Genomic DNA, 68,442 nt, shown 5'->3' on the forward strand with positions numbered 1-68,442 from the left:
CTCCTTCCCAGCTCCCTCGATGCCTCTGTCCCCAAGGCCTGTCTGGCGTACCGTCGCGTCCCACGCACCCAGTCTCAGGCAGACAGACAGCTGTTGAAGGCGGTGGAGGTTTGAGCGAGATGCCAGCCTACTGTTGCCTATAACACGCATACAGTCGTTCCGAGCCCGGGCTAGTAGTTAACCACGCCCCCTCCGAAGCGGGACCGCAATGATTTAGAAGTTCAGGAATCCCACGTGACGTCACCCTAGGGGTGATGTAATGCTTCTGTAAATAGAATGTATTGTAATCCTGCTTCAGTCCAACGTGGTTCCTCTCAACTCAGTGCCGCTTGTCCGCTCCACTTGTTAGGTAAGTTTATCACAACGAACTTTCTATCGCCGACAATTGTTCGGCTGGATTAAAATAATTTTTAGACTTGAACGAGTTCAGTGTTTGGTAGATTTTGCGATACATTTTTTATTTTGCTTTCTTAAAGTTTGGTGTGCGCAGTGCTGGTCCCGCTTTGGTTCATCAAGGAGAGCTGCATGTCTATTGTGGGGGGTGACCGCAATCCCCAACGGTGTCGGCTTGTTTATGAGGGGCTCAGGTTGATCCATTTAACGCGGGTCATGTTCTTCACATTAGACTGAAGGCTATCATATTTTTTTGTACGTGAAGTAGCAATTTCTCCGTCGGTGATTTGAGTTAATTTAGGACTTGGTACAGACTACAGAAAAAGGGGAAGTTGGAAGTTGATTGTTTCGAAAACAACTGCTGAATTTTTTGCGCACGACAAGCATTTTGGGCAATCAAACTGGCAGGTGAATTCAGAGTGTGTGTGTGTGTTTCCATATGATGCCGAGTGATTTGTTAAACGTTATTGTCTTTTGCATTAGTGCAATCATTGTTTAGCCCTAAAACATGACACATCATACTATAGCCCATATTTGAGTTTGTAATACAATTTCAGTAGCCTAGTAACCTAGTCAAAACTAGTATTCAGAATCATATTTCATGGTTTTAGTGATGAAGATTGTGGGGGTGATAATGATGATGATGATGAATGGGGTGGTTGATTTCTTTTTAACAGTGTCACACACATGTGCACACACACACACACCTATGAAGTCACCGCACATGTGGAGCAGGGCGGAATATGGTGACTGCTTCAGAGCAGGTTTCAGCCTGCCCTGCGCTGTTCCTCAGCACACTCCTTCCCTCCGTCTCTATGCGTCCCAGAAGGCAGCTATTCCCTACATAGTGTACTACTTTTGATCAAAACCCTGGTCAAAAGCAGTGCATTTAGGGAATAGGGTGTGTGTCCCCGCAACACTCCCTCCCTCGATCTCCCTCCGTCCTCCCTTTCTCTACCACAACCTATTTCTCTCTCTTTCTGTCTCTGTCTCTGTCTGTGCTCTAATCCTGCTGTGCCTGTCTTCGCTTTTTTATGTTCCCTCCTATGTCAGTCACTCACCTTTAATATCTCTACACCTCCTCCTATCTCTGTCAGTCACTCACCTTTTATATCTCTACCCCTCCTCTCTCTCTGTCAGTCACTCACCTTTTATATCTCTACACATCCTCCTCGCTCTCTGTCAGTCACTCACCTTTTATATCTCTACACCTCCTCCTATCTCTGTCAGTCACTCACCTTTTATATCTCTACCCCTCCTCTCTCTCTGTCAGTCACTCACCTTTTATATCTCTACCCCTCCTCCTCTCTCTCTGTCAGTCACTCACCTTTTATATCTCTACCCCTCCTCTCTCTCTGTCAGTCACTCACCTTTTATATCTCTACCCCTCCTCCTCTCTCTCTGTCAGTCACTCACCTTTTATATCTCTACCCCTCCTCTCTCTCTGTCAGTCACTCACCTTTTATATCTCTACCCCTCCTCTCTCTCTGTCAGTCACTCACCTTTTATATCTCTACCCCTCCTCCTCTCTCTCTGTCAGTCACCTTTTATATCTCTACCCCTCCTCTCTCTCTGTCAGTCACCTTTTATATCTCTACCACTCCTCTCTCTCTGTCAGTCACTCACCTTTTATATCTCTACCCCTCCTCTCTCTCTGTCAGTCACTCACCTTTTATATCTCTACCCCTCCTCCTCTCTCTCTGTCAGTCACTCACCTTTTATATCTCTACACCTCCTCTCTCTCTGTCAGTCACTCACCTTTAATATCTCTACACCTCCTCCTATCTCTGTCAGTCACTCACCTTTTATATCTCTACCCCTCCTCTCTCTCTGTCAGTCACTCACCTTTTATATCTCTACCCCTCCTCCTCTCTCTCTGTCAGTCACTCACCTTTTATATCTCTACCCCTCCTCTCTCTCTGTCAGTCACTCACCTTTTATATCTCTACCCCTCCTCTCTCTCTGCCAGTCACTCACCTTTTATATCTCTACCCCTCCTCCTCTCTCTCTGTCAGTCACCTTTTATATCTCTACCCCTCCTCTCTCTCTGTCAGTCACCTTTTATATCTCTACCCCTCCTCTCTCTCTGTCAGTCACTCACCTTTTATATCTCTACCCCTCCTCTCTCTCTGTCAGTCACTCACCTTTTATATCTCTACCCCTCCTCCTCTCTCTCTGTCAGTCACTCACCTTTTATATCTCTACACCTCCTCTCTCTCTGTCAGTCACTCACCTTTAATATCTCTACACCTCCTCCTATCTCTGTCAGTCACTCACCTTTAATATCTCTACACCTCCTCCTATCTCTGTCAGTCACTCACCTTTTATATCTCTACCCCTCCTCTCTCTCTGTCAGTCACTCACCTTTTATATCTCTACACATCCTCCTCGCTCTCTGTCAGTCACTCACCTTTAATATCTCTACACCTCCTCCTATCTCTGTCAGTCACTCACCTTTTATATCTCTACCCCTCCTCTCTCTCTGTCAGTCACTCACCTTTTATATCTCTACCCCTCCTCTCTGTCAGTCACTCACCTTTTATATCTCTACCCCTCCTCTCTCTCTGTCAGTCACTCACCTTTTATATCTCTACCCCTCCTCTCTGTCAGTCACTCAGCTTTTATATCTCTACCCCTCCTCCTCTCTCTCTGTCAGTCACCTTTTATATCTCTACCCCTCCTCTCTCTCTGTCAGTCACTCACCTTTTATATATCTACCCCTCCTCCTCTCTCTCTGTCAGTCACTCACCTTTTATATATCTACCCCTCCTCCTCTCTCTCTGTCAGTCACTCACCTTTTATATCTCTACCCCTCCTCCTCTCTCTCTGTCAGTCACTCACCTTTTATATCTCTACCCCTCCTCCTCCTCCTCTCTCTCTGTCAGTCACTCACCTTTTATATCTCTACCCCTCCTCCTCCTCTCTCTCTGTCAGTCACTCACCTTTTATATCTCTACCCCTCCTCCTCTCTCTCTGTCAGTCACTCACCTTTTTTATATCTCTACCCCTCCTCCTCTCTCTCTGTCAGTCACTCACCTTTTATATCTCTACCCCTCCTCTCTCTCTGTCAGTCACTCACCTTTTATATCTCTACCCCTCCTCCTCTCTCTCTGTCAGTCACTCACCTTTTATATCTCTACCCCTCCTCCTCTCTCTCTGTCAGTCACTCACCTTTTATATCTCTACCCCTCCTCCTCTCTCTCTGTCAGTCACTCACCTTTTATATCTCTACCCCTCCTCCTCTCTCTCTGTCAGTCACTCACCTTTTATATCTCTACACCTCCTCCTCTATCTCTGTCAGTCACTCACCTTTTATATCTCTACCCCTCCTCCTCTATCTCTGTCAGTCACTCACCTTTTATATCTCTACCCCTCCTCCTCTATCTCTGTCAGTCACTCACCTTTTATATCTCTACACCTCCTCCTCTCTCTCTGTCAGTCACCTTTTATATCTCTACACCTCCTCCTCTCTCTCTGTCAGTCACCTTTTATATCTCTACACCTCCTCCTCTCTCTCTGTCAGTCAGTGACCTTTTATATCTCTACCCCTCCTCCTCTCTCTCTGTCAGTCACTCACCTTTAATATCTCTACACCTCCTCTTCTCTCTCTGTCAGTCAGTCACCTTTAATATCTCTACACCTCCTCCTCTCTCTCTGTCAGTCACTCACCTTTAATATCTCTACACCTCCTCCTCTCTCTCTATCAGTCACTCACCTTTAATATCTCTACCCCTCCTCCTCTCTCTCTGTCAGTCACTCACCTTTAATATCTCTACACCTCCTCTTCTCTCTCTGTCAGTCACTCACCTTTAATATCTCTACACCTCCTCCTCTCTCTCTGTCAGTCACTCACCTTTTATATCTCTACCCCTCCTCTCTCTCTGTCAGTCACTCACCTTTTATATCTCTACCCCTCCTCCTCTCTCTCTGTCAGTCACTCACCTTTAATATCTCTACACCTCCTCCTCTCTCTCTGTCAGTCACTCACCTTTTATATCTCTACCCCTCCTCCTCTATCTCTGTCAGTCACTCACCTTTTATATCTCTACACCTCCTCCTCTCTCTGTCAGTCACCTTTTATATCTCTACACCTCCTCCTCTCTCTCTGTCAGTCACCTTTTATATCTCTACACCTCCTCCTCTCTCTCTGTCAGTCAGTGACCTTTTATATCTCTACCCCTCCTCCTCTCTCTCTGTCAGTCACCTTTTATATCTCTACACCTCCTCCTCTCTCTCTGTCAGTCACCTTTTATATCTCTACACCTCCTCCTCTCTCTCTGTCAGTCAGTGACCTTTTATATCTCTACCCCTCCTCCTCTCTCTCTGTCAGTCACTCACCTTTAATATCTCTACACCTCCTCTTCTCTCTCTGTCAGTCACTCACCTTTAATATCTCTACACCTCCTCTTCTCTCTCTGTCAGTCAGTCACCTTTAATATCTCTACACCTCCTCCTCTCTCTCTGTCAGTCACTCACCTTTAATATCTCTACACCTCCTCCTCTCTCTCTATCAGTCACTCACCTTTAATATCTCTACCCCTCCTCCTCTCTCTCTGTCAGTCACTCACCTTTAATATCTCTACACCTCCTCTTCTCTCTCTGTCAGTCACTCACCTTTAATATCTCTACACCTCCTCCTCTCTCTCTGTCAGTCACTCACCTTTTATATCTCTACCCCTCCTCTCTCTCTGTCAGTCACTCACCTTTTATATCTCTACCCCTCCTCCTCTCTCTCTGTCAGTCACTCACCTTTAATATCTCTACACCTCCTCCTCTCTCTCTGTCAGTCACTCACCTTTTATATCTCTACCCCTCCTCCTCTATCTCTGTCAGTCACTCACCTTTTATATCTCTACACCTCCTCCTCTCTCTCTGTCAGTCACCTTTTATATCTCTACACCTCCTCCTCTCTCTCTGTCAGTCACCTCTTCTATCTCTACACCTCCTCCTCTCTCTCTGTCAGTCAGTGACCTTTTATATCTCTACCCCTCCTCCTCTCTCTCTGTCAGTCACTCACCTTTAATATCTCTACACCTCCTCTTCTCTCTCTGTCAGTCAGTCACCTTTAATATCTCTACACCTCCTCCTCTCTCTCTGTCAGTCACTCACCTTTAACATCTCTACACCTCCTCCTCTCTCTCTGTCAGTCACTCACCTTTAATATCTCTACCCCTCCTCCTCTCTCTCTGTCAGTCACTCACCTTTAATATCTCTACACCTCCTCTTCTCTCTCTGTCAGTCACTCACCTTTAATATCTCTACACCTCCTCCTCTCTCTCTGTCAGTCACTCACCTTTTATATCTCTACCCCTCCTCTCTCTCTGTCAGTCACTCACCTTTTATATCTCTACCCCTCCTCCTCTCTCTCTGTCAGTCACTCACCTTTAATATCTCTACACCTCCTCCTCTCTCTCTGTCAGTCACTCACCTTTTATATCTCTACCCCTCCTCCTCTCTCTCTGTCAGTCACCTTTTATATCTCTACCCCTCCTCTCTCTCTGTCAGTCACTCACCTTTTATATATCTACCCCTCCTCCTCTCTCTCTGTCAGTCACTCACCTTTTATATATCTACCCCTCCTCCTCTCTCTCTGTCAGTCACTCACCTTTTATATCTCTACCCCTCCTCCTCTCTCTCTGTCAGTCACTCACCTTTTTTATATCTCTACCCCTCCTCCTCTCTCTCTGTCAGTCACTCACCTTTTATATCTCTACCCCTCCTCTCTCTCTGTCAGTCACTCACCTTTTATATCTCTACCCCTCCTCCTCTCTCTCTGTCAGTCACTCACCTTTTATATCTCTACCCCTCCTCCTCTCTCTCTGTCAGTCACTCACCTTTTATATCTCTACCCCTCCTCCTCTCTCTCTGTCAGTCACTCACCTTTTATATCTCTACCCCTCCTCCTCTCTCTCTGTCAGTCACTCACCTTTTATATCTCTACACCTCCTCCTCTATCTCTGTCAGTCACTCACCTTTTATATCTCTACCCCTCCTCCTCTATCTCTGTCAGTCACTCACCTTTTATATCTCTACCCCTCCTCCTCTATCTCTGTCAGTCACTCACCTTTTATATCTCTACACCTCCTCCTCTCTCTCTGTCAGTCACCTTTTATATCTCTACACCTCCTCCTCTCTCTCTGTCAGTCACCTTTTATATCTCTACACCTCCTCCTCTCTCTCTGTCAGTCAGTGACCTTTTATATCTCTACCCCTCCTCCTCTCTCTCTGTCAGTCACTCACCTTTAATATCTCTACACCTCCTCTTCTCTCTCTGTCAGTCAGTCACCTTTAATATCTCTACACCTCCTCCTCTCTCTCTGTCAGTCACTCACCTTTAATATCTCTACACCTCCTCCTCTCTCTCTATCAGTCACTCACCTTTAATATCTCTACCCCTCCTCCTCTCTCTGTGTCAGTCACTCACCTTTAATATCTCTACACCTCCTCTTCTCTCTCTGTCAGTCACTCACCTTTAATATCTCTACACCTCCTCCTCTCTCTCTGTCAGTCACTCACCTTTTATATCTCTACCCCTCCTCTCTCTCTGTCAGTCACTCACCTTTTATATCTCTACCCCTCCTCCTCTCTCTCTGTCAGTCACTCACCTTTAATATCTCTACACCTCCTCCTCTCTCTCTGTCAGTCACTCACCTTTTATATCTCTACCCCTCCTCCTCTATCTCTGTCAGTCACTCACCTTTTATATCTCTACACCTCCTCCTCTCTCTCTGTCAGTCACCTTTTATATCTCTACACCTCCTCCTCTCTCTCTGTCAGTCACCTTTTATATCTCTACACCTCCTCCTCTCTCTCTGTCAGTCAGTGACCTTTTATATCTCTACCCCTCCTCCTCTCTCTCTGTCAGTCACTCACCTTTAATATCTCTACACCTCCTCTTCTCTCTCTGTCAGTCAGTCACCTTTAATATCTCTACACCTCCTCCTCTCTCTCTGTCAGTCACTCACCTTTAATATCTCTACACCTCCTCCTCTCTCTCTGTCAGTCACTCACCTTTAATATCTCTACCCCTCCTCCTCTCTCTCTGTCAGTCACTCACCTTTAATATCTCTACACCTCCTCTTCTCTCTCTGTCAGTCACTCACCTTTAATATCTCTACACCTCCTCCTCTCTCTCTGTCAGTCACTCACCTTTTATATCTCTACCCCTCCTCTCTCTCTGTCAGTCACTCACCTTTTATATCTCTACCCCTCCTCCTCTCTCTCTGTCAGTCACTCACCTTTAATATCTCTACACCTCCTCCTCTCTCTCTGTCAGTCACTCACCTTTTATATCTCTACACCTCCTCCTCTCTCTCTGTCAGTCACTCACCTTTAATATCTCTACCCCTCCTCCTCTCTCTCTGTCAGTCACTCACCTTTTATATCTCTACACCTCCTCCTCTCTCTCTGTCAGTCAGTCACCTTTAATATCTCTACACCTCCTCCTCTCTGTCAGTCACTCACCTTTTATATCTCTACCCCTCCTCTCTCTCTGTCAGTCACTCACCTTTAATATCTCTACACCTCCTCCTCTCTCTCTGTCAGTCACTCACCTTTAATATCTCTACACCTCCTCCTCTCTCTCTGTCAGTCACTCACATTTTATATCTCTACACCTCCTCCTCTCTCTCTGTCAGTCAGTCACCTTTTATATCTCTACACCTCCTCCTCTCTCTCTGTCAGTCACTCACCTTTTATATCTCTACACCTCCTCCTCTCTGTCAGTCACCTTTATATCTCTACCCCTTCTCCTCTCTCTCTGTCAGTCACTCACCTTTAATATCTCTACACCTCCTCTCTCTCTGTCAGTCACTCACCTTTTATATCTCTACACCTCCTATCTCTGTCAGTCACTCACCTTTTATATCTCTACCCCTCCTCCTCTCTCTCTGTCAGTCACTCACCTTTTATATCTCTACACCTCCTCCTCTCTGTCAGTCACTCACCTTTTACACTGAGTGTACAAAACATTAAGAACACCTTCCTTATATTGAATTGAGCCTCAATTCGTCGGGGCATGGACTCACAAGGTGTCAAGTGTTCCACAGGGATGCTGGCCCATGTTGACTCCAATTTGTCCCACAGTTGTGTCAAGGTGGCTGGATGTCCTTTGGGTGGTGGACCATTCTTGATACACACGGAAACTGTTGAGCAGGAAAAACCCAGGAGTGTTGCAGTTCTTGACACAAACCGGTGCGCCTGGCATCTACTACCATACCCTGTTCAGATGCACTTAAATCTTTTTTCTTGCCCATTCACGCTCTGAATGGCACACAACACAATCCATGTCCAATTGTTTCAAGGCTTAAAAATCCTTCTTTAACCTGTCTCCTCCCCTTCATCTACACTGATTGAAGTGAATTTAACAAGTGACATCAAAAAGTATCATAGCTTTCACCTGGTCAGTCTATATCATGGTCATAATGTTTTGTACACTCAGTGTAAATCTCTCTATACCCCTCATCCTCTCTCTGTCACTCACCTTTTATATCTCTCAACCCCTCCTCCTCATTTTCTCTCCTCTCCCTCATAACTAGAACATTAATGTGAGTGTGTCCGTATATCCCCCCTCAACCAAAACGCCACTTGGGCTCCCAGCGGTCTAAGGCACTGCATCTCAGTGCTAGAGGCGTCACTACAGACCCTGGTCGATTCCAGGCTATATCACAACCGGCCGTGATTGGGAGTCCCATAGCGCGACGCACAATCGGCCCAGCGTCGTCCGGGTTAAGGTTTGACCGGGGTAGAACATCATTGTAAATAAGAATTTGTTCTTAACTAACTTGCCTAGTTAAAGGTTAAATAAAAAATACAAAAAATATCCCCACTCTCTCTCAGGGTAAACCTACCTAAGTGAAGTGTGTCCATGCCCCGACGAATTGAGGCTCAATTCAATTTATATACAAAAGTATGTGGACACCCCTTCAAATTAGTGGATTCGGCTATTTCAGCCAAACAATTGTTGCTGACAGGTGTATAAATTCGAGCACAGTGACTTTTTAATAAAAATTTAAAAAATGTCCCCCCTTTTTCTCCCCAATTTCATGGTATCCAATTGTTAGTAGTTACTGTCTTGTCTCATCGCTACAACTCGCGTACGGGCTCGGGAGAGACGAAGGTCGAGAGCCATGCGTCCTCCGAAACACAACCCAACCAAGCCGCACTGCTTCTTAACACAGCGCACATCCAACCCGGAAGCCAGCCGCACCAATGTGTTGGAGGAAACACCGTGCACCTAGCGACCTGGTCAGTGTGCACTGCGCCCGGCCCGCCACAGGAGTCGCTAGTGCGCAAGGATAACCCTCCCTAACCCGGACGACGTTAGGCCAATTGTGCGTCGCCCCATAGACCTCCCGGTCGCGGCCGGCTGCGACAGAGCCTGGGCTCGAACCCAGAGTCTCTGGTGGCACAGCTAGCACTGCGATGCAGTGCCTTAGACCACTGCGCCACCCGGGAGCTTAGTGACTTTTCACGTGGCACCGTCATAGGATGCCACCTTTCCAACAAGTCAGTTCGTCAAATTTCTGCCCTGCTAGAGCTGTCAAGGTCAACTGTACGTGCTGTTATTGTGAAGTGGAAACTTCTAGTAGCAACAACGGCTCAGACGCGAAGTGGTAGGCCACACAAGCTCACAGAACGGGACCACCGAGTGCTGAAGCACCTAAATCTCATCTGTCCTTCGTTGCAACACTGCCTAACGAGTACCAAACTGCCTCTGGAACCAACGTCAGCACAAGAACTGTTCGTTGGGAGCTTAATGAAATGGGTTTCCATGGCCGAGCAGCCGCACACAAGCCTAAGATCACCATGCGCAATGCCAAGCGTCGGCCGGAGTGGTGTAAAGCTCGCCGACATTGGACTCTGGAGTAGTGGAAACACGTTCTCTGGAGTGATAAATCACATTTCACCATGGAAATAGTTGCCTTAGTGACCGCTGTAATGTGGCTGAATGACAAGTATGGTGGCTAACCTCTATGGCCAACCAACGACCGGTGTATTCTGCATCCATGCTCAGGGCTGGTCATCATGTCACTGATGTTTAAAGGTGGAATCCACAGTAGGGGAAACAGCGCCACTGTCCGCCCCACAGCCAATGTTATTGTTTTGTTGATGAAGCAGAGCTGGGGAGCATCAAGGTTATAAATTGCAGTACATATGCTGCTGTTCTATCACACATGAAATGATGTCAGAGGAAAAAACCAGAGTTGGTTGTTAGCAGTCTTTGTTGTTGTAATATCAGAAAGGGATGTAGCAGTTTGACCGTTAAGGACTCCATCTTCAAGGCTAGAGAGACTAAGGTCATTAAGAGCTCAAGCTGAAACAATAATTGCCTTGATATAAAGGGACCTTACGAAGATCGTTGTGGATCAAAACATTGTCAATAAAGATGGCAATTGGCAGCATAATGTGTGGGTGTTTTTCTGTTGTCTTTCTAAAGTTGACAGGAGCAGCCTTCACAGAGGACGCTGCCAGTTAAGAAATAAAACACCTTTGAAGAGTTTTCCAACCAACCAACCCAGCTCTCCTCATAGGACCCAGGCATCAGCTCTCCTGAAAATCTGTGTCCTGACTCAGACACACCTCTGTCTGCATCCCAAATGGCACCCTATTACCTATATAGTGCACAACGTTTGACCAGAGCCCTGGGCTGTGGGACACATTTGACACGGCCATGAGGAATGTCTGGCGTGTCAGAGTTCACTAGATCCTGGTCTCAGTGGAAAATGAAGGGCTAGCACTTCTAATAGTTCATAATTACCCCCATCAACTCCCCTCCTCCTCCCTCCTCCATCTTCATTTGACTGCTGTGGTAGGGGTCAGCTTGGGGTTGGCATGAACCCTCGGTCCCTCACTCTCAAATCTCTCACAAGTCTTTCTCAAGTCTCAATGCTTGTGTTGTTCAGAAATGGGACTTCTTGAGTGCTCTCTAACAAAGGGAATGACAGCATAGGCCTACAGTCTACTTAAGCTTAAATCACATCTCAAGTCAAGAGATGTGCTGTTCATATCATTACGATAAGTAGCCTATACTAGAGAAATGTGAAGTTTGAAATTAAATAAGTTTGCTAATATTGGTGATTGGCTACAACCATCAATCTAGTAGTAGTAGTTGAAAGTATCATTTAAAGGACAGTTGTGCACATTAATGTTATAAACTTATCCTTCAAGCATCAATTCAGGCAATTTATCGCAATATGAATTTTTGGTTAACACTTGACACCCAGCGTCGTAACACGCTATGACATGGTCGTAACCATGTCATAATGTCAGAACAGCAGACATAACTTGTCATAACCTGTCATAACACTGTCATGACACATATTTACACCTGTTGTGACATGTATTGTGTTATTTTATGGCTGGTTATGACACCTAAATAAGTTTCAAAACCCACAAAACCTACCATACAAGACAAAACCTACCATACAAGACAAAACCTACCATACAAGGCAAAACCTACCATACAAGACAAAACCTACCATACAAGACAAAACCTACCATACAAGACAAAACCTACCATACAAGACAAAACATTCCAAAACTTTACACCATAGCCTATTTGTCAACAGTATGTTTATGTTATATAACATTTTCTGAAATTGACCATATTAAATTACATTGTAATTGCACACACATTGATGTCAGACATGTACCTACCCCAATGCTCTGTAGCTGATGACTGGGATGAATGCAGGAGCAGATATCAGGAGCAGGACAAGACACACTCTTTTAGACTGATGACTGATATAATGGCATGTACGTAATAGGTTTAACTGGCTTGTATGATTATGATGTCATAATGCTTCTTGACAGTGTCATAAAGTGTATTTTCTACAAGTTATTTAAAATCTGAGGGAAAAAAATGTGACTGTAAAGAATTCATTACAAAAACAACAAAGGAATTAAGAAAAACACTTTCAAACGAAAGGAAACTTCTTGGCAGGGAAAAAACACATCTGAATATATATGGGTTTTGACACTCTTATGTATGTGTCATAATCAGCCATAAAATGACACAATACATGTCACAACAGGTGTAAATATATGGGTCATGACAGTGTTATGACCATGTTATGACAAGTTATGTCAGCTGTTATGACATTTTGACATGATTATGACCATGTCCTAGCGTGTTATGACGCTGGGTGTCAAGTAAAGTGTTACCAATTTTTGTCCATAACGCCCACCTCTACCTAAGAGTAGAGTGTCAGTCAGGTCTAGTAGACATATTAACAGCCATTTGTGTCTGTTTATAAGGCACATTGTTGAAGAAAAGTTTCTAATTAAATCAAGCTGGCAGATTATAATAAGGTTTATGGTCATTTTTGCAGTTTGTACAATTCTTTTGCACTATGAAAATGATGGCCTGAATCTTCTCCATCACATACTGATTGGGAACAACTCAGGGCCCTACGGTGTGTCACACTCACAGTGACCCTGACTGGATCGTTGTCTTTGAGATAAGGTTCCGTCCCAACAGTCATCCTTCATCAGTGGGTATGGGCCACTAGTGCTAGATTTGGATTGGTTTCAAGTTGTATTAGTCGTGTCAACTGTATATACTGTATAGTCAGTGTTATTGGGATTTGATTATGTCAGATCGCATCTGACTTGATCTTAAACCAAAAGGATGTCCAGATTGTTGCTGACTTTAAGTCACTCTTAAAATACTGACCATTTGTGTTTGTCTCTCCTCTTGTCTTTCTGACTGTGGGTTTGTCTCTCCTCTTGTCTTTCTGACTGTGGGTTTGTCTCTCCTCTTGACTTTCTGACTGTGGGTTTGTCTCTCCTCTTGACTTTCTGACTGTGGGTTTGTCTCCCCTCTTGACTTTCTGACTGTGGGTTTGTCTCTCCTCTTGTCTTTCTGACTGTGGGTTTGTCTCCCCTCTTGTCTGTCTGACTGTGGGTTTGTCTCTCCTCTTGTCTGTCTGACAGTGGGGTTGTCTCTCCTCTTGTCTTTCTGACTGTGGGTTTGTCTCTCCTCTTGTCTTTCTGACTGTGGGTTTGTCTCTCCTTTTGTCTTTCTGACTGTGGGTTTGTCTCTCCTCTTGTCTTTCTGACTGTGGGTTTGTCTCTCCTCTTGTCTTTCTGACTGTGGGTTAGTCTCTCTTCTTGTCTGTCTGACTGTGGGTTTGTCTCTCCTCTTGTCTTTCTGACTGTGGGTTTGTCTCTCCTGTTGTCTGTCTGACTGTGGGTTTGTCTCTCCTCTTGTCTTTCTGACTGTGGGGTTGTCTCTCCTCTTGTCTTTCTGACTGTGGGTTTGTCTCTCCTCTTGTCTTTCTGACTGTGGGTTAGTCTCTCTTCTTGTCTGTCTGACTGTGGGTTTGTCTCTCCTCTTGTCTTTCTGACTGTGGGTTTGTCTCTCCTCTTGTCTGTCTGACTGTGGGTTTGTCTCTCCTCTTGTCTTTCTGACTGTGGGTTTGTCTCTCCTCTTGTCTTTCTGACTGTGGGTTTGTCTCTCCTCTTGTCTGTCTGACTGTGGGTTTGTCTCTCCTCTTGTCTTTCTGACTGTGGGTTTGTCTCTCCTCTTGTCTCTCTGACTGTGGGTTTGTCTCTCCTCTTGTCTTTCTGACTATGGGTTTGTCTCTCCTCTTGTCTTTCTGACTATGGGTTTGTCTCTCCTCTTGTCTGTCTGACTGTGGGTTTGTCTCTCCTCTTGTCTTTCTGACTGTGGGTTTGTCTCTCCTCTTGTCTCTCTGACTGTGGGTTTGTCTCTCCTCTTGTCTTTCTGACTGTGGGTTTGTCTCTCCTCTTGTCTCTCTGACTGTGGGTTTGTCTCTCCTCTTGTCTTTCTGACTATGGGTTTGTCTCTCCTCTTGTCTTTCTGACTGTGGGTTTGTCTCTCCTCTTGTCTTTCTGACTGTGGGTTTGTCTCTCCTCTTGTCTCTCTGACTGTGGGTTTGTCTCTCCTCTTGTCTTTCTGACTGTGGGTTTGTCTCTCCTCTTGTCTTTCTGACTGTGGGTTTGTCTCTCCTCTTGTCTGTCTGACTGTGGGTTAGTCTCTCTTCTTGTCTGTCTGACTGTGGGTTTGTCTCTCCTCTTGTCTGTCTGACTGTGGGTTAGTCTCTCTTCTTGTCTGTCTGACTGTGGGTTTGTCTCTCCTCTTGTCTTTCTGACTGTGGGTTTTTCTCTCCTCTTGTCTGTCTGACTGTGGGTTTGTCTCTCCTCTTGTCTTTCTGACTGTGGGTTTGTCTCTCCTCTTGTCTTTCTGACTGTGGGTTTGTCTCTCCTCTTGTCTGTCTGACTGTGGGTTTGTCTCTCCTCTTGTCTTTCTGACTGTGGGTTTGTCTCTCCTCTTGTCTTTCTGACTGTGGGTTTGTCTCTCCTCTTGTCTGTCTGACTGTGGGTTTGTCTCTCCTCTTGTCTTTCTGACTGTGGGTTTGTCTCTCCTCTTGTCTTTCTGACTGTGGGTTTGTCTCTCCTCTTGTCTGTCTGACTGTGGGTTTGTCTCTCCTCTTGTCTTTCTGACTGTGGGTTTGTCTCTCCTCTTGTCTTTCTGACTGTGGGTTTGTCTCTCCTCTTGTCTTTCTGACTGTGGGTTTGTCTCTCCTCTTGTCTTTCTGACTGTGGGTTAGTCTCTCTTCTTGTCTGTCTGACTGTGGGTTTGTCTCTCCTCTTGTCTTTCTGACTGTGGGTTTGTCTCTCCTCTTGTCTGTCTGACTGTGGGTTTGTCTCTCCTCTTGTCTTTCTGACTGTGGGTTTGTCTCCTCTTGTCTGTCTGACAGTGGGGTTGTCTCTCCTCTTGTCTTTCTGACTGTGGGTTTGTCTCTCCTCTTGTCTTTCTGACTGTGGGTTTGTCTCTCCTCTTGTCTGTCTGACTGTGGGTTTGTCTCTCCTCTTGTCTTTCTGACTGTGGGTTTGTCTCTCCTCTTGTCTTTCTGACTGTGGGTTAGTCTCTCTTCTTGTCTGTCTGACTGTGGGTTTGTCTCTCCTCTTGTCTTTCTGACTGTGGGTTTGTCTCTCCTCTTGTCTTTCTGACTGTGGGTTTGTCTCCTCTTGTCTGTCTGAGTGTGGGTTTGTCTCTCCTCTTGTCTTTCTGACTGTGGGTTTGTCTCTCCTCTTGTCTTTCTGACTGTGGGTTAGTCTCTCTTCTTGTCTGTCTGACTGTGGGTTTGTCTCTCCTCTTGTCTTTCTGACTGTGGGTTTGTCTCTCCTCTTGTCTTTCTGACTGTGGGTTTGTCTCCTCTTGTCTGTCTGACTGTGGGTTTGTCTCTCCTCTTGTCTTTCTGACTGTGGGTTAGTCTCTCTTCTTGTCTGTCTGACTGTGGGTTTGTCTCTCCTCTTGTCTTTCTGACTGTGGGTTTGTCTCTCCTCTTGTCTTTCTGACTGTGGGTTAGTCTCTCTTCTTGTCTGTCTGACTGTGGGTTTGTCTCTCCTCTTGTCTTTCTGACTGTGGGTTTGTCTCTCCTCTTGTCTGTCTGACTGTGGGTTTGTCTCTCCTCTTGTCTCTCTGACTGTGGGTTTGTCTCTCCTCTTGTCTTTCTGACTGTGGGTTTGTCTCTCCTCTTGACTTTCTGACTGTGGGTTTGTCTCTCCTCTTGTCTTTCTGACTGTGGGTTTGTCTCCCCTCTTGTCTTTCTGACTATGGGTTTGTCTCTCCTCTTGTCTTTCTGACTGTGGGTTTGTCTCCCCTCTTGTCTTTCTGACTATGGGTTTGTCTCTCCTCTTGTCTTTCTGACTGTAAGTTTGTCTCTCCTCTTGTCACACTGACTGTAAGTTTGTCTTTCTGACTGTGGGTTTGTCTCTCCTCTTGTCACACTGACTGTGGGTTTGTCTCTTCTCTTGTCTTTCTGACTGTGGGTTTGTCTCTCCTCTTGTCTTTCTGACTGTGGGTTTGTCTCTCTTCTTGTCTTTCTGACTGTGGGTTTGTCTCTCCTCTTGTCTCTCTGACTGTGGGTTTGTCTCCCCTCTTGTCTCTCTGACTGTGGGTTTGTCTCCCCTCTTGTCTTTCTGACTGTGGGTTTGTCTCTCCTCTTGTCTCTCTGACTGTGGGTTTGTCTCCCCTCTTGTCTTTCTGACTGTGGGTTGGTCTCTCTTCTTGTCTTTCTGACTGTGGGTTTGTCTCTCCTCTTGTCTTTCTGACTGTGGGTTTGTCTCCCCTCTTGTCTGTCTGACTGTGGGTTTGTCTCTCCTCTTGTCTCTCTGACTGTGGGTTTGTCTCTCCTCTTGTCTTTCTGACTGTGGGTTTGTCTCTCCTTTTGTCTTTCTGACTGTGGGTTTGTCTCTCCTCTTGTCTTTCTGACTGTGGGTTTGTCTCTCCTCTTGTCTTTCTGACTGTGGGTTTGTCTCTCCTCTTGTCTTTCTGACTGTGGGTTTGTCTCCCCTCTTGTCTTTCTGACTGTGGGTTTGTCTCCCCTCTTGTCTTTCTGACTGTGGGTTTGTCTCTCCTCTTGTCTTTCTGACTGTGGGTTTGTCTCTCCTCTTGTCTTTCTGACTGTGGGTTTGTCTCTCCTCTTGTCTTTCTGACTGTGGGTCTGTCTCCCCTCTTGTCTTTCTGACTGTGGGTTTGTCTCCCCTCTTGTCTTTCTGACTGTGGGTTTGTCTCTCCTCTTGTCTTTCTGACTGTGGGTTTGTCTCCCCTCTTGTCTTTCTGACTGTGGGTTTGTCTCCCCTCTTGTCTTTCTGACTGTGGGTTTGTCTCCCCTCTTGTCTTTCTGACTGTGGGTTTGTCTCCCCTCTTGTCTTTCTGACTGTGGGTTTGTCTCTCCTCTTGTCTTTCTGACTGTGGGTTTGTCTCTCCTCTTGTCTTTCTGACTGTGGGTTTGTCTCTCCTCTTGTCTTTCTGACTGTGGGTTTGTCTCCCCTCTTGTCTTTCTGACTGTGGGTTTGTCTCTCCTCTTGTCTTTCTGACTGTGGGTTTGTCTCTCCTCTTGTCTTTCTGACTGTGGGTTTGTCTCTCCTCTTGTCTTTCTGACTGTGGGTTAGTCTCTCTTCTTGTCTGTCTGACTGTGGGTTTGTCTCTCCTCTTGTCTCTCTGACTGTGGGTTTGTCTCTCCTCTTGTCTTTCTGACTGTGGGTTTGTCTCTCCTCTTGTCTTTCTGACTGTGGGTTTGTCTCCCCTCTTGTCTTTCTGACTGTGGGTTTGTCTCTCCTCTTGTCTTTCTGACTGTGGGTTTGTCTCTCCTCTTGTCTTTCTGACTGTGGGTTTGTCTCTCCTCTTGTCTGTCTGACTGTGGGTTTGTCTCTCCTCTTGTCTTTCTGACTGTGGGTTTGTCTCTCCTCTTGTCTTTCTGACTGTGGGTTTGTCTCTCCTCTTGTCTTTCTGACTGTGGGTTTGTTTCTCCTCTTGTCTTTCTGACTGTGGGTTAGTCTCTCTTCTTGTCTGTCTGACTGTGGGGTTGTCTCTCCTCTTGTCTTTCTGACTGTGGGTTTGTCTCTCCTCTTGTCTGTCTGACTGTGGGTTTGTCTCTCCTCTTGTCTTTCTGACTGTGGGTTTGTCTCCTCTTGTCTGTCTGACAGTGGGGTTGTCTCTCCTCTTGTCTTTCTGACTGTGGGTTTGTCTCTCCTCTTGTCTTTCTGACTGTGGGTTTGTCTCTCCTCTTGTCTGTCTGACTGTGGGTTTGTCTCTCCTCTTGTCTTTCTGACTGTGGGTTTGTCTCTCCTCTTGTCTTTCTGACTGTGGGTTAGTCTCTCTTCTTGTCTGTCTGACTGTGGGTTTGTCTCTCCTCTTGTCTTTCTGACTGTGGGTTTGTCTCTCCTCTTGTCTTTCTGACTGTGGGTTTGTCTCCTCTTGTCTGTCTGAGTGTGGGTTTGTCTCTCCTCTTGTCTTTCTGACTGTGGGTTTGTCTCTCCTCTTGTCTTTCTGACTGTGGGTTAGTCTCTCTTCTTGTCTGTCTGACTGTGGGTTTGTCTCTCCTCTTGTCTTTCTGACTGTGGGTTTGTCTCTCCTCTTGTCTTTCTGACTGTGGGTTTGTCTCCTCTTGTCTGTCTGACTGTGGGTTTGTCTCTCCTCTTGTCTTTCTGACTGTGGGTTAGTCTCTCTTCTTGTCTGTCTGACTGTGGGTTTGTCTCTCCTCTTGTCTTTCTGACTGTGGGTTTGTCTCTCCTCTTGTCTTTCTGACTGTGGGTTAGTCTCTCTTCTTGTCTGTCTGACTGTGGGTTTGTCTCTCCTCTTGTCTTTCTGACTGTGGGTTTGTCTCTCCTCTTGTCTGTCTGACTGTGGGTTTGTCTCTCCTCTTGTCTCTCTGACTGTGGGTTTGTCTCTCCTCTTGTCTTTCTGACTGTGGGTTTGTCTCTCCTCTTGACTTTCTGACTGTGGGTTTGTCTCTCCTCTTGTCTTTCTGACTGTGGGTTTGTCTCCCCTCTTGTCTTTCTGACTATGGGTTTGTCTCTCCTCTTGTCTTTCTGACTGTGGGTTTGTCTCCCCTCTTGTCTTTCTGACTATGGGTTTGTCTCTCCTCTTGTCTTTCTGACTGTAAGTTTGTCTCTCCTCTTGTCACACTGACTGTAAGTTTGTCTTTCTGACTGTGGGTTTGTCTCTCCTCTTGTCACACTGACTGTGGGTTTGTCTCTTCTCTTGTCTTTCTGACTGTGGGTTTGTCTCTCCTCTTGTCTTTCTGACTGTGGGTTTGTCTCTCTTCTTGTCTTTCTGACTGTGGGTTTGTCTCTCCTCTTGTCTCTCTGACTGTGGGTTTGTCTCCCCTCTTGTCTCTCTGACTGTGGGTTTGTCTCCCCTCTTGTCTTTCTGACTGTGGGTTTGTCTCTCCTCTTGTCTCTCTGACTGTGGGTTTGTCTCCCCTCTTGTCTTTCTGACTGTGGGTTAGTCTCTCTTCTTGTCTTTCTGACTGTGGGTTTGTCTCTCCTCTTGTCTTTCTGACTGTGGGTTTGTCTCCCCTCTTGTCTGTCTGACTGTGGGTTTGTCTCTCCTCTTGTCTCTCTGACTGTGGGTTTGTCTCTCCTCTTGTCTTACTGACTGTGGGTTTGTCTCTCCTTTTGTCTTTCTGACTGTGGGTTTGTCTCTCCTCTTGTCTTTCTGACTGTGGGTTTAACTCTCCTCTTGTCTTTCTGACTGTGGGTTTGTCTCTCCTCTTGTCTTTCTGACTGTGGGTTTGTCTCCCCTCTTGTCTTTCTGACTGTGGGTTTGTCTCCCCTCTTGTCTTTCTGACTGTGGGTTTGTCTCTCCTCTTGTCTTTCTGACTGTGGGTTTGTCTCTCCTCTTGTCTTTCTGACTGTGGGTTTGTCTCTCCTCTTGTCTTTCTGACTGTGGGTTTGTCTCCCCTCTTGTCTTTCTGACTGTGGGTTTGTCTCCCCTCTTGTCTTTCTGACTGTGGATTTGTCTCTCCTCTTGTCTTTCTGACTGTGGGTTTGTCTCTCCTCTTGTCTTTATGACTGTGGGTTTGTCTCCCCTCTTGTCTTTCTGACTGTGGGTTTGTCTCCCCTCTTGTCTTTCTGACTGTGGGTTTGTCTCTCCTCTTGTCTTTCTGACTGTGGGTTTGTCTCTCCTCTTGTCTTTCTGACTGTGGGTTTGTCTCCTCTTGTCTGTCTGACTGTGGGTTTGTCTCTCCTCTTGTCTTTCTGACTGTGGGTTAGTCTCTCTTCTTGTCTGTCTGACTGTGGGTTTGTCTCTCCTCTTGTCTTTCTGACTGTGGGTTTGTCTCTCCTCTTGTCTTTCTGACTGTGGGTTAGTCTCTCTTCTTGTCTGTCTGACTGTGGGTTTGTCTCTCCTCTTGTCTTTCTGACTGTGGGTTTGTCTCTCCTCTTGTCTGTCTGACTGTGGGTTTGTCTCTCCTCTTGTCTCTCTGACTGTGGGTTTGTCTCTCCTCTTGTCTTTCTGACTGTGGGTTTGTCTCTCCTCTTGACTTTCTGACTGTGGGTTTGTCTCTCCTCTTGTCTTTCTGACTGTGGGTTTGTCTCCCCTCTTGTCTTTCTGACTATGGGTTTGTCTCTCCTCTTGTCTTTCTGACTGTGGGTTTGTCTCCCCTCTTGTCTTTCTGACTATGGGTTTGTCTCTCCTCTTGTCTTTCTGACTGTAAGTTTGTCTCTCCTCTTGTCACACTGACTGTAAGTTTGTCTTTCTGACTGTGGGTTTGTCTCTCCTCTTGTCACACTGACTGTGGGTTTGTCTCTTCTCTTGTCTTTCTGACTGTGGGTTTGTCTCTCCTCTTGTCTTTCTGACTGTGGGTTTGTCTCTCTTCTTGTCTTTCTGACTGTGGGTTTGTCTCTCCTCTTGTCTCTCTGACTGTGGGTTTGTCTCCCCTCTTGTCTCTCTGACTGTGGGTTTGTCTCCCCTCTTGTCTTTCTGACTGTGGGTTTGTCTCTCCTCTTGTCTCTCTGACTGTGGGTTTGTCTTCCCTCTTGTCTTTCTGACTGTGGGTTAGTCTCTCTTCTTGTCTTTCTGACTGTGGGTTTGTCTCTCCTCTTGTCTTTCTGACTGTGGGTTTGTCTCCCCTCTTGTCTGTCTGACTGTGGGTTTGTCTCTCCTCTTGTCTCTCTGACTGTGGGTTTGTCTCTCCTCTTGTCTTACTGACTGTGGGTTTGTCTCTCCTTTTGTCTTTCTGACTGTGGGTTTGTCTCTCCTCTTGTCTTTCTGACTGTGGGTTTAACTCTCCTCTTGTCTTTCTGACTGTGGGTTTGTCTCTCCTCTTGTCTTTCTGACTGTGGGTTTGTCTCCCCTCTTGTCTTTCTGACTGTGGGTTTGTCTCCCCTCTTGTCTTTCTGACTGTGGGTTTGTCTCTCCTCTTGTCTTTCTGACTGTGGGTTTGTCTCTCCTCTTGTCTTTCTGACTGTGGGTTTGTCTCTCCTCTTGTCTTTCTGACTGTGGGTTTGTCTCCCCTCTTGTCTTTCTGACTGTGGGTTTGTCTCCCCTCTTGTCTTTCTGACTGTGGATTTGTCTCTCCTCTTGTCTTTCTGACTGTGGGGTTGTCTCCCCTCTTGTCTTTCTGACTGTGGGTTTGTCTCCCCTCTTGTCTTTCTGACTGTGGGTTTGTCTCCCCTCTTGTCTTTCTGACTGTGGGTTTGTCTCTCCTCTTGTCTTTCTGACTGTGGGTTTGTCTCTCCTCTTGTCTTTCTGACTGTGGGTTTGTCTCTCCTCTTGTCTTTCTGACTGTGGGTTTGTCTCCCCTCTTGTCTTTCTGACTGTGGGTTTGTCTCTCCTCTTGTCTTTCTGACTGTGGGTTTGTCTCTCCTCTTGTCTTTCTGACTGTGGGTTTGTCTCTCCTCTTGTCTTTCTGACTGTGGGTTAGTCTCTCTTCTTGTCTGTCTGACTGTGGGTTTGTCTCTCCTCTTGTCTTTCTGACTGTGGGTTTGTCTCTCCTCTTCTCTCTCTGACTGTGGGTTTGTCTCTCTTCTTGTCTCTCTGACTGTGGGTTTGTCTCTCCTCTTGTCTTTCTGACTGTGGGTTTGTCTCCCCTCTTGTCTTTCTGACTGTGGGTTTGTCTCCCCTCTTGTCTTTCTGACTGTGGGTTTGTCTCTCCTCTTGTCTTTCTGACTGTGGGTTTGTCTCTCCTCTTCTCTCTCTGACTGTGGGTTTGTCTCTCTTCTTGTCTCTCTGACTGTGGGTTTGTCTCTCCTCTTGTCTTTCTGACTGTGGGTTTGTCTCTCCTCTTGTTTTTCTGACTGTGGGTTTGTTTCTCCTGTTGTCTCTCTGACTGTAGGTTTGTCTCTCCTCTTGTCACACTGACTGTGGGTTTGTCTCCCCTCTTGTCTTTCTGACTGTAAGTTTGTCTCTCCTCTTGTCACACTGACTGTGGGTTTGTCTCCCCTCTTGTCTTTCTGACTGTGGGTTTGTCTCTCCTCTTGTCACACTGACTGTGGGTTTGTCTCTTCTCTTGTCTTTCTGACTGTGGGTTTGTCTCTCCTCTTGTCTTTCTGACTGTGGGTTTGTCTCTCTTCTTGTCTTTCTGACTGTGGGTTTGTCTCTCCTCTTGTCTTTCTGACTGTGGGTTTGTCTCTCCTTTTGTCTTTCTGACTGTGGGTTTGTCTCTCCTCTTGTCTTTCTGACTGTGGGTTTGTCTCTCCTCTTGTCTTTCTGACTGTGGGTTTGTCTCTACTCTTGTCTCTCTGACTGTGGGTTTGTCTCTCCTTTTGTCTTTCTGACTGTGGGTTTGTCTCTCCTCTTGTCTTTCTGACTGTAGGTTTGTCTCTCCTCTTGTCTTTCTGACTGTAGGTTTGTCTCTCCTCTTGTCTTTCTGACTGTGGGTTTGTCTCTCCTCTTGTCTCTCTGACTGTGGGTTTGTCTCTCCTTTTGTCTCTCTGACTGTGGGTTTGTCTCTCCTCTTCTCTCTCTGACTGTGGGTTTGTCTCTCCTCTTCTCTCTCTGACTGTGGGTTTGTCTCTCCTCTTCTCTCTCTGACTGTGGGTTTGTCTCTCCTCTTCTCTCTCTGACTGTGGGTTTGTCTCTCTTCTTGTCTCTCTGACTGTGGGTTTGTCTCTCCTCTTGTCTCTCTGACTGTGGGTTTGTCTCTCCTCTTGTCTCTCTGACTGTGGGTTTGTCTCTCCTCTTGTCTCTCTGACTGTGGGTTTGTCTCTCCTCTTGTCTCTCTGACTGTGGGTTTGTCTCTCCTCTTGTCTCTCTGACTGTGGGTTTGTCTCTCCTCTTGTCTCTCTGACTGTGGGTTTGTCTCTCCTCTTGTCTCTCTGACTGTGGGTTTGTCTCTCCTCTTCTCTCTCTGACTGTGGGTTTGTCTCTCCTCTTGTCTCTCTGACTGTGGGGTTGTCTCTCCTCTTGTCTCTCTGACTGTGGGTTTGTCTCTCCTCTTGTCTCTCTGACTGTGGGGTTGTCTCTCCTCTTGTCTCTCTGACTGTGGGTTTGTCTCTCCTCTTGTCTCTCTGACTGTGGGTTTGTCTCTCCTCTTCTCTCTCTGACTGTGGGGTTGTCTCTCCTCTTGTCTCTCTGACTGTGGGTTTGTCTCTCCTCTTGTCTCTCTGACTGTGGGTTTGTCTCTCCTCTTCTCTCTCTGACTGTGGGTTTGTCTCTCCTCTTGTCTCTCTGGCTGTGGGGTTGTCTCTCCTCTTGTCTCTCTGACTGTGGGTTTGTCTCTCCTCTTGTCTCTCTGACTGTAGGTTTGTAATAGAGATGAATGATGAACAGGACCGGTCCTATAGATGCAGTGCTCCTGGCTGCTCGCAGGTGTGTGTGGACCTCTCGTAAACAATCTCCTCACTGCATGATGATTTGATATCTAATATCTTATTTTATCATAAGTCAGATCTGATAAAAAATATATGCCACTTAACAAGTCATTCCATAAATCAATGTTTTAGTGAGCATGCTAAGTTGATCCCTCTCTCTCTTCGCCCCATACAGCGGTTCCAAACAGAAGACCACCTGATGATCCACAGACACAAGCATGAGATGACCCTCAAGTTCTCCTCGACCAAGGCTGATCCCCTCGCAGGTGAGAATAACATGTATAGATGTAGACAGCAGAGAAAGAGAGAACAAAAGAGTCAGGGTGAAACAGGTGGCCAGAGAAAGAGAGAACGAAAGAGTCAGGGTGAAACAGGTGGACAGAGAAAGAGAGAACGAAGGAGTCAGGGTGAAACAGGTGGACAGAGAAAGAGAGAACGAAAGAGTCAGGGTGAAACAGGTGGACAGAGAAAGAGAGAACGAAGGAGTCAGGGTGAAACAGGTGGACAGAGAAAGAGAGAATGAAAGAGTTAGGGTGAAACAGAAAAGGAAAAAGAGGGACAATCTATGGCAGTGGAGGTTATCCTTGACTGTTCTCCTCGACCAAGGCTGATCCCCTCGCAGGTGAGAATAACATGTATAGATGTAGACAGCATAGAGAGGACATTAGCTTTGTAATGATGATTATTTCTATTCCGTTTCCAGTCAAGGATAACCTCCACTGCCATAGATTGTCCCTCTTTTTCCTTTTCTGTTTCACCCTGACTCTTTCATTCTCTCTTTCTCTGTCCACCTGTTTCACCCTGACTCCTTCGTTCTCTCTTTCTCTGTCCACCTGTTTCACCCTAACTCTTTCATTCTCTCTTTCTCTGTCCACCTGTTTCACCCTGACTCTTTCGTTCTCTCTTTCTCTGTCCACCTGTTTCACCCTGACTCTTTCATTCTCTCTTTCTCTGTCCACCTGTTTCACCCTGACTCCTTCATCTCTCTTTCTCTGTCCACCTGTTTCACCCTGACTCTTTCATTCTCTCTTCCTCTGTCCCCCTGTTTCACCCTGACTCTTTCATTCTCTCTTTCTCTGTCCACCTGTTTCACCCTGACTCCTTCGTTCTCTCTTTCTCTGGCCACCTGTTTCACCCTGACTCTTTTGTTCTCTCTTTCTCTGTCCACCTGTTTCACCCTGACTCTTTCGTTCTCTCTTTCTCTGTCCACCTGTTTCACCCTGACTTTCGTTCTCTCTTTCTCTGTCCACCTGTTTCACCCTGACTCTTTCGTTCTCTCTTTCTCTGTCCACCTGTTTCACCCTGACTCTTTCGTTCTCTCTTTCTCTGTCCACCTGTTTCACCCTGACTCTTTCGTTCTCTCTTTCTCTGTCCACCTGTTTCACCCTTCTTAACTTATTACCCGGAGTTCTTTATTTGTGTTTCACTAATGTTCTCAGTTTGTTAGGATTTTTTAGTGTAGAGTTTGTGTGTATGACAATATTTCTCGTCCCTTCGATCGGTAAAATACAAGTGTCCTTATAAGTCTTATCCCTCCCGCTCTCCTCTCTCCTCCCTCCCTCCCCCCTTCACCTCTCTGACCGACTGTCTGTCACTCAAGCATAGTGTTGTCTGGTTCAGGCATGTGTGCCTGTGTGTCCGTGTGTATATGTCCGTGTGTGTGTGTGTGTGTGTGTGTATGCGTGTGTGTGTGTGAGCATGTGTATGCATGTTCGTCTGTGTGTGTGTGTTTACGTCCTTGCATGCGCGTGTGACCTCTTCTGTGGTTGATGAAAAAACGATGACGTAGAGAACAGTACAGTATACTGATGACTTGTATTGATAACCAGTAGTGGTAAGATACAATAGTATTTGCAGCACATACAGAGACGAGAAGAGAACAGTCGGTTCACAGCAGACTAGAGCACTGGTGGCCAAGGCTCAGCCTCAGACAAAAACACACTCTCAATCGTGCAGGCCAGACGAAGACCCCGTCTGTCTGTTGCCGTGGCAACGGCTGTCTGTCTCTCTGGGCTTAAACATCTCTGTTGACCTTTGACCCACACCAGTCAGGTTCTATACTGCAGGGGCCTGTAGACACTCAGCCCTCCTGGAGGAAATCTCCTGTCAAAACAAAGGAGTGCCGAGCTTGTGACTCTTGATTCCTGACCTCGCGACCTTTCAACCTTGACAGTTTAGACTATAGGTGAGAGAATCAGTCTCTGTCTGATCTTATCTTGGTTACTATGGTGATCACTCTGGGGTGAAGTTTCCCCTAAGTACAGATATAGGATCAGCTTGCCCACCCCCAATCCTAACCTTAGCTATTAGTGAGGAAGATGCAAAACTGATCCAAGATCAGTGGCTAGGAGCAACATCACCCTACAGCATCATGATCTGCTCCTGAGCCCGTGGCTGGGAAGGCTGTCATGGTGGTGTAGGGAAGGCTACACAAAACAAGTTGAACAAAGTTCCAGTGATGTTGAAACCATGCCAGCTGTAAACTGCCTGAGGTGCTGGTTTAGATCTGTCTCTGACACAACCAAAACCTCTCTGTGTACTTCCATATGCCTAGTGGTTAAGAGCATTGGGCCAGAATCCCTGGACCAACTAGGTGAAAAATCTGTTGATGTTCTGTTGGTTCAATCTGTTGACACTCAACCCTAATTTGCTCCGTAAATCGCTCAGGATAAATGACTACAATGTAAATGTAGCAATATCATGGTTGTTATGATATCTGTTTGATGCTTAATGTCTGTTTGCTCTCTCTGTGCTATGTGTGATCAGACCAGACCCCAACGCCGACACGTTTCCTGCGTAACTGTGAGGAGGTGGGCCTCTTCAATGAGATCGAACAAGAGTTCCGCCAGGCACAGGAAGAGCAGAACATTAAACAGGTTACACACGAAAAAACTACATTTCCCATGAAATCTCAGACATATAGAGCAAGCAGATGAGACTTGAACATATGCTAGTTGGAACTAGGAAACTCCAAAATTTCAGACTTTCTGATTCGTTGAACGCGGTACGTGTATAACTACAAGCAGTTAAATGTTTCCGACATCGGAGTTTCCTATTTCCGACTTCCTATTTCCGACTAGCATAGACATTGCATCATTGTATCTGTCCAATTATGGCATTTGTGAGAGCACAGCCAGTGCCATTGAAGGCCATCTCCACTTCTACTACTTCTATGAGTTGGCAAACAAACTGAAAGGGTGCACACTGCCACCTAGAGTGTGTTGTTTGAACTGGTATAAAGCCAAGGTTGGCGATATACCTGCAGTAATGGAATATTTGCTCGAGAGTATAATTCATTGGCTCCTGGTGACCTGGATGGAATTCTGTGATCTTCCTTAACCCATAGCCAGTTGACTACTTCAAAATGGTGTAAGTCCTCAATGGCGCTGCCCATGCTAAAACAGGCTTTTGGGCAATAGAGTTTTTCATCTCTATGTACTTGAACTAACAAAACTGTAATTTATCATGACAGTAATTACTGTACTAGCACATTAAACAAACACCGTATCCAGAGAGCATACTGATAGTCTTGCATGCTAGGTTTCAGATCAAATCATATTTATTTTTTCGAAAGCCCTTTTTACATCAGCAATTGTCAAAATGTGCTCTACAGATACCCAGAAAGAGCCAGCCAAGTTTTGAGGCTGTTGTATGAAACTAGCAAATGGAACAGACAAACAAATAGGAGACCGTCACCAGGGTCAGTGGTGGAAAAAGTACCCAACTGTCCTACTTGAGTAAAAGTCTTAATACTTAAGTATCAAAATTAAATGTAATTGATAAAATATACTTAAGTATCAAAAGTAAAAATATAAATAATTTCAAATTCCTAATATTTAGCAAACCAGACGGCACAATCTTCTTGTTTTTTAAATTTACGGATAGCCAGGGGCACACTCCAACACTCAGACATAATTTACAAATGAAGCATGTGTGTTTAGTGAGTCCGCCAGATCAGAGGCAGTACGGATGACTAGGGATGTTCTCTTGATAAGTGAGTGAATTGGACCATTTTCCTGTCCTGCTAAGCATTCGAAATGTAAAGAGTACTTTTGGGTGCCAGGGAAAATGTATGTAGTAAAAAGTACATTATTTTCTTTAGGAATGTAGTGGAGTAAAAGTAAATGTTGTCAAAAATATAAATAGTGAAGTAAAGTACAGATACCCCCCCAAAAAACTACTTAAGTAGTACTTAAAAGTATTTTTACTTAAGTACTTTACACCACTGCCAGGTTGGCAGGTATTTTGACTGACGGGGAAGTATTGAGTGACAGGTGAGTGAGAGTCAGATAGACAGATAGACAGACATTCAGGCAGGTTTAGATATCTGACCTGCGGCAGGTAAGAAACACCAGGTGATCACGTTCTTATTGGCAGGGTAAGCATCCAGACAGACTGACACATAACGGCCAGACACACACACACATGCGTGCACACACACGCATTCACGCACACACACACTTTGCCGCAGACCCACAACACACACTAACACACACACACACACACAATGCCACACACTCCAAGATGTAAAATTGGTATGTAGAAGTGTGTATTCATTCAAACAACAACAGAATGCATATTAAAACGAGTCTTCTCTTCCTTGTCTCTCAGACTCAGAGTCTCCCTCAGAATGGATCATCATGTGTGAACCAGCCCCAGCCCCACTCCCAACACCAACCACAGTCCCATGGTGGTATGAGGGGTCTAAGCTGCAGCATGGCTGGACAGCAAGCACTGCCCTCTGCCCAGTCCAACTCAGTCATCACCCAGGCCCACTCCATGCTCACACACTCAGGGTAAGCACACAGAGACAAAGATTCACACACACACACGCACGCACGCACGCACGCACGCACGCACGCACGCACGCACGCACGCACGCACGCACGCACACACACACACACACACACACACACACACACACACACACACACACACACACACACACACACACACACACACACACAATTACACACCAAACACACACATCTTGTCAACATGTTACTGTCCTCTACCTTTCACCCCTCTCTCTCACCTTTCTCTCTCCCTCCCTCCCTCCCTGTACCTCTCACCCCTCCCCCTCTGCTGTCCTAACCATAACTCATTCTGTCTGTAGCAGGCTGTCATTCCCCAGACAGTCTAATTTATTAGGCCTTAATGAATTAGAGAGAGTGAGAGAGAGGGGGGATGGGGAGATGGGGGAGAGGGAAAACAATTGAAGAGAGAGAGAGAAAGAGAGAGGGAGGGAGGGAGGGAGAGATGGGAGGGAGGGGCTACTGGCTATTACAATACACCATTGGTCCCATTCAACCTCCATCCCCCTTTCTATCCCTCTGTCTTTCCCTTTGCATCTCTTTCTTTCTCTCCATCTCTCCCCATATTTCCCCTCACCCGTCATCTCTCCCTCGGCCGTTGACACAAACCAGTCATATGGTCCCAAGCTCTAGACCCGGGCCCAACCCCGACCAGCCCCGGCCCCAACCCCGACCAACTCCAGCCCCTGCTTCAGCCCGGGCCCCAACCCCGACCAACTCCAGCCCCTTCTTCAGCCCGGGTCCAACCCCGACCAACTCCAGCCCCTTCTTCAGACCGGGCCCCAACCCCGACCAACTTTAGACCCTTCTTCAGCCCGGGCCCAACCCCGACCAACTCCAGCCCCTGCTTCAGCCCGGGCCCAACCCCGACCAACTCCAGCCCCTGCTTCAGCCCGGGCCCCAACCCCGACCAACTCCAGCCCCTGCTTCAGCACGGGCCCAACCCCGACCAACTCCAGCCCCTGCTTCAGCCCGGGCCCAACCCCGACCAACTCCAGCCCCTGCTTCAGCCCGGGCCCAGGGCAGTGTGGTGGTGGCTGTGGTTATCACACTACAGCGCATGGAGATTAGGCATGGCTCTGTCTTTCCTCTCAACTCCAGACATCTGGCCCTGCTTTGTGAAACCTGTCACACATACACCTACTAACTAGAGCTAGGTAGCTACATGAATCTCTGGTGTGTGAGGCAGCGAGTTGATTTATCTAGTCAGTCCATGTGCTGGAAAGATGGTGTGTTATGGATACCTTCTAACATACCTTTATGAGCCCTTACATTCTCTCTCTGGCCAATCGGTGACGTTCATTGATTGATTCAGAATAAATGTTTCAGAACTTCAAGACACTGCTGCTAGAGGTCTATTCTCAGTCCCTAATGGCACCCTATTCCCTTTAACCAGGGCCCATAGAGCTCTGGTAAAAAGTAGTGCACTATATAGGGAATAGGGTGCCATTTGGGACGCAAACCTAGAGTTTCAGAAGTAACAGAAGTTCTATGAGCCCTTCAGAAGAGTTAGAGTGGGCTTAGCTACAGCAGAGCACAACACAGCATAGTACAGTTGAGTAGTACAGTCCAGTTGATTACAACATAGTACTGCCTATTAGAGTACATAGACTAAGGAAGGGAAGGGACCATATCACATGGCCAGTTAAAGTCAGACAACGTCTTGCTCTGTAGCCCAGGCCAAGCTAGCAATGAGGTGATCCGTGTTGGATTCCGGGGATCTGACTGTTTCTCCCTGTGTTTACCACTGGTTTCTACGACGACCCCATCTCCGAGTGTCTGGCTGTTGGCCCGGGCGGACTGTTATGGTTACGTTAGGAGGCGTTGTTTTGGTTCGGTTCTTTCTTTTCTTTTTGCACGTTTATTTCGCTGCTTGCTACAGAGTCAGTGGTGACATCACCAGGGATGACCTCAGCGCAGCGAGGGAGGACCACGCAGTCTGATTGGCTGAGGGCCAAAAGCATTACATCATCACATCGCACCCCAGCCCCTTCTGTGGCGCATGTCTCTCCCTCTGCTCAATCTATTACTTTCCCCCTCTACTTTCCATCTTTCTGTCTCTGTCTCACTCTATCACTCTATCACTTTAATTGAACCTCCTCTCTTTCTATCGCTTTATCTCACCGTACTTTCCATCTCTTTCTCAGCTACATCAAACTTTCTCCCTTTACATCTCAATCGCTTTCTTCTCTCTCCCTCATCCTCTCCACTCTACCACTCTCCCATGTTTCTCTCTCCTTTCTCTGTCCCTGATCTGAGACCAGTGTAGAGGCTGGTTACTGAGGTTCTCTGACGTCTGAGTATTTCTTTCTCCCACTGATCTCAGACCTGTCCCTGGGCCCCTCTCCTCCCTACTGCACCTGAGGAACAACAGACAGAGACAGCCCCTGGCCGCCTCCATGCCTGGCACCCTGCCAGACCCAGCCATGCAGGGAGCATCTGCCCAGCACATGTCTGTGAGTACATACAACGTTACTTACACTGGCCTTCTTTAATGAGCCTATACTTGAGAAATACCTATTGCTTGTTACATTGCTATTACCAAGTCCTAGTATTACATTGTAATTATCTAGTAATTCTCATTTGGAACTGATTGAAACAGGAAGCATTTACAGGCTGTACAGATTTCAATAGATTTGACTTGTTTTCAAGGTTAAATTGTGTAGAAATAATAAGTAATTTGTTATGTTCCTCAGATGGAAAGACAGATGTCTATGGGATCCAGTATGATGAGCATCCAAGGTCCCGCCCACAACTCTTCCTGCTCTTCACCTCAGGTACTGACCAATCAGAATACTCTTTCATGGTACCGACCAATTAGAAGGCTCTTTCTTGTTTCACATGATGTTCATGTTTCTGCATGGTTCTCTATGATGACAGAGATTAGAGGAGCTGTTGTTTGGGCTTGTTATCCTGAACTTTTTCTTCCAATACAAACATGGAACAGCTACTCACCTCTTATGTATGTCATGTTTTTCATGCTGCCTATGCTCTTGCACACTCTCTCACCTTTTCCTTCTCACATACGCACGCACGCACGCACGCACGCACGCACGCACGCACGCACGCACGCACGCAAACACACACACACACACACACACACACACACACACACACACACACACACACACACACACACACACACACACACACACACACACACACACACACACACACACACACACTCTCTTCTCTCTCTCTGTGGGGCCCCATTCACCCTCTGGCTATTCTCATTCCTCCTAGGCTGGAACAGAGAGGAAACGGAGTGTAACTCTACACCTTTACATACACTATCCCCAACCAGAGGAAGTCACAGTTTACATGTTCTCCCTCTAGCCCTCTTCATCCCTGTAATTCACTCAAAAGTTATATATCTCTGATTCTCTGTTTAACTTGACCTTTTTCTCACGTATTCACTTTTTTCGTTTTTAAAGGCTGTCTTGAAGAATTGAATCTAAGTAAAATCCAGCACACAAAACACTTCACAATCTACAACTTTAAACAGGCACTAGACTCTCCAAGAGACTCCCCAGCCACACACATGCACAACACACACAGGAAATGGCCTCACGTGCTGACCCTGTGCTTGGGGACTATATGGTGTCATGTTTCTGAACCAGAAAGGTCTCTGGCTAACATCTGACCCACAGCCTGGGGCTGGTTGGCCTTTGTGTTCTAACACTCTCCTCCTCTCGTCTGAGTAGCAGCTCTCTCTATGGACTCATATCTATACCTGTTTTGACATGAGGACTTTGACATGGCCAACGTACAACTGTTGCTTGTCTAGGAATTTTATAATGAATTGAATGACTCGTTTCTGGACTTTGTATTGGGAAAAATATATAGAAATAGTGTTTTCTAAAGTTGATGTATTTTAAACATGTTATTGTTTAGCTTGACAAATGGCTCAGCAGATTAGAGAATGAGACTTGTGGGTTTATTCATTGTATAGCATCTAGGTTAGCTTTACTGAAAGTAGGTCAAGTTAGCTCCCTTCTAGAATTCAAGAACTCTGCAAGTTAAATAAGTGAAATAGTGAGGCCTTCAGTAAGGGGATGTATGCATCCCAAATGGTACCCTTTTCCCTATAAAGTGCACTACATCATTTATGACCAGAGTAGTGCACTATAAAGGGAATAGGTTGCCATTTGGGACGTATGCCATGTGTGAAGCAGTGATGGATATCTGTTTGACTCTGTCACATGAGGTAGAGTATAGTACGGCGTGCTTTCAGGGTGATCAGCCAGACAGAAATATCAACCTGTTGGAGTAATGTACCAGTATAGAACTGTGACGGAATCATAGAACCAGTGTTACAGGGTTTCTATGTAGTAAACAGAACTCCAGGACTCTTATACTGTTGCTGCTGAGTGTGTGTGTGTGTGTGTGTGTGTGTGTGTGTGTGTGTGTGTGTGTGTGTGTGTGTGTGTGTGTGTGTGTGTGTGTGTGTGTGTGTGTGTGTGTGTGTGTGTGTGTGTGTGTGTGTGTGTGTGTGTGTGTGTGTGTGTGTGTGTGTGTGTGTGTGTGTGTGTGTGTGTGTGTGTGTTTGTGTGTGTGTGAGAGAGGAAAGAGAGAGAGAGAGAGTGCGTGTGTGTGTGTCTGTGTGGCTGGCAAAACTGGCATAGACAGCTACATGACCTCATCGTTGGCACTCTCTAAATGTACTCCATTTTTTCATTGGTGAATGGAACAGAAAAAATAAACTACTTCTCTTAAAGAAATATTGCATAACCGAGAGCAATAGTAATGTTGGATGATGTCATTCCCCAGAAACACTCTCTATTTCTGTCCCAAATGGCACCCTATTCCCTACATTTGACCAGAGCCCTATGGCCTGTCTATAGGTTCTGGTCAAAAGTAGCGCACTATATAGGGTGCCAATTGGGACACAAGTTTTGCCCGGCCTCTCTTGCTGAGTGTGAGAGCTCACTGCTATAGCTGTGAACTGACTTGCCTAGTTAAATAAAGGTTAAATACATTTTATTTTTTAAATGTGTTGGATTTGCCCCAAACACAAGGCTTTGCATTTTGGCCAAAAAGTGTATTACTTTGCCGTGTTTTTTTGCAGTATTACTTTAGTGCCTTGTTGCATACAAGATGCACGGTTGGGAATATTTTTATTCTGTATATTTGTATTGTTATTTTCACTGTGTCATTTAGGTAATTATTGTGGAGTCACTACAATGTTGTTGATCCATCCTCAGTTTTCTACCATCACAGACATTGAACTCCGTAGTTGTTTTAAAATCACCAATGGCCTCATGGTAACATCCCTGAGCAATTTCATTCCAATCCTGCAGCTCAGTTCAGAAGGACGACTGTATCTTTGATGTGTCTGGGTGGTTTAGTACATAATCCACAGCATAATTATTGACCATGCTTAAAGAGATATTCAATGTCTGATTTGTTATTGTACCCAACTACCAATCACTGCCCTTCTTTATAAGGCTTTCAAAAAGCTCCCTGGTCATTGTAGTTGAATCTGTGCTTGAAATACAATACTTGACTGAGGGACCTTACAGATGGTGTATATATGGGGAACAGAGGAAGGGTTAGTCATTCAAAAATCATGTCAACCCCTATTATTTTACACACTGTGTGTACATGTAATTTATTATGTGATTTGTTTAGCCAAATTTTAATCCTGAACTAATTCAGGGTTGCCTAAACAAAGTGGCTAAATACTTATGCAACGACAATATTTTATTTATGAATTTATTTATAAAAAAATATAAATATCTTCCACTTTGACATTACAGAGTATTTTGTGTAGATTGTTTCCAAAAAAATATAATTAAATACATTTGAATCCCACTTTGTAAAACAATAAAATGTAAAATAGCTTGCCTATGTATTATTTATATTCTATTACAGAAGTGAAGAGTTTCATTACAAATCGCTATATATTCATTTTCAGAAATGTTTGTCAATTTGCTTTTATTGTTTAATGGAATTGTGTGTTTTTATCTAATCATGGCATCATGGGGTTGTTCGATGACAGACATGTATTTGTTTCAAATCTATCACTTGATGGTTTCATTTCAGAGAGACCAATGATCATGTTTTTTTGCAAAATGCCAAATATCCACCTCACTCTCAGGGGAAAAAGTATTACTATTATGTTTTACACAGTCAAATATAACAAATAACTACCTTTTTTATAAAGAACTGTACAAATTATACATTTGTGACAATATATCTTTTTTTTTATTCAAAAAAATATTATCCAGAGTGACTTGCAGTAAGTGCATTCATCTTAAGATAGCTAGGTGAGACAACCACATATCAATCACAAATACATGATACGAACTTTCCATTCCAGCTAAACAATGGATATATACAACATGCAACAATTTCAACGATTTTACTGCATTACAGTTCCTATAAGGAAATCAGTCAGTTGAAATAAATTGGATTTCACATAGCTGGGAAAACAGATATGCATCTTTTGGTCACAGATACCTTTAAAAAAAAGTAGGGCGTGGATCAGAAAACCAGTCAGTATCTGGTGTGACCACCACCTCATGCAGCTCGACATGCAGCTCGACACATCTCCTTCGCATAGAGTTGATCAGCCTGTTGATTGTGACCCGTGGAAAGTTGTCCCACTCTTCTTCAATGGCTGTGCAAAGTTGCTTGATATTGGGTAGGAACTGGAACACGCTGTCGTACATGTCTATTCATGCTGAAACATGAGGTGATGGCGGTGGATGAATGGCACAACAATGGGCCTCAGGATCTCGTCACGGTATCTTTGTGCATTCAAATTGCCATCGATAAAATGCAATTGAGTTCATTGTCCGTAGCTTATGTCTGCGCATACCATAAACCCATAGGCACCATGGGCAATCTGTTCACAACGTTGACATCAGCAAACTACTTGCCCATATGGCGCCATACACGCTGACTGCCATCTGCCCAATACAGTTGAAACCGGGATTCATCCATGAAGAGCACACTTCTCCAGCGTGCCAGTGGCCATCGAAGGTGAGCATTTGCCCACTGAATTCAGTTACGACACCGAACTGCTGTCAGGTCAAGACCCTGGTGAGGATGTCTAGCACACAGATGAGCTTCCCTGAGATGGTTTCTGACAGTTTGTGCAGAAATTCTTCGGTTGTACAAACCCACAGTTTCATCAGCTGTCTGGGTGGCTGTTCTCAGACAATCCCGCAGGTGAATTTTATTTATTTTTATTTAACCTTTATTTACCTAGGCAAATCAGTTAAGAACAAATTCTTATGTACAATGACGGCCTACCCGGGCCAAACCCGGACGATGCTGGGCCAATTGTGCGCTGCCCTATGGGACTCCCAATCACGGCCGGTTGTGATACAGCCTGGAATCGAACCAGGGTCTGTAGTGAAGCCTCTAGCCCTGAGATTTGATACCAGCAACTGCTTGCTGGTATCCCTGCTTGCTAGCTCACTTTCCGTTCGAATCCCAGGTCTGTCGTTGGACCTGGGATTCTAACTCCGGTTTCTGGCTCACCTCTTTAACCGTTAGGCTAACTGCCGCCCCTATAAGGTGATACACACAAGTGATACACTTAACTTAAGATATAAAGTGATACACTGTTAACTTAAGATATGAAGTGTCATTGATGATTGGTACTTCTTGACCTCTTAACTGTTTTTACAGCTGTAAAAGAAGAGAAAGAATAAGAAAAGCAATGACGACCTTCAGTTGTATTCCTTTGCTCAGTTCAGTGGTGATGTTTGTTGGAAATGCTTTAATGCCTTTAAACACCAAGTCTGTTTTTTGGACCAAGTCTGGATTTTGGACAAAAATAAAATCACTTGGGAGTTGGTAAGAAAGTGCCTGTAGAGATCAGTTTTAATTGTAATTTCATGGTATTATGTTTTGTTATGTTTTTATTCCTTAGAGAGCTAAAACCGTGGGTCACCACCACCAACACCAACACCAACACCCGGGAGCTGTCGCCAACGGCAACATGGGTCCCACCATGGGTAACATGATGGAGATGTCACCGCGCCAACGGCACACTCAACTGCAGCAGCAGCAGCAGCATCATCAGCAACTGCAGCAGGCTCCGCCCATCTCCTACCAGCAGCACTGCCACGCCCCTCCACATCACCTGGGAAACGCCCACAGCCTGGGCCACCAATCAGGGAACGTGCCGCATCATCCGGTTCACCAATCACCTCCCTCGCACCTGCAGACCAGCCACACCCACCAGACCTCGCCTCACCTGCCCCTCCACTCCATAGCTGCTCAGGTACAGTATTACCTAGGTGTTGACATGACAACCACTCTATATCAAGCTTTGTTAGTTTAGCGTGAGGGTGGTTGCCAATTGCTGTAATCTGACATCTGTAAAATTGCCTGTCATCACCATTGTTGCATCAGCATTATGGCACTATTGCATAGACCTTTTGAATCCCAAATGAACCCGTTTCCTATGTAGTGCACTCAAAAGTTAATTGGAATTCGGGTGCTATTTGGAAGACAGTCCTTATCACAGAGGATCCATAGTTTGACAGGTTCTTAGTAAATAGTGTTTAATGACCCGTGTTTGTCTGTTGTGCAGTTGTCTCCAGCAGCACAGCAGATGCATTCATCCCAGCAGACACATTCCCTGCATGCAGGCCAGGCGACTGGAGGACGTCGCAGGAGGTCTGTGGACCAGGACCCAGACGAGCGCAGGCAGAAGTTCCTGGAACGCAACCGAGCTGCGGCCACGCGATGCAGACAGAAGAGGAAGGTCTGGGTGTCTGCTCTGGAGAAGAAGGCAGAGGAGCTGACGCACAACAACATGCAGCTGCAGGTAGGTTTATACGCGGGTTGTCACCATACCAGTACAGCGATACTACCATAACTGATTTTCCCTGGACAAAAGTAAAACTCAAAGCAGACTAAACTCTTTGGTCCTTTAAAAACCAATTTAATGTTAAATATTGTGTGCTAAACGTGATTCAGGGTGACATAAGGTTGTTTCTTTCTAACATTAGGACTTTTTTCCTCTGGTATCGTGGCGACATGAGTTTACACACACATACACACACACATTGTCACTAACGTTTCTGTCCCACATGCCATTCCAGAATGAGGTGACCACTCTGAGGTCAGAGGTTGGCCAGCTGAAGCAGATCCTGCTGACCCATAAAGACTGTCCTGTCTCCGCCCGCCAGAGAGAATCACAGGGGTACCTCAGTGAGTAACACCCCGACCCCGCCCATCCTCAAAACACCCAGAGGTATACCCCTACCCTCTACAATACTCCTATCCCAAAACACAGAGGTATACCTCTACCCTCTACAATACTCCTATCCCAAAACACCCAGAGGTATACCCCTACCCTCTACAATACTCCAATCCCAAAACACCCAGAGGTATACCCCTACCCTCTACAATACTCCTATCCCAAAACACAGACTCCTACTCCTATCCCAAAACACAGACTCCTACTCCTATCCCAAACACAGACTCCTACTCCTATCCCAAACACAGACTCCTACCCCTATCCCAAAACACAGACTCCTACTCCTATCCCAAAACACAGACTCCTACTCCTATCCCAAAACACAGACTCCTACTCCTATTCCAAACACAGACTCCTACTCCTATCCCAAAACACAGACTCCTATCCCAAAACACAGACTCCTACTCCTATCCCAAATAACAGACTCCTACTCCTATCCCAAACACAGACTCCTACTCCTATCCCAAAACACAGATTCCTACTCCTATCCCAAAACAGACTCCTACTCCTAACCCAAAACACAGACTCCTATCCCAAAACACAGAATCCTACTCCTATCCCAAACACAGACTCCTACTCCTATCCCAAAACCCACAAGGATACATACTGTACCATGTGTACCATCTACATGGTCCCATGTGAGTGTGATGGGCCTGCTACACAGGACACTTTTGCAGAGTGAGACACTCCTATTGTTTTTAATGAAACCTGGGTCTTAGCAGCAACTCACTGGTTGAATCAACGTTGTTTCCACATCATTTCAATGAAATTATGTTGAACCTACAGGAGGTTGGTGGCACCTTAATTGGGGAGGATGGGCTTGTGGTAATGGCTGGAGCAGAATCAGTGGAATGGTATCAAATACATAAAAGACATGGTTTCCATGTGTTTGATGCCATTCCATTCGCTCTGTTTCAGCCATTATTATGAGCTGTCCTCCACTCAGCAGCCTCCACTGGTTGAACCAGCGTAGAATAGACGTTGAATTGTGCCCAGTGGGATGGCCCTGTGAGAGACTTGTGCTGCTCTGCGTAAAACTTTCATAAATTCAAGGTATGATTCACTCCCAAGAACACTTGATGAAGTGCCTCGCACACTGGCAAAATGTTACATGTCCAGTATAGCAGCTTAAAGCCTAAAGTTTTCTTGACGCCCCAGTGTAGCTCCCCTGTCAGAGGGTCTCCCCAATTCAAGAAACATCCAGAGTCAAAAATACAGGTATCAGAAACACAGCGCTACAGTCTCGCAATGGTTGGTGTATGAGGTTGAAAAGTGAGATTGAAAACCCCTTTGCACCTTGATGACTGAATTGAAACATCTATGATGCCTGTTCTTGATGTCACCAGTGAGCACATTCTTGGGTGTTACAGACAGATGTACTTTATTGGTATATTTCAATTTTTGCTCTATTTGCTCCACAGTAATGCAAATGTCAAAATAAAATAGCTATTTTCCTTATATGAACTGTACATGAGTTGTCATTAATTGTATAACATATGACTGCTTTATTTCTAGTGACATTTTGTTATTTTTATATATAGTGTTTTTATTGTAGACTTTCCTCTGGACCCAGATCTTAAACAGAGAGAGAGAGGGAGCTGTCAAACAAGCCAGGTCAATTTGATTGACAGCTGTCTCTGTGCCCCAGGTCCAGGGAGTTCGACAGGAAGTCCCTCCCCCCTGTGTCCCGGGTCGCAGCAGCAGGCCATCCAATCCAACAGCATCTCCACCTCCTCAGCTGGAGGGGGCGATGGAGCACACAGCAATTAAAAACTAAAGCGCGTGTGGGTGCGCATGTGGTTCGGAACATAGAGTTGGATAGAGAGCTTCCAATAATGTCCCAGGAGACAAACTCTCTAGTACATCTCTGTGGTTCAGAATCAACCCCCCTCCAATTAAGTACAGGATGTAGTTCCTCCTAAACACTGAGCTAAAGTCAGTTATGTGTTTCCCCCCTAATGGTTATGGTTAGGATGGGGAAGGGTGAGCTGATCCTTGATCTGTGGTTAGAGGCAACTTCTACCTGGAATCAGGGATTAAACCCTAGGTGGGTGCATCTCATTAGTCTTAAATGGCTCCCTCTCCTGGTCTCCTAGCCTCTATGGACACATGTATAGCAGAACTGGACTGGTCTCTATAAGCCTTACATCTCCGGTAGGTTTGCAAAATTCCGGTAACTTTCCCAACCGTGATTTCTGGAAAACCTGTGCATTTTGGGAAAGTTACCAGTGTTTTTGCAACCCTAGTCTCTGTCTCTCTAACTGTGTGATCATAGTCACCTGTGAACTGGATCGTATTGTGTCTGGGGGAATCAGTCGACCAATGTGTCTCAGTTAGTGGGAAATCAGACATCCAAGTACTGTGCTATCTATTCCAGGACTGCTTCATGGTGGTGTGTCTGCAAACATATTTGTTATCATATCACCTTTTTCTTAGTGGCAGTTTTTTGTTGTTGTTGAATGTGTCGGAGTTGGGTCTTGTAACTTACACCATGACTAGGACCAGGAGTTTCTCCAGGAACATCTCTGGGGCTTAAAAATAGCCTGTTACTATGGACCAGAGTTTTACCTAGTCAGGTCACTGGGTCAGGTTAAACTCCTGGCTCTAACCATGACTAAATAATGTTACTACATTGCGTATGTGTTTGTGTATGGTTGTATGTGTAACATAGGCCTCTCTGAAATGCAGAACGTGAACGAAAACTAATACAAATGTACATTTTATACAAATTTATATCAAGTCCTATGAATAGGATGCCCTTGTTTTGTAACAATGTAATGCAAAGCCTATTTTCCCTTTGAAAGTATTACAATGTTTGTACATACATTAAGTTGGGCCTAGAGTTTTCCTTGACCATGTCTCTTGACCAAGATAACTCCTGGCCCTTTGTTTAACCTCTGTAAAGCACTTACTAGTTTCCAACAGTGTATTTATCATGTAAACTAGGCTCACACAGTACGTTGGCCTATATCCTGTATCTATGTTTCCTTCTGTGTCTGTATTGTGATTTGTGTTTTGTTTCATGTTTTTTTTTGTACAGATATTGACAATCGCTACAAACCTAATACGAAAATAAAAGCACTTATTCTCTGGTATCTTATTGTGATTTTTACTCAAGTTCGGTTGCCTCCATCAGGAGATCTGAGGAGAAAATGTAATTTGATCTAATGGGCCTGTCAGACGAATGGTCTAGTCTGCCCCCTAGCGATATCTTCTGGAACTGAAGACAGTTTGAGCCACCCTGATTGAATGAGTCAAAGGTCAGCGATCACAGATTTATTTACCTGTCGGTAAACTTTAGCAGGTTAAGTGAAAGAAAATGGATGTGAGAGGGCCAAGAACTAGCCAAAGTAAATAGTGATGACTTTTATTCACTATCAGTAGGGGGCAGGCCCAATCCACTAAAGTTTAACAAAAACTTAAGAAGCAACATATCAGTCTTAACCAAATATGACTAGGATATTGAAGTGGATTATGCTGTTTCTGTTTCATATCTCAGACTGTGTTTCCTGGTCTATATGTGTCTGTCTGTGTCTGCTGTTGTTATGGTAACACACTGTTGACAGGCTTGGAGTGTAGAGCTGATCAGGCCTGAGTGTTGGAGGTACTGTATCCGGTCTACCCAAAAAAAACACCTAACTATTGCCAGACTTTCTGTCTTGAAACACACGCACACACACACACGCTTTAAGTACATGATGAAACACACACACACACACACACTTGCACAAACGCAGGCATACATTACACACACAAACATGTTTTCTAATGAATGAATATGCAGTATTACTACAAATGTTAAACTTACTGCCTTTCTGTAAAAATACCAGAACTGTAAAATTGGTTTCTTTATACGTATCGGAGCCATATGAACAAAGGACTTACACCATTATTTGCAAAGGCATCGGTTTTTCTTTTCATACAGACAAACGGACCATTATGTCCAACAGTCACACAGTCAGGAAATGCATGGTTACTTACTTGTGCTCATAGCACAATACATAGTTGAGTATAAAAGTATAAAAACATATATCCAAATAATTATTTCTGCCAACCAGCAGCCATCTTTTCTTGCATTTTCAAGCACATTACAAATGACATTTTATACACAATTTAATGTCTATTAGTCTAATATTAGCACCAGATGAAATCAGGTAATTCTCTCTCTCACACACACACACACACACACACACACACAAGGCAATGGAACAGGAAATGTATGAGGCTTAGAGGAAGTTTGTGGGATTGACTTCCTGTAGTGTCTGAATCAGCCCTGATGAGCTCAGCTATTTGGTCACCCATAAAGACAGCTTTGGTCATGAACAGAACTATAACTGTGGTCATATTGCCTGAACACAACCTTACTGTGGTTCTGTAGTCATGAATATAACCTTGTGGTTATATGGTCATAACTCAACCCTGGCCGTGGTCCTGCTATGGTCATGAAGTGCTCCAGAGTGCAGGTTAAATACCAGTCCACTTCTGTCTCGGTCTCTGCAGCATCTCTCCTGAGGATGTTCCTTCCTGGTGATGGCATATTGGTGTTCTCAGGTTCTAAATATGGATTATCTAATGCTCACAATAAAAAATATATATTCTAGCGCTTAAGTGGGTCACAGCGCAAACATGTTTTCAAGTTCCAGGTCTCTGGTGTTTATTAATCTGAGAACCTCTGCATGTCACTGTTGTCTCTACGGGTGGGGCTGATGTCAAGGAAACGGTCGCAGGGGAACTCTATAAGGTCGCCCCCTTCCTCCAGGGTTCCGAGCCGTGGCGGCCGGCTGCTCTGGAAGCTTGTGAAGTCTGTTGACACCGCCGCCGTTGTTGTCATGGAGCTGCGGAATGGTCGTCGCGTGGAGTACATGTGACGCACATGCACTGCTGACTTCCTCCTTTTCAGCTTCCGCCTCAAACTTCGCCCCAGCCAGGCTCCTCCAATCACCAGAAGAAGGACGGCGTTGCCGGCCAGTGTTGCCACGGTGACCAGCTGGAGGTCAGAGGTCAGTGTCTCTTGGTGATGAGCCTCTTCTGGGAGAGTGACCAATCCGGCACAGTGGTCCCTGGGTGCCACCTCACACACAGACCCTCCCACCACACCCTCAACACAAGCCATGTAGGTGAAGTCTGGGCTTAGTTCTCGTAACATCACCGACCGCGCCCCGCCACGGGCGTACACGTACCGAGGAAAACGGTCAGATGACCCAAAGCGGTCAAACAGCACTCGGTAGTGGACCTCTTCTAGTCCCGGTCCGGCTCCCGGTGTAAAGCGGCTGTGGTCGCGTGTGGTCCAGTGGACCGTGGCTGTGCTGGAGGCGACCTGGTCGACGGTCACGTTGGTGATGAAGTGGCGGTTGAACACACAGGGGTCGGTCACTGCAGGTATAACGTCCTCCTGACCGCCTCTGAACAGGTCAAACCACTCCTCTTTTTGAGGGGTGGGAGGAGAGGAGGTGAGGAGCTCTGTGATTGGCCCACTGAGATGGTTACCATGGCTATTTTGGTGGTCAACTGTCTGAGGCCAGGTTGTGGTTGGAGGCGTGGGGTTGTTCAGGAGAGGGGCTTGTGTTTGAGGAACGCTGCGGCCCGGAACGGAATCCCACCTCCCTTTCTCACGCTTCCCAGAAGCCTCAGCAGAAGGTCGCGACCTAGGGCTGGCAGATATTTTCTTCCTCCTCTTCCTGTTCGACGACAGGGATTTGTCCCGCTCCTCTTGCCCTCGCTGGTCCCCTTGGATACCCACCTCCTCCTCTCCCTCCTTCCTATCCTCTCCCTCTCTACTCCTGCTCACCTTCTTTATTGCCTTCATCTCCACTCCCTCTCTACTCCCAATTTCCCTATGCTCTTCTCCATCCTTCCTTTCCTCTGCCTCTATTCCTCTCCTCTCCCCCTCTATCTCCTTCCTTACCTCTCCCTGCCCTCTCTCCATCTCCTTCTCCAGGACACCCCCTCCTCTGCTCTCCTCAGGCCCAGTCTGGGTCTCACACAAGTGGCTCCAATTCCCTGGGGGCTGCAGCTGGGAGCTGTTGATATAATCTAGATACTTCCCCCTCAGTGTCGCTGGGTGATGACACTGCAGGAAAACGGTCAACAGCTTCCCCTGAGAGTGCGCCGACTTCATCCACTGCTTCAGGTCGCCCAGGCGGCAGTCACACGTCCAGTTGTTGCCATGGAGATCCAAATCGTAAAGGCCGCTGTTGAGGGCGAATATGTTACCGGAGAGGCTCGTGAGCCTGTTGTCTTTGAGTTTTAAAACACTCAGATGCTTCAGTTGTTCAAAAGCCGAGGGGTCCACCGTGGAAATTTGGTTGCAACTAAAGTCCAGCTCCTCGACTCTCTCCAGCGGGTCGAGAAGTCCTGCGGGAAGATTCTCCAGCACGTTCCCGTCAATCAGAAATTCTGTCAAGCTCGACAGTCCTTTCAACGACTCGCTTTCCAAATGGTAGATGTTGTTATTGCTGAGGGATAGTTTAGAAAGCTTTTTCAGATTCTGAAAGACGTGGTTTCCGACGTGTTGTATTTCATTTTCAGAGAGCAGCAACGTATTCAGTGACCTGAGCTGGGAGAACGTAAACACATTACGCACGGCTGTCAGTTTGTTCTGCGCCAGGTTGAGAAAGCGCAGTTTGGTGAGCTTGGAAAAGGCGTTTCTGTGGCTGTGACTCAGCTGGTTCGATTCTAGATGGAGATAATGTAGATTAGTCAAGCTCTTGAATACCGAGTCCTGTAACAGTTCTATGGCGTTCCCATCCAACCTCAGCTTCACAACGCTCTGCAAGTTACCAAACAGCTCTGGAGTGATCTTCTTCATGTCATTGTTATTGCCATACAAAGTTGTCAGTTTTGCCAGTGACTGTAAAGTTTCTGGGGGTATTGTTGATATCAGATTGTTGCCCAAATACAGCTCCTCCAATTTGGAGAGCTTTTCAAATGCTTTTGGGTGAATGGTCTGTATTTGATTATACTGTAAGTTCAACCTTATAAGATTTCCATACCGTGTGAAGTCGAAGGCGGAGATGTTACCGATGAAGTTTCCCCCGAGGCTGAAGACAAGCACGTCCTCTGGGACCCGCGAGGAGTGCACCTTGGGCACCGCGCGCAGCCCCCGGTTTGTACAGAGGATGTGCTGCGCTTGCTGGCAGTCGCAGCGCTCAGGACAGAAGCCGCTGACGGGTGAAGGCGAGAGGAACCCGTCACAAGAGAAAAGGAGAAAACAGATGACACCCACGAAATTACCGGTATCCATTCCAAAACGGCAGTTGGCACAAGCTTCTGATGCGGCATTCCCCCTTTGTGTTCAAGTGCAGTTACCCCGACTCTCCACTCTCACTTTGGTGTCCGATACATATGTCCATTATTCACTTGTTGCTCCGTCATTGTGGAGGAAAGTTGTCCTACACTTAGTTTAGTGTGAAAAGGTGTCTGGATCCATGGCTAAAAACTGCTTTTCATAGAATACATTTATTTGTGCGCTGCGCTGTCATGCCGTGTGAGGAAACGCTCACCTCCCCAGAATGATCCATATCCCGGCCCCAAGTGGTCATCTGGAGCAAATTACAGACCTCCGCAAAACGCAGGGTTCACGCGCAGAACACACACACACACACGCGCGCTCAGCCTCTCCCCCGCATCTCTCGTCCCCGCCACCACCATTCGTGTACAGCGCCTGGCGCACAGGATTCAGAGCTGCGCGTGCATGAACACACACACACACGTCCTCTAAATCTAATCAAATGCGTGGAAGATAGGACGCATATACTGTATCTTGTTGTATTCGAGGCATAGAGAGAGAGAGATACGTGGCTGAACCCTTTGACCGAGTTTTCCGCGTGCCCCCGCACCCCCTGTGGCTCGCGAGGTGAGATTCGATACTCGGTATGGAGAAAGCAGACGGGAAGCCTTCCTTCCCACGAGGGTCCCCCGGGGAACCCTGGACTGAGTGACTCAGTCTTGGACTCCCTCCTCACACACGTTTCAAAGTGCACAATGGATCTCTCCAGACAGCAGAGGCCTAGCACCAGAGGAAGACAGTAAAATAAAACGTTCTCATTCCACAGGATCTCAAATGTTGCACTGAAGAAAAACACTTAATTCGGTGTGTTACTGCTAGAATTAAAATTGCTTGCAGACAGTCATTTACCTCCATGCCATCATCAATGAACACCAATGTATTCAAGATAGCTGGTCAGTGGTACCTTAGGGAGGGTTGGGGCTCAAACACACATGGTTCACATTAATGCAAGAGGAATTCAGGTCATGGTGCCTGTGTTAAGACTACAGAGGCAGGGTGCCAAATCTTTGATTAGGATCTCTACTTGAAAGGCTGGGTACAAAGTATGATCTATGTAGTCAGGGTTCAGTGCAGTGAGCCATGTAGTGGACTGTAGGTTAGACTGTAGGCTAGTCTAGTCTGTATACTGTCAACCTGGGCTCAGGGGTCGACGTAACATAGTAAATGCTTCACTCCAAATAGTATATGTTACATTTCCTATGTATTAATTTGTGGATGTCCATCATCCATTTTGTATGATGTTATGATTTACAATTTGTATGATATGTTACAAATTGAAATTCGTACAATACGTTTCGAATTTGCTAAAGTTATATGTTACGAATTCCAAGTTGTTGTGGCCAACGTTAGCTAGATGGCTAGGTGGCTAACGCTAACATTCGCTAGGCTAGGGGTTAAGGTTAGGAGTTATATTAAAGGGTTAAGGTTAGGAGTTATATTAAAGGGTTAAGGTTAGGAGTTATATTAAAGGGTTAAGGTTAGGAGTTATATTAAAGGGTTAAGGTTAGGGTTAAGGTTAGTGTTAGCTAACATTCTAAGTAGCAAGTAGTTGTAAAGGTGCTAATCAGCTAAAATGTTAAAGTTGTCCGTGATGCGTGATGAGTTGAACATGCAACCTTTGGGTTGCTAGACATGTGTTATACACCAACCCAACTACCCTACTTTCAGTATTATGTAACCATACCAAACGTAACATATCATACTAATTTGAGAGTCCCAGATTTACATTTACTATGTTACGTCTAGTCTATGAGACCAGGCTGACTGTGTAATGCTCCCTACTGTGTGTAAGAGCCCTACAAGAGTCGCTTCCCCTATAAGCTGTGTTTACACAGGCAGCCCTATTCTGATCTTGGGCCACTAAATTGGTCTTTTGACCAATCAGATCAGATCTTTTGCTAATAACTTTGGCAAAAGATCAGAATTGGGCTGCCCGTGTACACGCAGTCTTTAGTGCCCCAAAGCTTGAATCAAGAGGTCTGGATATTGATGGCACACGAGGTAGTGCACTTGCAATGTAACCACAACATCTTGTAGAAGACCAGAGTGAAAGAACATTGCAGTAAATCCTACAGGAGCACTGACTCTGGAGACAAGGTTGCAGATTTGTCCTAAAATAGTGGTCACACACACACACCCAGCCAGTTGTGCACATGCACCACATGCATTTACATGTTCACATTGTAGTCATTTAGCAGACACTCTTATCCAGAGCGACTTACAGTCAGGGCAACTCCAGCACTCCACTTTCAACCTCATTTTCATCATCCCCAGCACATTACCAGTGTAAACGTGTGAAAATGGCGCATTTCTACACTTTGTAGAAAAAAAATCTGTAGTTAAAAGGTTGTACCCAATGCCATCATCTAAAGTTAAAACATTTGAAAAACAGTGATTTTCAAACACTGAAATTCACGCTTAGATACTCATTGCAGATTTTGAAAATCAGTGATTTCCTTTTAATCCTATCCTGTGATGTCACAGAGAAGCATTTTTTTTAGGATCTTTATTATATTTTTAACTGCAGATTATAGAAAAGCAAGTGATGCAATTTTTCCAGGACAATACATTTTTTCTGACTATTGTAGCGGTAAATTCCTAGGATTGCCTTACAGTGAGGGAGAACCCAGAGTTAGAGAAGAGCATTATACCCGTTCTCATGCATTGTTAGAGATCACAGTGTGTCATGACTCTCCACAGAACTAGGATCAGGGGCGCTCTGTTATGAGTGAGTAACTGTGTGTATGTGAAATGCAGCTGTGTGTGTGTGTGTGTCAGAAATGCAGCCCATCTGGGAACCCCCCTGCCCCAGCGAGGTCATTTCCTGTCTGGCCCTTCATATGAATTTCTCTCTCAGTCTGACAGACCGATGGGAGGAATATCTCTCCCTCTCTCTCTCTCTCTGGATGCATTTTTGTAAGCCCAGTTCTCTCTGAGAGCCAAGATACAGCCCTGGATCAGTGGAGACACACACAATGTCCGTGAACACTCGCCGAGTTACACTGTCAGTCAGTCTATGTAGTGTCATGCAATAGAATTGGATTTTTCACACTCATTTATAATCACAGCTTTGCACAGATCCTATGTAATTGCATGCTTTTGTAAATTACACACAAATTAGTGTAGTTGTCTTATACGAAAGTCTCTTCGTAATGTAGAGCTAGTCAATGTTAGTTATGAGAGGAAACAGATATTCAGTAAAGAGAGCTGATGAGAGGGGGGAGTGAAAAAGAAGAGAGGGAGAAGGCGTGAAAAAGAGAGAAAAGGCAGACATGCTTGTAAACAGAGAACCTCTTTTCAGTGAGCTATAGTCTTCTGGAGTTGATCCAATTCCAGACTTTCACAAAGAGGTCCATTCAGGACCCCGGACAGAGTTGTCTGTCAGTTTGCCTGAACACAAAGACGGACGCAGTCTGGTTTCATCAGCCATTCTCTCCAATCACCCCTCTATTCCCCACAGCCTTGGACCGTCCAGCGCAGATGAGGTTTCACTCCCTCAACACACAGAGAAGCCTCATTCTGTCAGAAAGAGAGAGAGAGAAAGAAAAGTTGTTTCTGTGAATGTGGCAGTAAGTGTGTAAGTGAGATATCATCTAGGTTATTTAATGTTTCTGTGCGAGTGCATGCGTGTCGATGTTTAGGTCATGAGGGTGTGTGTATGTATGTGAATGAGACAGTGCAGTATATAGGTCGTCTAGGGAGGGTTGGCTTTCCCGGCTGTACAGCTCAGGTTTGAAAAAGCCCACCTCAGTCAGCACTCGTGTCTGTGTGTGTACCTGTGTTGAGTGATTCTGCAGGATCTGTATGTGTGTGTGTACCTGTGTTGAGTGATTCTGCAGGATCTGTATGTGTGTGTGTACCTGTGTTGAGTGATTCTGCAGGATCTGTATGTGTGTGTGTACCTGTGTTGAGTGATTCTGCAGGATCTGTGTGTACGTGCATCTGTGTTGAGTGATTCTGCAGGATCTGTATGTGTGTGTGTACCTGTGTTGAGTGATTCTGCAGGATCTGTATGTGTGTGTGTACCTGTGTTGAGTGATTCTGCAGGATCTGTATGTGTGTGTGTACCTGTGTTGAGTGATTCTGCAGGATCTGTGTGTACGTGCATCTGTGTTGAGTGATTCTGCAGGATCTGTGTTGAGTGATTCTGCAGGATCTGTGTTGAGTGATTCTGCAGGATCTGTGTGTATGTGTAGCTGTGTTGAGAGATTCTGCTGGATCTGTGTGTACGTGCATCTGTGTTGAGTCATTCTGCAGGATCTGTGGCTGTGTTGAGTGATCCTGCAGGATCTGTGTGTATGTGCATCTGTGTTGAGTCATTCTGCAGGATCTGTGGCTGTGTTGAGTGATCCTGCAGGATCTGTGTGTATGTGCATCTGTGTTGAGTGATTCTGCTGGATCTGTGGCTGTGTGTGAGACAAGTAGAGCATCTCTGTTTGTGTGTTTTGAAAACCTTATGCATCCGAATGACACATCTATCATTATCTAACAGAACTGTGACAGTTTGAGTTGAACTAGTTCACGAAGCAAAAAAAAGGTAGTCTTTAGGTCTGTAACAGCTTTAGTGGCCTTTGGTCTCCCCGGGATGACAAATATACACATATAAAAACACAGAGGGTGATATGGCCTTGAAGTGATGATGATTTACCACCCAGCGTAGGGCTCTCTGAACACACACACACAGCGGGGGTGAGAGGGGGCTCTGAAGTAATGATCTGCCTCACACACACAAAGCGGCGGAATTCCCCTAATTGGACACACATGCCGTTTTTTTGTCTGAAAACAGTTTTGCAATCACAACAGCTTGTTTTTCTCAGAGGACCTCGAGACTCAATAGGGATTAACTGCATGCGAAACAGACCCCCATGCAGACCAATGTAAATGCCACATGCAACAAGATGCATCTCTTCAACCTGGACTCAGGGGTAGAAGTAACATAGTAAAAGTACATTCGGACCACTCCAATTAGTATATGTTACGTTTCCTATGGTATGTATGTAATTTGTGGATGTCCATCTTCCATGTCAAATGATATGTTACGAATTACAATTCGTATGATACTGTATGTTACGAATTGCAATTGATATAATATGCTACGAATTTGCTCAAAGTATGATATGTTACGAATTCCAATTTGTTGTGGCTAACGTTAGCAAGGTGGCTAAGGCTAACATTAGCAAGGTGGCTAACATTAGCTAGGCTAGGGGTTAAGGTTAGCTAACATGCTAAGTAGTTACAAAGTAGTGCAAAAGTAGTTGCAAAGTAGCAAAAATAAAGTTGTGTGTGATGATAGTTTAACAGGCAACCTTTGATTGCTAGATGTTCACATTATACGCCTACCCATCCACCCCGACCAACCACCCTACTTTTGTTTTTGCCTTAAGTAACCATACCAAACGTAACATATACTAATTTGAGTGTGCCGGATTTATGTTTACTACAGTATGTTACATCTAGTCTATGAGACCAGACTGATCTCTTTGGGCTTATGACAATCAACAGAGATGATAGTACAGGAAGTGGATAGATGATCCCTTTGTGCTTTTGGTTAGTCTTCAACAGGCAGACTAATCAATGGAGAAAACTCAACCAATAACAGATACTCCAATACTCCATATATGTTGGGTGTATGTGTGTACATCTAACCAGCTTGAGAAAATGGAGAGCAAAAGATTTTGGTAGAAGGAAGTTACAGAGATTTAGAGGGAGAGAGAGGGGGAGAGGTAGCTGGAGAAAGAGGGGGACAGGGTGAGCGAGAGAGTGAGACAGACAGAGAGAGAGGAGGGAGAGAGGGTTGGAAAGTTTACATGAGCAGCAGCTGTTTGGATCGTTAAGTGCTTTAACCCAAGCCAGAGATTACAGATCTAAACCACACCAACTATCTCTGGTCCCACTGGCTCAGTGAGCGTGTTTGTGTGTATGTATTTGTGTTTGCTTGTGTGTTACTGTGTGCAAGTCAAAACCAGTGAGTGTCTAAACTTGCATGATAGTGTGTGTGTCTGTGTTAGACCTGTATTATGAGCGAAGGGAGAACCTGGGCCCCATGCCTGCTCTCCATCCAGCCGCCTCTCCCTCTCTATCCCACCACACATCCCCCAGTTAGGCCCAGCTGGTTCCCATCGAGGGAGGGAAGAAGGGGAAGGGGTGAGGAGAGAGGGGAGGGAGAGAGAGAGGATAGGGTGAGGAAGACTTTGCTGGGCTATCAGTCTCATCTCACATGCAACACTCCTACAATGTTACAATGACTTCGAAAAACCCAGAAAAAAAATCCAAAAGGGTTTATAACATTACTGCAACATGGGAGTCATTCTCACAAAACTGTCCCAAAAAATTCTTAAGTGTTATGTTTCACAGAATTTCCTCTTGAATCACTGAGATTAGGATCTTGATTTATCTATTTTATAATGACTCTTATGTTTTTTTTAATCAGATATTATGCATTTGATCAAAATGTTGACAAAATTAGAATTACTGTTAAGTCCCCAAAAAGTATTAAACAAATCAATATTTCGAATATTTTTTAACATTGCTCCCCTAATGAAAAAGCCCAAGTTAAACATAATACTGAAAATAATTTTTTAATGAAATTATACAATTATAAGATTAAATCTGACTTTTCCCAATTTGAGCTCTTTAGCCATTTCAGTAATGAGAAGGCCAAGACAAAGGAGATGATTGTGGACTACAAGAAAAGGAGGACCGAGCACACCCCCATTCTCATCGATGGGGCTGTAGTGGAGAGCTTCAAGTTCCTTGGCGTCCACATCACCAACAAACTAACATGGTCCAAGTACACCAAGACAGTCGTGAAGAGGGCACGACAAAACCTATTCCCCCTCAGGAGACTGAAAAGATTTAGCATGGGTCCTCAGATACTCAAAAGGTTCTACAGCTGCACCATCGAGAGCATCCTGATTGGTTGCATCACTGCCTGGTATGGCAACTGCTCGGCCTCTGACCGCAAGGCACTACAGAGGGTAGTGCGTACGGCCCAGTACATCACTGGGGCCAAGCTTCCTGCCATCCAGGACCTCTATACCATGTGGTGTCAGAGGAAGACCCTAAAAATTGTGAAAGACTCCAGCCACCCTAGTCATAGACTGTTATCTCTGCTACCGCATGGCAAGCGGTACCGGAGCTCCAAATCTAGGTTCAAGAGGCTTTTACCCCCAAGCTATAAGACCCCCCCACTCTTTAAGCTGCTGCTACTCTCTATGCATAGTCACTTTAATAACTTTACCTACATGTACATATTACCTCAATTACCTCGACTAACCGGTGCCCCCGCACATTGACTCTGTACTGGTACCCCCGTATATAGCCTCTCTATTGTTATTTTACTGCTGCTCTTTAATTATTTCTTACTTTTATTTCTTACTTTTTGGGGGTATTTAAAAAAAAAAACTGTTGTTGGTTAATTAAGGGCTTGTAAGTAAGCATTTCACTGTAACCTGTTGTATTCGACGCATGTGACAAATACAATTTGATTTGAGGTAAAGTTTTTTTTTTAGAATACAAACCTGATTCTGAAGCCATATAAGCTAATAACTTACAAGTTAAGTTATTAGCTTATATGGCTTCAGAATCAGGTTTGGATGACTCCACTGGATGATGCATCATGGGTGAATACAACTTTATTTAAAAACTGATTGGAGTTTTTACAGGAACTTGAAAAAGTGTTATGGTAATGAGACATGTCCACAGACACTGTGTTTGTACGTAATAAATAGTATAATGTCAACTTCAACTAGTATACCATTGTTATGATTTATGGACAAACCACAGCAACATACTTTGAGTTTTATTCAAATAAGTTAGGTTTTTCAGAATAATTGTTTAAATAAAGGAACCTGAGACTTTAACCCTGACACATTTTGGTCATGAGAATTTGGGGTGAAAATGTACAAAACCCCGGAGGAAAATGTAAAATGTATTTAAAATAAGACACTTTCCCAAAAACTAGACATTGTGGTCATTAGAATGATTGTTGATTTTTGAAAATGAATTGTATTGTAACTCAGCTTGCTACAGACATTTTAAAACTGGTTTCATGAGAATCACCCATATGGAATAGGCATTTACTAATCTCTCAATATTGTTTTGGGGGAACTCCAGCCACCCTTGACGTTTTGGGTACCACCTCACATATACAGGAGGAGGGGAAGGGGGCGGCGTGGTATGTGGGGTGGCCAACCTATCAGGACTTCAGTCAGCCTTCTGAGAACACAGAGTAGGGAAGGGTAGAGGGAGAGGTAGAGGGAGGTCGACATCTGGAACACATTATGGAGCACACTATTTCTCAGTTGAAAGGGAGAAAGCGATACAGTACAGAGAAACTGTTCGGAGCATAGAGAAATGAGGGGAAGAGAAAATGCAGTGAGAGAGAGAGAGAGAGGAGCGGTTAAATAAAGGGAGAGGTGGAGAATGAAGAGAGGGCTTTAGAAACCTTTCACTGCATGTGTTTGATATAACATCTGAACACGTAACGGAGTTCAATCACATAATTACACTAAAGGGACATACACTCTAGACTCCATTCCATTGTTGTTTGAGACACACACATACATACTGGAAGAGAAGACAGCCTCCTAGACACACTCACACACTCATTACTTAAGTACAAGCTGTAACAGTATAGACCAGTTGTGGTTGATTACAGAGAGAGGAGTATTTAGCCTTGATGTCATTGTGTTTTCAACACTGAAGCAAGCTACTATGTAGGTTAGTTAGGGACCATAACATCTGAAGGGCAGCTGTGAATGATCTCTGCTTTCACTGCTACAAGCCTGACAAACAAGCCTAATACACATGCTAGGACTGACCTGGTACAACAGCACCCTCCACTGACTCTGTGAGAAACACTATGGGGAAGTGGCACAGAATTGGAATCTAGACTGCAATGAACATGTAGATGACACCCTTTCCTCAATATACACTGAGTGTACAAAACATTAGGAACACCTGCTCTTTCCATGACAGACTGACCAAGTGAAAGCTATGATCCCTTATTGATGTCACTTGTTAAATCCACTTCAATCAGTGTAGATTAAGGGGAAGACACAGGTTAAAGAAGGATGTTTAAGCTTTGAGACAAGGACTGTGTATGTGAGCCATTCAGAGGGTGAATGGGCAAGACAAAATATTTAATTGCCTTTGAACAGGGTATGGTAGTAGGTGCCAGGTGCACCGGTTTGAGTGTCAAGAACTGCAACGCTGCTGGATTTTTCACGCTCAACAGTTTCTCGTGTGTATCAAGAATGGTCCACCACCCAAAGGACATCCAGCCAACTTGACACAACTGTGGGAAGCATTGGAGTCAACAAGTGGCAGCATCTCTGTGGAACGCTTGACACCTTGTGGAGTCCATGCTCTGACGAATTGAGGCTGTTCTGAGAGGGGTGGGGGGGGTGGGGGGGGGTGCAACTCAATATTAGGAAGATGATCTTAATGTTGTTCCTAATGTGTTATACACTCAGTGTACAGGACACCTGTGTGATCTTGGGCTGTTTTATTGTAGATGAGTGTGTCTGATCAGTCACAGTAGTTTAGGATGAAGGGGTGCATCTTAACAAAGAACACAGGATAGGTGACACAAATGTGGTGGCTGTTGATTGGTTATTAGCACAGTCCAGGAAGGAAGCCACCATAGACTACTGAAATGGAGCCAATCTATCTGATAATGCAGATATGTTTGTAAAAATAGTAACGTATGTGCATAGGTAACAATGCCATGTCATCGCTCTGACGAAAGACTGAGGAGTTGGTTGGAGGGGATGGTGGATGAGAGGGGATAGGGGCCCTTACGAAAAAAGATTGCAATCAGAGTGCATTATAACTGCACTCCACTGTAGTATAACTGCAGTTAGAGTGCAGTACCCTGCAGTTATTCTGCAATTACTGCGTCCAAAATGCCACAGTCGACTGCAGTTACTGTACTTTTACTGCTGTTTTTTGTTTTGTTGGTTATAACATTGTGTGTCTTCTTCATCACCAAAACACATCAGAAAGAATAGGTAGTACATAAGTAGATGCCATTCATAACTTAGTTCACTATGTGTGTGTGTGCCTGTGTGTAGACAGATGTAGCTGAGGGTGTGTCTACTCTGCATTAGGCGGTGGTTAGGCCCAATGTCTTTACCATTGGGACAATCATTCTGGTCAGGTATGTTATGTGGAGATTAACCACGGTGAGTCTGGAGAGTGATCTCTGATTTGCGCTACTATGGACCGGGCAGACTGTGGACCGGGCAGACTATGGACCGGGCAGACTGTCAACCAGGCAGACTGTGGACCAGGCAGACTATGGACCAGCAGACTGTGGACCAGGCAGACTGTGGACCAGGCAGACTGTGGACCAGGCAGACTATGAACCAAGCAGACTGTGGACCAGGCAGACTATGAACCAGGCAGACTGTGGACCAGGCAGACTGTGGACCAGGCAGACTATGAACCAAGCAGACTGTGGACCAGGCAGACTGTGGACCAGGCAGACTATGAACCAGGCAGACTGTGGACCAGGCAGACTGTGGACCAGGCAGACTATGAACCAAGCAGACTGTGGACCAGGCAGACTGTGGACCAGGCAGACTATGAACCAGGCAGACTGTGGACCAGGCAGACTGTGGACCAGGCAGACTGTGGACCAGGCAGACTGTGGACCAGGCAGACTGTGGACCAGGCAGACTGTGGACCAGGCAGACTGTGGACCAGGCAGACTATGAACCAGGCAGACTGTGGACCAGGCAGACTGTGGACCAGGCAGACTATGGACCAGGCAGACTGTGGACCACACTGTACCAGATGTTTTGGGATGCTTTTGTACTGATGTTGCTGTTGCTTAAATACCAATTTCTCCTCCCCAAAAATACAGAGTGGGGACGTTGAAAGGGCCAGCTACAGTGGTGATGATGATAGATGCTTTGTGTTTAAACTCTCATCTACACTCCAAAACAAAGACAAAAAGACAACTCCCCCACGGAGTTGAAGGAAAACAAATGGAAAGAACCATCGCTGTAGGTCCCAAATGCCAACCTATTCCCTATATTATAGCTCTATGGGGCCCTGGTCAAAACAAGGGCACTATAAAGAGCATATGGTTCCATTTGGGATGCAGGCCTATGAGGCCAGGCAGCAGCAGGCTGAAGTGAACACTCAGCACGTCCCAGCACTACTACAACACTGAACTCTATCAGTGTCCCAAATGGCACCCTGTTCCCTATATAGTGCACTACTTTTGACAAGGGCCCATGGAGCTCTGGTCAAAAGTAGTGCACTATGTAGGGAATAGGGTGCAATTAGGGACAGAGCTCCAGTCCACTAGACCAAACATGATGTCACACACCCTACAGTAACGGAATGTGCTCTCTCGTTTTCTCTCTCTCTCCTGTGTGTGTGTGTGTGTGTGTGTGTGTGTGTGTGTGTGTGTGTGTGTGTGTGTGTGTGTGTGTGTGTGTGTGTGTGTGTGTGTGTGTGTGTGTGTGTGTGTGACTGAAGGTGCAACTGTGTGTGTCTGTCCTAGTGTGTGTGTGTGTGTGTGTGTGTGTGTGTGTGTGTGTGTGTGTGTGTGTGTGTGTGTGTGTGTGTGTGTGTGTGTGTGTGTGTGTGTGTGTGTGTGTGTGTGTGTGTGTGAGTGTGTTAATAGTCATCTACATTGCAGCTCTCAGGGCTATTCCTATTACTGATTACATCAACAGTCAGTTATAAAACAAAATATGCATGTATTATATTTATTGACCCTTATTTTACCAGGTAAACCAGTGTTTCCCAAACTCAGTCCTGGGGACCGCAAGGGGTGCACGTTTTAGTGTTTTGCCCTAACACTACACAGCCGATTCAAATAATCAAAGCTTGATGATGAGTTCATTATTTGAATCAGCTGTGTAGTGCCTGGGCAAAAAACTAAAAGGTGCCCCCCAGGACTGAGTTTGGGAAACACTGTGGTAAATTGACTGACAAAACATGATCTTTTACAGCAACGACCTGGGGAAGAGTTAAAGTGGAGAGAAGATGAATGAGCCAATTGGAATCTGGGGATGATTAGGTGGCCATGATGGTAATCCCCAAGGGTTTAGGGGCTGTCATTATCTATATTACAGTGTGATGGTAATCCCCAAGGGTTAGGGGCCGTCATTATCTATATTACTGTCACGGTTCATGAATCCACTGCCTCACTCTCTCTTTTCTCTCTCTTTCGCTCTCTCTCTCTCTCTCTCTCTCTCTCTCTCTCTCTCCCGTGTTTGTGTGGGCGTGGTTCCCAATCTTGGCCTGATTGTCTGCGCCAGCTGGAATTAATTATCTTCCCCTTTATATGTTCTGTAACCTGTGTTTCTTGTTGTCAGATCGTTGTTTCTTCCCTGAGGTTGTGTCGTGTGTCAGTGCTCTTTCTCTCGCCGCCCTTGTGTGGATTATCTGCTGTGCTCCTTCCTACCCAGCCGGACACACTCCCTTGGATTTCTCAGCACGCTATCATCAGAGGATGCGCCCCAGGCCCTGGGTTGGATTCCGTCTGAGTATATTCTGTCTGTCCTGTTGATGCTGTAAACTGTTTCATTAAACCATCGTTGCTTGCATCTTGCATCCGCCTCTGTATTGTGACAGAACGATCTGACCACATCATGGATGCAGCGAGTTCAACGAGTCTGACCGAATTCATTTCCCGCAGTATCACGAGAATGGATCAACAAGAGGAGAACATCTCCAGCACAGGTCGGGCAGTACAAGCCATGGCGACGCAGGTATCCCAGCTGACCCAACAATTACAACATCTGAGGGGTCTCGCTGCGCCACCTACACCGGCAGTTCCACACGCCCCGCCAGAGCTGGATTCTCAGCTAGAGCCACGGCTACCGACACCAGAGGGTTATTCAGGTGATCCGGACTATTGTAGAGCTTTTCTTACGAGATGTTCCATGCATTTCCCGTTGCAGCCACGGACCTTCAACCAGGAACAGTCTAAGGTAGCATTCGTACTCACACTGCTATCCGGCAAAGCGGCTCTTTGGGGAACGGCGGTGTGGGCGAACCAGGACCCATGCTGCACCTCTTTCCAGACACTCTCCGAGGAGATGAGAAGAGTCTTCGATCGGGCCGTGGCGGGTAGGGAGGCGGCCAGACTACTCGCTGACCTTCGCCAAGGAGACCGTTCAGTATCGGAATATTCCATTCAATTCCGCACTCTGGCTGCAGGGTGTCAGTGGAACGAGGAGGCGCAGTGGGACATGTTCCTGCATGGGCTGGAGGACCGGGTTCAGAAGGAGATTTATGTTCTGGATCTTCCCAGGAGTTTAAATGGACTAGTGGAATTAGCCTTGAGGGTCGACGCTCGTCTGAGTCGTATTGGCCGCCGAGCATGCCCTAACAGACCGTATAACAACACGGAGGACTGGCATGCCAGCGGCGGGAACACGGCCAGTTCAGACTTCGCTCACGAACTCATGCAGCGGGGAAGAGCTCGCCTCTCTCGGGAGGAGAGGGAGAGGCGGAGATCCCAAGGACTCTGTCTCTACTGTGGTAGAGCGGACCACTTTATCCACTCCTGCCCGGTAAAAGATCAAGCCCGGTAGTAAGTATGAGGCTACTATCGGGTGGTGTCACCATAGAGAAGACCTCATCATCCACCCTCCTCCCGGTAAGACTAAGATGGGCCACCCACACGCACGACACCCAAGCCTTACTGGACTCAGGAGCAGAGGGTAATTTCATGGACTTCAAGCTCGCTCACAAGCTCCAGATTCCTATCACGCACAAGATATCCGTCAACGCTCTCAATGGTCAAGAACTCCCCAACATTTCTCACACCACTGAACCTATCACACTCATCACTTCCGGCAATCACACTGAGACATTATCATTTCTACTCATGGACTCACCTCTGGCACCATTAGTTCTCGGCCACCCTTGGCTCACCCAACACAACCCCAGAGTTGACTGGGGTCAGAACTCTATATCCATGTGGAGTAACAAGTGTCTTGAGTCCTGTTTAGTGTCGGCTTGTTCATCTGTGTCTGATTCTGTGTTTCTAGAGGAGGCAGTGGATTTGTCTAACGTGCCCGTTGAATACCTCGACCTGAAGGAGGTGTTCAGTGAGTCCCGTGCTGCTTCTCTTCCTCCGCATCGTCCCTATGACTGTGCAATAGAATTATTGCCAGGTGAGTCTCCGCCTAAGGGTAAGTTATATTCTCTCTCTGTTCCTGAGAGGGAGGCTATGGAGAGATACATCTCTGATTCTCTGGCATCTGGATTCATTCGTCCTTCCTCTTCTCCAGCGGGGGCGGGGTTCTTCTTTGTGGGGAAGAAGGACGGATCTCTGCGTCCTTGCATTGATTACCGTGGGTTGAATAACATCACAGTGAAGAATACCTATCCCTTACCGTTGATGTCCTCAGCCTTTGAAAGGTTACAGGGAGCATCTGTGTTCACTAAGTTGGATTTACGTAATGCTTATCATTTGGTTCGCATAAGGAGGGGGGACGAATGGAAAACAGCGTTTAACACCCCCAGAGGGCATTTCGAATATTTGGTCATGCCTTTCGGGCTATCCAACTCCCCAGCGGTTTTCCAGGCACTCGTCAATGACGTGCTGAGAGATATGATTGATCAGTTCATATATGTTTACCTGGATGACATACTGATTTTTTCTTCTTCTCTCCAGGAACATGGTCAGCACGTCAGACGAGTGCTCCAGAGGTTGTTGGAGAATGGACTTTTTGTCAAGGCGGAGAAATGCATTTTTCATGCACAATCCGTTCCATTCCTAGGTTACATCGTCTCGACTGAAGGTATTCACATGGATCCTGACAAGATTAAGGCTGTGGTGGAGTGGCCAAGCCCAGATTCCCGTAAGGCCCTACAGAGGTTTCTGGGATTCGCCAATTTCTACCGGCGTTTTGTTCGCAACTTTAGCCAGATAGTCGCTTCCCTTACCGCCTTAACCTCCCCCAGAGTGACGTTCAGGTGGACCGATACAGCCGAGGCTGCATTCGTCAAACTCAAGAGCCGCTTTGTTTCGGCCCCCATCCTCATAGCTCCCGATCCCTCACGTCAGTTCGTGGTGGAGGTGGACGCTTCAGAGGTGGGGGTAGGTGCGGTACTTTCCCAACGTGCCGCTTCTGACAACAAGATGCACCCTTGCGCGTTCCTTTCCCATCGGTTATCACCTGCGGAACGCAACTACGACATTGGCAACAGAGAGTTGTTGGCAGTAAAGTTAGCATTGGAGGAGTGGCGCCATTGGTTAGAGGGTTCGGGGGTACCTTTTATAGTTTGGACCGATCACAAGAATTTGGAATATATCAGAACAGCCAAGAGACTCAACTCCAGGCAGGCGCGGTGGGCACTCTTTTTCGGACGTTTTGACTTCTCTCTCTCGTATCGCCCGGGTTCCAAGAACGTCAAACCCGATTCCCTTTCTCGCATTTTTGACCATTCCGAACGCCCATCCACTCCCGAATGCATCCTACCCAGGACCCTAGTGGTCTCCACACTTATATGGGAGGTTGAATCGAGGGTCAGAACGGCCTTAGAAGGGGTAACGCCTCCGCCCGGTTGTCCGCCTAATCGGTTGTTTGTGCCGGAGGGGTGTCGGTCCGATGTTATTCGGTGGGGGCATTGCTCCAACGTAGCGTGTCATCCAGGAGTCAGCCGTACTAGCTTTTTAGTGAAGCAACGCTTTTGGTGGCCGCTGATGGCTCGTGACATTCACAGTTTTGTCTTGGCTTGCTCGGTTTGTGCCACTGGGAAGAGTTCTAATCGACCCCCAGATGGGTTACTCCAACCGCTGTCGGTCCCTTCGAGACCCTGGTCCCACATCGCGCTAGATTTTGTTACCGGTCTCCCGCCCTCCCAGGGCAGGACGGTTGTTTTGACCGTGGTGGACCGGTTCTCGAAGGCGGCTCATTTTATTCCCTTGCCTAAATTACCATCTGCCAAGGAAACAGCGGTAACGGTCGTGGATCATGTCTTTCGCTTACATGGCCTGCCGATGGACGTAGTTTCTGACCGGGGGCCCCAATTTGTGTCCAAGTTTTGGCAGGAGTTTTGTAGGTTACTGGGAGCGAGTGTCAGTCTTTCTTCAGGGTTTCATCCCCAGAGCAACGGTCAAACGGAGAGGGCCAACCAAGATTTGGAGAGTGTTGCGATGTTTGGTTTCTAAGAACCCCTCTTCCTGGAGTCAACAACTCTCTATGGTTGAGTACGCTCACAATTCGTTGCCAGTGGCAGCCACGGGTCTCTCTCCGTTTGAGTGTAGTTTAGGTTACCAGCCACCTATCTTTCCCAGTACAGAGTCCGAGGTCACTGTTCCCTCCGCTCACGCTTTCATCCAGAGGTGTCGTCACGCATGGAGCAGAGCCCGTGAGACTCTCCTCCGGGTGGGGGCGCGCACCAAGGCTAAGGCCGATCGCCACCGGTCGAAGCCTCCGGTATACGTCGTTGGACAAAGAGTGTGGCTTTCCACGAAGAACATTCCACTCCGATCCGTTTCTAACAAGCTTGCCCCCAAATTTATCGGGCCGTTCAAGGTCACCAGGATCATTAGTCCGGTGGCGGTCCGGCTCAAGCTTCCTCCGGCGTATAGGAGAATTCATCCTACCTTCCATGTGTCCAAGATAAAACCGGTGTTTCAGGCACGCATTAACCCGCCGGTCCCGGTTCCCCCGCCGCCACGACTTGTTGATGGGGAGACCACCTTTTCTGTCAATCGGATTTTGAACTCGAGAAGGAGGGGACGCGGATTCCAGTACCTGGTAGACTGGGAGGGTTACGGTCCGGAGGAGAGAAGTTGGGTACCCGCTAGGGACATTCTGGATCACTCCCTTATCGATGATTTCAATCGACAGGTAAATTTGCCTGGGAACGCCAAGAGGCGTTCCTAGGGGGGGGGGTATTGTCACGGTTCATGAATCCACTGCCTCACTCTCTCTTTTCTCTCTCTCTTTCGCTCTCTCTCTCTCTCTCTCTCTCTCTCTCTCCCGTGTTTGTGTGGGCGTGGTTCCCAATCTTGGCCTGATTGTCTGCGCCAGCTGGAATTAATTATCTTCCCCTTTATATGTTCTGTAACCTGTGTTTCTTGTTGTCAGATCGTTGTTTCTTCCCTGAGGTTGTGTCGTGTGTCAGTGCTCATTCTCTCGCCGCCCTTGTGTGGATTATCTGCTGTGCTCCTTCCTACCCAGCCGGACACACTCCCTTGGATTTCTCAGCACGCTATCATCAGAGGATGCGCCCCAGGCCCTGGGTTGGATTCCGTCTGAGTATATTCTGTCTGTCCTGTTGATGCTGTAAACTGTTTCATTAAACCATCGTTGCTTGCATCTTGCATCCGCCTCTGTATTGTGACAATTACAGTATGATGGTAATCCCCAAGGGTTAGGGGCTGTCATTATCTATATTACAGTGTGATGGTAATCCCCAAGGGTTAGGGGCTGTCATTATCTATATTTCAGTGTGATAGTAATCACCAAAGGTGATGGCTGTCATTATCTATATTACAGTGCGATGGTAATCCCCAAGGGTTTAGGGGCTGTTCTCATCTATATTACAGTGTGATGGTAATCACCAAAGGTTAGGGGCTGTCATTATCTATATTTCAGTGTGATGGTAATCACCAAGGGTTAAGGGCTGTCATTATCTATATTTCAGTGTGATGGTAATCACCAAGGGTTAAGGGCTGTCATTATCTATATTTCAGTGTGATGGTAATCCCCAAGGGTTAGGGGCTGTCATCATCTATTTTACAGTGTGATGGTAATCCCCAAGGGTTAGGGGCTGTCATTATCTATATTACAGTGTGATAGTAATCCCCAATGGTTAGGGGCTGTCATTATCTATATTACAGTGTGATAATAAGAGCAGGTAGCCTAGCGGTAAAGGGCAGGTAGCCTAGTGGTTAAGAGCAGGTAGCCTAGCGGTAAAGGGCAGGTAGCCTAGTGGTTAAGAGCAGGTAGCCTAGCGGTTAAGGGAAGGTAGCCTAGCGGTAAAGGGCAGGTAGCCTAGTGGTTAAGAGCAGGTAGCCTAGCGGTAAAGGGCAGGTAGCCTAGCGGTAAAGAGCAGGTAGCCTAGCTGTTAAGGGCAGGTAGCCTAGCTGTAAAGAGCATGTAGCCTAGCGGTAAAGAGCAGGTAGCCTAGCGGTAAAGAGCAGGTAGCCTAGCGGTAAAGAGCAGGTAGCCTAGCGGTAAAAAGCAGGTAGCCTAGCGGTAAAGGGCAGGTAGCCTAGCGGTAAAGAGCAGGTAGCCTAGCGGTTAAGAATCCACCGAGCTAGCTATGTGATATTTTGACTGTGAGTGATTATTAGCTATGTGATATTTTGACTGTGAGAAGAAAAGAGAATGTGTGATTATGTGATGTCTCTGTTGGAACTGTTAAAACAGTACGATGTTCTTCAGCTTGTTAATGAAGGTCATGTCTGGTTCATCTGATAACAGCAAATATGTTGTTTAGAACAATGCTAGTGTTGCCATGTGCCTGTGTGAAGGAGCGTGAGACGTCTGCAGTGAAAAACTAACTAGACAGTTTGAACCCCAGTCAGTTACAATCAGAAGACTAGACAGTTTGAACCCTAATCAGAAGACTAGACAGTTTGAACCCCAGTCAGTTACAATCAGAAGACTAGACAGTTTGAACCCCAGTCAGTTACAATCAGAAGACTAGACAGTTTGAACCTCAGTCAGTTACAATCAGAAGACGAGACAGTTTGAACCCCAGTCAGAAGAATAGACAGTTTGAACCCCAGTCAGAAGACTAGACAGTTTGAACCCCAGTCAGAAGACTAGACAGTTTGAACCCCAGTCAGTTACAATCTGAAGACTAGACAGTTTGAACCCCAGTCAGAAGAATAGACAGTTTGAACCCCAGTCAGAAGACTAGACAGTTTGAACCCCAGTCAGAAGACTAGACAGTTTGAACCCCAGTCAGTTACAATCTGAAGACTAGACAGTTTGAACCTCAGTCAGTTACAATCAGAAGACTAGACAGTTTGAACCCCAGTCAGTTACAATCAGAAGACTAGAGAGTTTGAACCCCAGTCAGTTACAATCAGAAGGCTACACAGTTTGAACCCCAGTCAGTTACAATCAGAAGACTAGTCAGTTTGAACCCCAGTCAGAAGAATAGACAGTTTGAACCCCAGTCAGAAGACTAGACAGTTTGAACCCCAGTCAGAAGACTAGACAGTTTGAACCCCAGTCAGTTACAATCAGAAGACTAGACAGTTTGAACCCCAGTCAGTTACAATCAGAAGACTAGTCAGTTTGAACCCCAGTCAGAAGACTAGACAGTTTGAACCCCAGTCAGAAGACTAGACAGTTTGAACCCCAGTCAGTTACAGTCAGAAGACTAGAGAGTTGAACCCCAGTCAGTTACAATCAGAAGACTAGACAGTTGAACCCCAGTCAGAAGACTAGACAGTTTGAACCCCAGTCAGAAGACTAGACAGTTTGAACCCCAGTCAGAAGACTAGAGAGTTGAACCCCAGTCAGTTACAGTCAGAAGACTAGAGAGTTGAACCCCAGTCAGTTACAGTCAGAAGTTGAGTGGATCAGAATTAGAGTAAAAGAGTTCATTCTGATTCCATCACCATGGAGATCTGAGTTCTCAAGGCTGAGATGGACATCACCAGTCCAGGGGAAAACAGAGCAATGAACCTCTGAAGAAACCACCACCACAAGGCCTCCAACAAACACTGTCTGTGCCTGTCAACTCTGTGATGAAACATGGAGAGTGACCGAAACCGGCTGACCGCCCTCTGCCATAGGCTGATTACTGGTCAGTGTTTACAAAAACAACCGTGAGCACTGGTCAGAGTGAACGTCCTCAAAGTAGCTGTGACTCCAGTAGGATCATCTAAGACACTCAAATAGGAGTTTGGAGAGTTCATTTCCTAGCTAGCAAACACACAGATGGACACGCGCACACACACACACACACACACACACACACACACACACACACACACACACATACATCTAAGACCTGTAAAGAGGGCTTTGGACAGTTAATTTCCTCTGTAGCACACACACCAAACCACGCACACACACACACACACACACACACACACACACACACACTCAACCACACACACAATCTGAAGTGATGTGGAAGTGTAGAAGTGTAGAAAATGTAGAAGTGACAGCATTGACCCCAGCACCCCCTCACCTCTCAGTAAGAGTGTTAAAACAAAGAGGGCTCAGAGGGAGCATCCCAAATGCCACCCTGTTCCCTGGATAGTGCACTACTTTTGATGAGATCCCTATGGGCCCTGGTCAAAAGTAGTGCACTACAAAGGGAATAGGGTGGCGTTTGGGAGTGTCCCAGAGATGAAAGAAGGGAGCTGGCCTCTGATGGAGAGGAATTAGACAGGAAGAAAAAAGGATTGTGTTGTAAGTGGACTCGTTTATCCCCAGCACTTTAAGGTCGGCACTCATCCCGTTTGTTCGCAGTGACAGCAGCCGATATTTGAGTGCCTTAAAAACGCTTTGACATTTCCAGGAAACGATGTCTTGAAGACGCTCGCCCGAGGGTGGTGATGGTAAAAAGGGGTAATTCACAATTCACACATCTGAGGCGTGAGAACGTAGGGTAATAATTGGTTAGACAGAGAGAGCGAGAGAGACAGGTGGGTGAAGGAGGTGTGATTGTGATTGTCAGTGACCCAGAGAATTGGGGTGAAACACTGTGTTAATGGTTAGGTTGGCTGACGTTGATATTTTAAGCAACATTGTGCTGTCAAGAAAAAGATGGATCTTCATAAATGTGGAGCGGAGGTTTTTTGTAAGGCAGAATACGCTACTGTCAGTGAACTGTCAAAGTAATGACATAAGGGTGTCTTTATGTGTCATCAGTGTTACAGTTTTACATAGTATTACTACTGTGGGTTATTAGAGCAAAATACTATCGATGAACACCCGTTCAAACTGTACAGTTAAAGTAGTTGGTCTGTAACGCGTCATTACAGTAGTTGGTATGTAACGTGTCATTACAGTAGTTGGTATGTAACGTGTCATTACAGTAGTTGGTCTGTAACGTGTCCTTACAGTAGTTGGTCTGTAACGTGTCCTTACAGTAGTTGGTCTGTAACGTGTCCTTACAGTAGTTGGTCTGTAACGTGTCCTTACAGTAGTTGGTCTGTAACGTGTCATTACAGTAGTTGGTCTGTAACGTGTCCTTACAGTAGTTGGTCTGTAACGTGTCCTTACAGTAGTTGGTCTGTAACGTGTCCTTACAGTAGTTGGTCTGTAACGCGTCATTACAGTAGTTGGTCTGTAACGTGTCCTTACAGTAGTTGGTCTGTAACGTGTCCTTACAGTAGTTGGTCTGTAACGTGTCCTTACAGTAGTTGGTCTGTAACGTGTCATTACAGTAGTTGGTCTGTAACGTGTCATTACAGTAGTTGGTCTGTAACGTGTCATTACAGTAGTTGGTCTGTAACGTGTCATTACAGTAGTTGGTCTGTAACGTGTCATTACAGTAGTTGGTCTGTAACGTGTCATTACAGTAGTTGGTCTGTAACGTGTCATTACAGTAGTTGGTCTGTAACGTGTCATTACAGTAGTTGGTCTGTAACGTGTCATTACAGTAGTTGGTCTGTAACGTGTCCTTACAGTAGTTGGTCTGTAACGTGTCATTACAGTAGTTGGTCTGTAACGTGTCCTTACAGTAGTTGGTCTGTAACGTGTCCTTACAGTAGTTGGTCTGTAACGTGTCCTTACAGTAGTTGGTCTGTAACGTGTCCTTACAGTAGTTGGTCTGTAACGTGTCCTTACAGTAGTTGGTCTGTAACGTGTCATTACAGTAGTTGGTATGAAACGTGGCATTACAGTAGTTGGTCTGTAACGTGTCATTACAGTAGTTGGTCTGTAACGTGTCTTTACAGTAGTTGGTCTGTAACGCGTCATTACAGTAGTTGGTCTGTAACGTGTCCTTACAGTAGTTGGTCTGTAACGTGTCCTTACAGTAGTTGGTCTGTAACGTGTCATTACAGTAGTTGGTCTGTAACGCGTCCTTACAGTAGTTGGTCTGTAACGCGTCATTACAGTAGTTGGTCTGTAACGTGTCATTACAGTAGTTGGTCTGTAACGCGTCATTACAGTAGTTGGTCTGTAACGTGTCATTACAGTAGTTGGTCTGTAACGTGTCATTACAGTAGTTGGTCTGTAACGTGTCATTACAGTAGTTGGTCTGTAACGTGTCATTACAGTAGTTGGTCTGTAACGCGTCATTACAGTAGTTGGTCTGTAACGTGTCATTACAGTAGTTGGTCTGTAACGTGTCCTTACAGTAGTTGGTCTGTAACGTGTCCTTACAGTAGTTGGTCTGTAACGTGTCCTTACAGTAGTTGGTCTGTAACGTGTCCTTACAGTAGTTGGTCTGTAACGTGTCCTTACAGTAGTTGGTCTGTAACGTGTCATTACAGTAGTTGGTCTGTAACGTGTCCTTACAGTAGTTGGTCTGTAACGTGTCCTTACAGTAGTTGGTCTGTAACGTGTCCTTACAGTAGTTGGTCTGTAACGTGTCCTTACAGTAGTTGGTCTGTAACGTGTCCTTACAGTAGTTGGTCTGTAACGCGTCATTACAGTAGTTGGTCTGTAACGTGTCAGTACAGTAGTTGGTCTGTAACGTGTCATTACAGTAGTTGGTCTGTAACGTGTCATTACAGTAGTTGGTCTGTAACGTGTCATTACAGTAGTTGGTCTGTAACGTGTCATTACAGTAGTTGGTCTGTAACGCGTCATTACAGTAGTTGGTCTGTAACGTGTCCTTACAGTAGTTGGTCTGTAACGTGTCATTACAGTAGTTGGTCTGTAACGCGTCATTACAGTAGTTGGTCTGTAACGTGTCATTACAGTAGTTGGTCTGTAACGTGTCCTTACAGTAGTTGGTCTGTAACGTGTCCTTACAGTAGTTGGTCTGTAACGTGTCCTTACAGTAGTTGGTCTGTAACGTGTCCTTACAGTAGTTGGTCTGTAACGTGTCCTTACAGTAGTTGGTCTGTAACGTGTCATTACAGTAGTTGGTCTGTAACGTGTCCTTACAGTAGTTGGTCTGTAACGTGTCCTTACAGTAGTTGGTCTGTAACGTGTCCTTACAGTAGTTGGTCTGTAACGTGTCCTTACAGTAGTTGGTCTGTAACGTGTCCTTACAGTAGTTGGTCTGTAACGTGTCCTTACAGTAGTTGGTCTGTAACGTGTCCTTACAGTAGTTGGTCTGTAACGTGTCATTACAGTAGTTGGTCTGTAACGTGTCCTTACAGTAGTTGGTCTGTAACGTGTCATTACAGTAGTTGGTCTGTAACGTGTCCTTACAGTAGTTGGTCTGTAACGTGTCATTACAGTAGTTGGTCTGTAACGTGTCATTACAGTAGTTGGTCTGTAACGTGTCATTACAGTAGTTGGTCTGTAACGTGTCATTACAGTAGTTGGTCTGTAACGTGTCATTACAGTAGTTGGTCTGTAACGTGTCATTACAGTAGTTGGTCTGTAACGCGTCCTTACAGTAGTTGGTCTGTAACGTGTCCTTACAGTAGTTGGTCTGTAACGTGTCATTACAGTAGTTGGTCTGTAACGCGTCATTACAGTAGTTGGTCTGTAACGTGTCATTACAGTAGTTGGTCTGTAACGCATCATTACAGTAGTTGGTCTGTAACGTGTCCTTACAGTAGTTGGTCT

General features: G+C 45.9%; 2 protein-coding genes across 4 annotated transcripts; one reads left to right on the forward strand and one right to left on the reverse strand.

Moving 5' to 3' along the window:
- The first annotated feature begins 236 nt into the window (after positions 1-236).
- Positions 237-40,595, forward strand: LOC139555116 (cyclic AMP-responsive element-binding protein 5-like). Of its 3 annotated transcripts, none has more exons than XM_071368609.1 (11): positions 237-349; positions 23,395-23,461; positions 23,639-23,729; positions 26,230-26,339; positions 28,075-28,259; positions 30,604-30,733; positions 30,974-31,054; positions 36,163-36,516; positions 36,829-37,065; positions 37,343-37,494; positions 39,149-40,595. In XM_071368609.1, exons 2-10 carry the CDS (start codon positions 23,408-23,410, stop codon positions 37,457-37,459), a joined length of 1,359 nt encoding a protein of 452 aa, XP_071224710.1. In that variant the 5' UTR covers positions 237-349; positions 23,395-23,407; the 3' UTR covers positions 37,460-37,494; positions 39,149-40,595. The 3 variants fall into 3 exon arrangements, with proteins under 3 accessions (XP_071224710.1, XP_071224708.1, XP_071224709.1); XM_071368607.1 differs by having other exon boundaries at positions 37,343-37,451; XM_071368608.1 differs by lacking the exon at positions 237-349 and having other exon boundaries at positions 23,290-23,461; positions 37,343-37,451.
- A 740-nt stretch (positions 40,596-41,335) lies between these two features.
- LOC139555115 (TLR4 interactor with leucine rich repeats-like) lies at positions 41,336-45,367 on the reverse strand. The gene has a single exon (XM_071368605.1). The coding sequence runs from the start codon at positions 44,741-44,743 to the stop codon at positions 42,158-42,160; it is 2,586 nt and encodes an 861-aa protein (XP_071224706.1). The 5' UTR covers positions 44,744-45,367; the 3' UTR covers positions 41,336-42,157.
- Between the last annotated feature and the right edge of the window lie 23,075 nt (positions 45,368-68,442).

Source organism: Salvelinus alpinus, chromosome 26 (assembly GCF_045679555.1).
Source record: "Salvelinus alpinus chromosome 26, SLU_Salpinus.1, whole genome shotgun sequence".
In the NCBI taxonomy this organism is placed as follows: domain Eukaryota; kingdom Metazoa; phylum Chordata; class Actinopteri; order Salmoniformes; family Salmonidae; genus Salvelinus; species Salvelinus alpinus.

Coding starts and splice junctions, on each gene's coding strand:
- LOC139555116 (XM_071368607.1), top strand. CDS start 23,408: ATGAATGATGAACAGGACCGGTCCTATAGATGCAGTGCTCCTGGCTGC. Junction 23,462..23,638: donor GTGCTCCTGGCTGCTCGCAG/GTGTGTGTGGAC, acceptor CGCCCCATACAG/CGGTTCCAAACAGAAGACCA. Junction 30,734..30,973: donor CATCTGCCCAGCACATGTCT/GTGAGTACATAC, acceptor TATGTTCCTCAG/ATGGAAAGACAGATGTCTAT.
- LOC139555115 (XM_071368605.1), bottom strand. CDS start 44,743: ATGGATACCGGTAATTTCGTGGGTGTCATCTGTTTTCTCCTTTTCTCT.